The following is a 72089-nucleotide window of genomic DNA, read 5'->3' on the forward strand; positions in this document are numbered from 1 at the left end:
GAGGTACTTAACCTTTATAATCCTCAGTTCCCCGTCCATGAACCTATGGCCACCTCTCAGGGCTATTATAAGAAGAGATTAAGAAAATCTGCTTCATGTCGTTTGTTAGCATATCAAAAGCACTCAGAAAATTTTAGCCACTGTTATTTTAGCCACTCTTCTTCATAACAAGACCAACCAGGAGGAGGGGTCCGGCTTGTCATCCATCTGAGAAGGACTCCGGAATTTCACCTTTCCAAGTGGCATGAGGTAATGGGTAGAAATACCCTAGATTTAAAAATTCAACCATGCACCAGTTACTGTTTTCTTACTATTGTACTTTAGGGCTTTGACTTATGCCCTAAATGATCTATATGTTTTGAGATTTAGTGGTTAAGTCTGATGTCTGTTTTGGGAGAGGTTAAGAATGCGGGCATTGGTAGTTACTTTGCAGATTTGCAGGAAACCCCCTACCTGAGGGATACACTCCGCCTCCTGTCCAGGCTAGGCTGCTGAAATATACAAAAATCAATCGGCCACTAAATGGAAATAATTTTGAACTCCAGAAAAATGTTCTCCTTTTTCCCATTTAATGGTGTAGTGACCTCTCTGCAGACCCTGGATGGAAATGGGCCATTGAGAATGTCTCCGGGGATTGCATAACCAAGGAGCCTGAACACTCAGAGCAAGAAAGACTTCTTTTCTTATTAAAAGGGAAAAAGGTACATTTGGATTTATAGTACCAAGTAAAGTGCTAGCAAGGAGGTGAAAAGTCCATGATGAAATAAGGCAATTTAGGAAGGACAGGGGGGTGTGCAGAGCACGCAGCTTACTCCAAAGCACGTGAAAAACACACGTGCCCACATCAGAAAATGCTTTGCACGTAACTTTCTAAGAAAATTGGGAACAAAGAAGGAACATTTGGGGAAATAATGAACACTAAAGTGCCTAAGAGCAGGGCCAAAATTAAATCACGTTGTAGTGTATTAAATAGTATTCCCCCAAAATTCATGTCCACTCAGAACCCCAGAATGTGTCCTCATTTGGAAATAGGGTCTTTGCAGATGTAATCTGTTAAGGGTCTCAAGACGAAATCTTCCTGGATTTAGGTATCCATGCAAGAGAAAGCAGAGGGAGATTTGGACACAGGGAGACGCATTGACACATGGCCATAGGAAGGTGGAGGCAAAGATTAGAGCGGCTTCCAGAAGACAAGGAATATCAAGAGGTTCAGGAAACTGGAGGAGAAGAAGAAACCTCGCCTAGAACCGCTGGAGGGAGTGTGGTCCTGCTGCCAAAGGCACATTGATCTCAGATTTCTAGCCTCCAAAATTGTGACAAAAAAATTCCATTGTTTTAAGCCACCCAGTTTGTAGTAATTAGTTGTAGCAGCTCTAGGAAACTAAGACACATGTTAAAGTTCTTTACCTAGTTTATACAGCAGGAGCTCAACAAACCGTCTAGATGAATCTGCTGCACTCTAAAACTATGGCAGTACCACAGTACTCACACTGCGGTCTTGTCTCAAAGTGAAGAGCCAGCACTTCACGTTTCCTGTTTTAAATTTTGCAGCCGGTGCATTTCATGTAGAATGAGCCTGGAATTCAGAAGACGGAACAATGTGACTGAGATTGACGTGTCTGCTAATCAAACCTGGCACTCTATTTCCGAACTGCTCCTTCTAGCACAAGTCACTGAGTAACTATACCCAACAGGAGACTGGTACCCAACACTGCAGGGATGTGTATATTACCCTCACCTGTCTCAAGCAGGGCCCTGTTAGGACATGCTATGACTCATCTTTGCCGTGGTGGGTCATCCATCGATCTGGGGTAGAATTCCAGCTTAGGACCCCTTAGCTGTTACTGGTCACAGTGAGGGAGGGCTGCCTGCGTAAGGGAGGTGGGGGTCTACTGAGAATGAGGCATCTCCACTTCCTGAGGGGCTGGAGGAGGGCAAGGAAGAAGCAGAAACAGAGAAAGCATGTGTCTTCTAATACCCGGGGCAAACTATAACCTGGAAGTTATCCGTTACCCTTGCTCTGCTGTGCAGTACCCTGCCCAGGAATGACTGGGAATATCTTTAATCCCAGTGTATTGAATGAGGCCACAGTGATGTTCTCTTCTCCATTTCATGGCTGGCGAAGCCGTGGACTTGACGTCCAGTTTGCTCTTCCTTCTTACGTTCCTAAATCATGCTATTTGCTTCATTGCTCGACTGTGCTGATTTGATTACAGGTTGGCCACACTCGTAGCTGGCTACTGTGCTATTATTCTCCACTTTCCCCTCCCCATTGCTCTCTGCCCTCTTCCTGGGCTCCAGGACATCCACCCCCACGGGCTGCATCAGCCATGCCCTCATTGCTCTGGTTGTGGTTAAGTAGGAGAGGTACAGCCAGGAGACAGGAGGGTGGGAGGAGGGAGAGGGCAGATCAAGGTATTTATCCCCCTCCCCGAGCCCTCCCTGCCAGGCCTCTGCTGGGCCGTGTCTCCGTATCTCTACAGCCACAGCTCTTGCTAGAGCACCTCTCACAAGGCTAGAGCTCTGCGGGTCCTTCAGGCCTGGGGCTGGAAACTGCTTTCCACTGGGGCTAGTTCCAGCTCACTAGCCAATACTTTGTGGCTTCCTCAGCTGTGCGCCCACACCTAGAAAAAGTGCTTCCCTTAAACCCTTTTCATTTAAACCCTGATCCAGTTACCAATATTAATCATGATTTACATATTTAGTACTTTGCCCAGCTACATGCATTAAACACACACACACACACACACACACACACACACACACACACACAGCCCCTCTATGTTATATGAAGAGTACGGCTTCAGAATCAGAGACCCCCAAGTAAGCCGTCGTGCCATTGGATTGCTCTGTTCACTGGGGTTGTTTAGTCTCTATGTGTCTCAGTTAATTCATCTGTGAAATGAGATCATAATATATACCTCATAGGGTTATGATGGAGCAGAAATGAACTAACACAGCACATCTCTGTGTGCCTTTCCCCATCCCTTCATTCGACGTCACACATATATTCCAGACCCTGCCTGGCCGTCACCTCTGCACTGTCTGACCTCTGTGCTGTCTGACCTCTGAGCTGACACCATCTGGTTGTCTGACCGGTATCTAGGAGCTGTCATGGCTGTGGCCTTCACGAACCAGTCTGTTTTTGAGGCCAGTATTGGAGGGTGCTGGAGCCCTTCTGCCCACGTGTCAAAGCTCTTTCCCATAAGAATTCACTCAAGCCTCACCACCTCCATATCAAGTGAGATGGACATGCAATCTCTGGCGGCGGGGGCAGGGGGGCGGTCTCTGAGGCAGAGGGATGGGGGAAGTGACCTGTCCACATTCACCCAAAATTCCAGTGGCAGGTGTCTCGTCTCCTGGGCGGGGGCTCTGTCTCCACCCTGCTGCCTCCATTCTCTCGGAGGAGAACCCACCCACCATGTGGCTTCTGGTTTGCTTGACCGGGTGTGAGATCTGCCTGAGAAGATGATGACAATGACAGCTCTTTTGTCACCAACACTGGCCAGGGTGAGGAGGTTGGAAAAGAAACTTTGGAGGAAGTCAGTGTGGGCCCAGCCCCAGCCCCCAACGCCCCACCCCACCCCCGCCTTGCCTGCAGAGACCTGGACGGAAACACATTTACTTCTCAAATTGATGAATTGGCAGCCGGACACCCAGCTGCTGGGTGTTTCCATCCTGACTGAAAACCCCGCGTGACATGTCCGTGAGCGATAAACTGCAGAAATCAGTGCTAAGACTTTGTTTGTCCCTCGGCCCTCAAGAATCGTGCCTCGGTGGACACAGCCGTGCGCGAGAAGATATAATCAGAGTGAGGGAGGTCTAGAACAAGTGCTAAGCTATTTCCGAAGCAAGGGGGAAAGTTGCACGCATCCCCAAAATTTCTGAAAAAGAGAGAAATTAATTCAGAAAATGCGAACCAAGGCAAAATAGAAGGGGAAAACTTCTTACTGAGACTTGCCACTGGAGACTTCACTTTTACGATTCATTTCAGCAAAACAGAAAGGAAGAGAAACATTAATATCTCTTTCATGAACTATATAAATGTAGACGCATAAAGGAGGTGAAAGAAAGAATCCAAGCCAGTTTCTTACCAAAGAATCTGTAAGAACAAGATATGTGGCTGTTCACAATCCCAAAATATTCGATAAAAGGTTTAGAAAGAGTTGCTACAATTACTTTGTTTAGAATTTAGTTTTCAGATTGAATCTATTTAATTTTTTTAAAAACCTGAATTTACAGAACCCCCTCAGATCATGACTGCTGTGCCCATTTCATGGCTAATCCTCACGGCGGGGGTCGTTTGTGTTTATGTCATCATCTAGACTGACAATTAAGATAATGAAAATGAACAGATCCCCCGTGCCCACTCATCAGACAAATGTGAGGCTCTACCTCATCGATAAAATCTGCTCTTACTTTCTTCTCAATTTTAAAAGCAAACAAGCCCACTGCCAAAAACTGAGAAAACAAGGACAATCACAAAGAAAATTAAAATAGTCAATAATTTCACATTCCAGAGATACTCGTTGTTAAAATTGGGGAAGTGCCTTTGCATGTTTTTCTAGTTCTTACATCAATAAAATAAAGAAATAAGATTTAGGTATTAATTATATGTGAATATAAATTTAAAAATATAAATAAGTATAAAACTCTACAATTTGAGTGCATTTTAGTTCATGATATGACAACCATAGTTTATCAGTCTTCTGTTATTAGTCTTGTTAATCTTTTCAAAATTTTCAGTTATAAATCAAAGTGCTCTTTTTCATGTTTAAAATATATTTAGTCTCCTGACCTTAACTGAAAAGAAAACCCAAAACGCTAAACAACTAAATCCCATGCCACGCTTCTACAAATTTCCAGGCTCCAGGACCTTTGCATGTGCCATGCTCTCCATCTGAAAGGCTCCCTCCTTGCTGTTCATCTGCCTACAAACCCCTGGCTTCTGGTGGAAGGTGCTTAATTGTTCAGTCCTGTCAGGAAGAGAGGACTTACACTTCATGCCCAGGAGGGAATAACGTGGGAAGCATAATTCCGAGACGCTCTCCCTCCTTGCTCTGTGCTCCCCAGAGGTATCATGCGAGAGTACGGCACGAATATTGCAAGAATATTAGGGAGCCCATCTTTCCCGAGTGGATGGAGTTAATGTTGAAGCCTCACGCTTTCCTGTGACTTCCCTCTTCTGGACTCTTGCTTCCTTTGTACGTGATATGGGGGGAGGCTGGCCATGGTCACTTCAGGCCAGGTGAACATTTACTATTCAAACTCAGCCTCCCTCTGGCTGTAGTTCACAGTCTTCATATGAAGAGAACTGGAAAGTCCAGGGGGTCAAACTTTCATTCTTCAAACTAGCTTAATTAGTTCTAAAGTCAGAAGTGGACATTGCGATACCTGTCTGATTTCTACATGAGAAATCGAAGTATGCCTCAGTGTTCTGACCTAGTTCAGGACACAAAAGCTTTCCTTGGACCACATCTCTCACAACAAAAGTAATCATTTATACACACATTTTATAGCACTCAACACACTGAATCACAATTATCTATTTCTCTGTGCATATCCTTTTGAGTCTAAGACATCCTTGGGGCAGAAATTATATCTTCTTTATCTTTTTTATTTCCAGCACCTAACACAGTATGTGGCACACAGGAGCCACTTAATAAAACTTTGTTAAATAAGTCAGCAGCAAATTCTTAGCAATGTCACATATTCTTAATCAATCAGACCAATTTTTAGACAAACAGGTTCCCTAAAAATATTAGATTATAATGATAAGAAGCCCTAGAACAGTAATTCTCACACTTTAGCATGTTTCACCATCATCAAGAGCATAAAACAATTACTGGACCACCTCCAGAGCGTCTGATTAGCAGGCTGGGACCCCAGCATTTATATTTCTAACAAGCTCCCAGGGGATAGGGATGCTGCCGTTCTGGGGAGAGCACTTTGAGAACTACTGTCCTAGAACAATGTCTTCCAAACTATCATCAATATCCCCTCTGGTGTTTGCTATATTTCCAAATACCACTACGATATTTCACACATGATTCTATTGTAGCAAATCCATCCACAAACAAGTGGAATCATTGGACTTGAGCCGCACTCACAAGCAAACTTTGGAATGAGATGTGAAAACTAATTTCCTGGCCATTTCTTCTGTGACCCAGCTGAATTATTGAGTAGCTAAAACAATTTTCTGGAAAAATCTATCCCGAGATACCTGAGTTGCTCCCTCTATAATTTTAGCTAAACTTCACTATTTAATTCCTGACTTTATCACACACTGTAGGACCCTCTTCTTCTGAACATTGTAATCTGGATACAGAAAGTCTCAGAATAGCAATCTCTCAATCAATAGATATTAATTAGGTACCCACTAAGTGAAAACCAACCTGGAGGTCCCAATAGAGAGAAAAAGAAATAAACTATTTAGTTGTCGTCTACAAGGATCTTATCAGCTGGCTGGGAAGATAAGAAGTAGATACAGATTTTTTTTAAAAGATAGCCCAAAATTCCAAATAACAAATGCTAATTGTCAAAGAATGTAGACAAGGGATGCTAAAGTAACTTGGAGGGAGAGGAGGATGGCTATCCACAGCTAGAAGAAGTAAAGAGAAATCATATTTAAGAGAGGGCGCTGCAAAGCAGCAACTGAAGATAGAACTTAGGGGGCAAGGTTATGCCCAGAATAAAGTTCCAACATTATTGAGATCTTGAGACCCAACCCAATTGTAAAAGGAAGTAGTAGAAGTAGGACACCTTGACTTCTATAAAAACAGCAAGGGTATCTTTGTCAACTAGCTATTGGCTCTCTTCTGTGGATGACATTGGTCTGGAATAGTACGAATGTGATTCCTCATTGCCATCTGGCATTTTCTGGCCGAGGACAGCTCTTGTGCTGAAGTGCAAGAATGGCAGCAGTTAAAATAGCACAGAGAAAATGGTGGCCTGTGTTTACTGATGTGTCTTAGCATATAGAAGTAGGAGTCAATAGCTACTAGACTTTATAGAAACTGCATTCGTTTTGGAGACCTGAGGCTCTGGAATGCCTTTCTCCACTAGGCGATAAAATTGTTTGGTAACTTACCGTTGGAAAAAGAAGTTACAGTAGAAATGAAACAAGCCCATGACAAATAAAAGCCCTTGATTTATTTTTGGATCAGGCATGTGGCCACCTACCCCTTCATTTGTTGGAGCAAACACCAGCAACAGTGAGACCATCAAGGGGTTCCTTAGTTATTGAAAACCTTGTAGAACTCCCTAAAATAATTCTGAAAGATAATCTTCTGTTCATTGGTGAATATGCAACCACATATGGAATCAGAAATAGAAAATATTGAATATTTCTAAGTCAAAGGCAGGAGGCACTGAGATAAGTTATAATTGCTTTAGTATCTACACTAACAACATCAGATTCGCTGGGGATGAACAGAGCACTGAAGAGGCTAGTTACTGCCTTGTTGCTGTCATGCTCTTATAATTTCCCCACATCTCTGTCTTTGGATAAGGGACATGACCAGACTACTGTGTTTTTGCCAACAATCTCATCATCCAGGAAGCAGCTCTATGGGCAGTAGTGGACAAGACTCAACCTTGGTCAATCAGATTCTCTCTCGTAGGAAGTGGATTCTGCACGCTGAGAGACCGGGTCAGTGACTGTCAGGAACCAAGACACCAAGACAAAGTCATGGAGGCTCGAGCCTGGTGGCCACACTGAGCCATAAGCAAGCAGAGGATCCAGTCTGTGTGGGAAGAAGGCTGAAGGATGCTGGCCGTGCAGCCCCACAGGAAAGGCGACAAGTGGCTTCCCAGGTCTTAGGGAACCCAGCCAACTGCTAACACTGCGTTTCTCATCAATACTGAAAGGGGGAGCTGAACGTGGCAGCTGAAAATCCTGAACCGGGGTATAGAAGCCTTTATCCATACAGCTCAGCTTATGTAGCCCAACAGGTCCACGTGCTTGGTTTCAGAACCTGCTCGATGAAACGTTCATAATTCTCATCAATGATTTCTCCCTTGAGCAAAACGAATCTTTATAGTTTTTAAGTGAACAGACGTCAATTGCTGGATACAAATGGGACCCCACTGGCCCCCTCTTAAAATGTAGAGCCCCTTGGGTTACTGAGAGAAATCAGCTGTCCTGCGGCAATGGCATCGATGCCCCAATTTTTTTGTAATCATGAACTTTTCAAGGAATGTTTGCCCTTCCCCTATAACGATTAGAGACATTTCCACATAACGTGACCATTCTACACGCTCGTAGCCTCCAGGAACATCAGTGGTGGGCTCAGGAATCCTCGTGAATGTCGTGTAACACAACTTTGACAAAGCCCTCTGTGAAAGGGGGCATGGTGAATGACCAGTCCCTTACAACTGGGGGCTATTTTCTTCTTGTACTCCAGTGATTCGAGAGGTCTGTCGTAGTTTCTGTTGAATGGCCTTCAGAAAAATCCCCCTGTTTGTCTCCCATCCCTGCCCTGCCCTAACCCTCCAAACCTATTCCAGGCTGGAAGCCATCTTGAATTCCCCCACATAACCCACTGGGTATACGTTTACGTTTGAACATACACACTATGGCATGATGGTATTTTTGAAACATTAACTGATTTTTTTCCTTCTGATATCTTCCCCCTCCACCCCCTATATCTCCTATTCCAGCCCACTCCCTTACCTCTCTGCAAGCAGACAGTTTTCTGGATTCATTGCCTCAAGAAAGGGTAGAGAGTGTTTTAGGGAGAGATGAAAGGTCTATAGATCTCTCAAGAAAGGGAGACCCCACACGAGTCCAAGACACCAAAGAGATAACTACACCTCAGAGGGAAACGGTACCTAAAGTACTGAATTTCCCCTCTGGACAAGTACTCACGCAACGATCTTTGAAAATGTCGGCATTCGTGTAATGGATAGACGGGCTCCTCCTCATATTCTGGGCTCCACGATTCTGTTGCAGCCTAGAAAGGAAGAAAGCCACAGTAGCGGGTGAGGTTCAATTTTCTGCATCATAGAGTTTTAGGGTCAAAATTAAGTTCGTGGAAAGGAAGTAAGTAAAGTAGAGGGTACACTTTTTAAAACTGAACCTTACACTTGCAATCTCAGTGTTCTCTAGTCCTGTAATCAAGTAGGGCCTTGATATAACCCTGAACAGCTTGGGTGGATTGGTTTACCTGTGTTCTCCTACAGACACTCTGGAGTATATGTTTTCTGTGTACTAGAGGTCTTGTTGGCAAGAACACTTGTCCCATGTATGAAGGACCAAGTTTTTCTTGAAAGTTGCTCATTTAATAATATTTGTGGCACACTGTAAGGTGGTCAGTGAGACCAAGGTCTTTCAATGAGATTAATAATGTAGGTTATTTTCAACTGCTTATCAAAAATGTTTAAGAGACCGTGTGTACTGCTGGGTTTTGTCTAAATTTCTTTCATTTCCTTGTTTCCTTTTAATTCTTTCTTTTTCCTTCCTTCCCTCCTTGCTTCCTTCCTTTCTTGCTTTCTTCCTGCCTTTTTCTTTCTAACCAAGATTCTATTCTTGTCTCCAGAAATATCATGTTAAGCAGAGGAATATAGATAAGAGATGAATAGACTTTGACCAATGACATTCATTTTCAAAAACACCATCCCAGGGTGAGGACGTGTCTGGTGCAAGACGATTGATTGAGCATATGAGAATGTTACCCTCCTTGCCAGAGATTCCACTAAAATGACAGTGTTGGAGCGAAGAAAGAAAGAAATCTGTAGCAGTGAAGAAACTGGGAAGGAAGGTCTTTTGTAGACGAAAGACTTCAACACATTTCTTGAATATGAAAGCAGATGGAAACATGTAAGTGGATGAAACAGAGCAGAGGAAGCCAAAACCCAAATGTGAGTGTTAGGACTTCATGGGAGCAGCTGCCAGTCACCCTCCCAGAATGCCCTGAGCATCTCGGGGTGGAGTGAGTTGTCCCCCTTCCATGTAGGCTTTTACCTTAAGAGGGAGGAAAAATAACTGGAAACTCTTCTCTAAAAGAAATGAATGAACCAGCTGAAGAGGGATCTGTTTTAGTGTGAGTGTTGGTCTCCTTGTCCTGCATTTTTGGCAGGAGATGAAGCAGACTGTCCAACCCCAGGCTAGTTCCCTCACGTACATCCTAAAGCACAACCTGACGGTTAGTTAGTCCTGTGTATTTGCGTGGAGTTCCTTGTCTGCCTTCCCATGCAGGAGAGAAGCCTATCCCACAGGATATCAACTCAAATTCAGAAAAAACCCACACTGACAGTTATCATTATGAAATTAACCTTCACTCTTTTTTTTAAAAAATTATTTATTTATTTATTTTTGGCTGTGTTGGGTCTTCGTTTCTGTGCGAGGGCTTTCTCTAGTTGTGGCAAGCGAGGGCCACTCTTCATCGCGGTGCGTGGGCCTCTCACTGTCGCGGCCTCTTTTTGCAGAGCACAGGCTCAAGACGCGCAGGCTCAGTAGTTGTGGCGCACGGGCCCAGTTGCTCCGGGTCATGTGGGATCTTCCCAGACCAGGGCTCGAACCTGTGTCCACTTCATTGGCAGGCAGATTTTCAACCACTGCACCACCAGGGAAGCCCAATCTTCACTCTTAAACATGAATGTACCAACACGATCACCAGACATTTCAGGACAACCACTAGAAGGAAATTAAAAGGTCAAAACATATAAAGTCTCGGGACTTCCCTGGTGGTGCAGCGGTTGGGAATCTGCCTGCTAATGCAGGGGACACGGGTTCGAGCCCTGGTCTGGGAAGATCCTACATGTCGCGGAGCAACTAGGCCTGTGAGCCACAACTACTGCGCCTGCGCATCTGGAGCCTGTGCTCCGCAACGAGAGAGGCCGCGACAGTGAGAGGCCTGCGCACTGCGATGAAGAGTGGCCCCCACTCACCGCAATTAGAGAAAGCCCTCGCACAGAAACGAAGACCCAACACAGCCTAAATAAATAAATTAATTAAAGAGAAAAAAGAAACATATAAAGTCTCATAGGAACAGAAATAATTCAAGAACTAGAAGACTTTTTAAATATTTAATGAATATCTTCAAAGATATTTGAGACAATATCATATTCATAAAACAAGATTAGTATGATTGAAAAGGGAACAAGTAGAGAACAGGAAAAATTCTTATAAATTAAAAATGTAATACATAAAATATGAAATTCAAAAGAAGGGATGAAATACAAAGCCAAAAAACTCCCTTAATGTTTAAAGCAAATGGCAAAGAAATAGCAAATTTGAGGGATAAGATTTATAGAAGATTAAGGCAGGAGTTGCAGAAATCCACCAGCTGGCTAAGCAAAATTGCAGAAAACGGGAACAGAGAACATGGATGGGAGATTTTTTTTTAAAGAAATAATAGGACATTTCTTCAAACTGAAAGAGGCAAATCCTCATATTTCAAAGTCTATTGAGTACTGACCAGGATGAATGAAAATAGCTGTACAGCTAGCAGCATATCTCTTGCAATTTCAGAATACCAGTGATAGAAAAAAAATTATAAAACCTTCCAAAGGAAAATGCAAGGAACCACCCAACTTTTCCTTAGTCACATTAGATTCAGAAGATAATGAATCAATGTTTTCAAAATTCTAAGAGAAAAAAAAATTCTGAACTCAATAATTCTATACCCAGGCAAACTAGCAATGCAGTGTGGGAGTAAAATAAAAATCATTTCAGACATACAAAGACCCAATTTATATACTGTCTGAGGAAGTCTTCTGAATATATACTGCTGTAAAACCAGCAAGACCAAAACGATGACATGGAATCCAGGACTGGTCCTTAATCCAGGAGGTCACTGAACAGAGGTCCAAGGATGATGAATGTGCACAGGTCTGGCAAACAACAGGTCCAGATTAGAGCATTCTGGGAGGGACCTTACTGTGGAGGGTAGAGGGGGGATAAAGGGATTTTACACAGTAGTAATTACTGAAAGGCTGAGTATGTATGAAGTTATAGTAGAGACCTAAGATTCTTTTTAAGTAAGAAAAAAGAATTCCAATTAGAAGCACCTGGTAAATATAAGGAAAAAAAAGTCAAGGTCCAAAACTGAGGGCAGGAAAGATATGACTTGATTTTGAATGACTGATAAGGTGTAAGAACAGAAAAATCCATAAGACCTTGAAGCTAGGAACATTCTGTTTCAAGTACACTGGGAAGCATGACATTAGACCTATAGGGCAGGAAATGTAACCATTAGCTCTTCTCTCGTCTCTGAAGTCAACATTTATAGAGTCTTAATAATGTCAATGCTGCTTATTAGTTTTCTAGTTTTAGAATCCACCGAGAGATAAAGCACAGCAGATTTAATTATGATTATAGAATAGAATTTAAATGTTATCAACTTTGACAAAGTAAAAACACAGCTACAGCTGGCAGAAGATGGGAAGTGAAAGGGTGATAGCAGATGGAGGGAAGGGTAGGGGAGCAGCATCCTGTAAGTGCTGAATCAGGAGATAAAGTTTGTGCGAGAGGAGGGTGGTGGTTACTAGTGGCTGGGGTGGGGGAGACGTTGATCAAAGGGTACAAACTTTCAGTTATAAGATGAGTAAGTTCTCGGGATCTAACGTACAGCATGGTTATTATAGTTAGTAATACTATATTATATATTTGAAAGTTGCTAAAAGAGCAGATCTTAAATGTTCTCACCACAAAAAAAAATGGTAATTATGTGATGTGATGAAGGCGTTAGCTAGTGCAATACTGTCGTAGTTATTATTTTGCAACATGTAAGTGTATCAAATCAGTATGTTGTAGACCTCAAACTTACACAGTGTTATATGTCAATTATCTCTCAATAAATCAGGGCAGAAAAGATAAAGTTTATGGAATATTAATAAATTTATTACTCGTATTTAATGTTACAAAGGCAACCAGCAGAAGAATTAAAAATTAAAATATAATCGCCAAAGATTGAAAGGAGAGGAGGTCAGGTGTGTATAACAATAAGATAGATCCTCATCCCCAATGGCAGTGGTCAATATCTTGATCAAAACGACCAGTAGTCCTTTTTTTGCAAACAGAAGAACACAGGATGACAAGTTTAAACAGGAAATCAATTCCTTAGAGGGTCCTGGGCAGCTCAGAGAATCTCCTAGAAGCTCACAGAACTGGCTGAAGTTTCACACAATTCTGAGCCCTGCTCCACTGCAGAAGTGGCACAGGAGTCCCGGCATTAAACTCATAGGGAAGGCAAAGCAAATGTGAGCTCCTTCAATGGCTCTGCAGTGACTGGTTACATACAGGCTGCTCTTAGGGAACCCCCCAATGCCACCCCCGTGGTTGGCACAGGCTCTGCAGCCCCTCCCAATGACCCTCAGTCCTGGATGGAAGAAGTTATGTCTCTGCTGCCCCCAGGAGCTGGAAGACTTCTGCCACACTCAGCAGAGAAAGTGGTTTCCCTATAATACCAACTCCTTCACTCCTCTCCCTTCTGGGTTGCAGCCCAGTACCCTGCAGGTGTATCTAGTTAGCAGGCCTGTGCCACAAGCTTGCTCCTTTCTGGCAAGGGAGGCTGGAGAATGAGTTTGGGCTTCTGCCTGGATGAGGTGGGACCCATCACATGGAAAATCTCCAACTAGAAAAAGGTATTCAAAGGACATCGAACATCAGAAACCTGCTCATCACACCCAGTGTGATCAATCAAGAAATCAAGTAATAAGTGTATTTAGAAACACAGCAACAATAAGGATCACGTTTGGGAATACGGCCTCTGTTGGCCAGAAAAACTGACAGGAGAGCCAGGTAAGAGTGTTTACCTCTGCAGAGTAGGTTGCGGTGAGGACAGGAGTGGCAGGAGATGAGAGCTTTTCCTTATAAATCCTGCATTCAATTTTATTTTCCACGTGCATGTGTTACTTGGATGAAGTTCTTAATTTATAATGTTAAAACTCACCCTTGACGTAAATTCAAAGTACCAAAAACCCTACCAGCGTTACTTGCCATACACAAATTCCTACTTTAAAAAAGCATGTAGTTTCCTTATATTTAAACATTAGCCAAATGCAAGTTGGTTTTGAACTCATTGGAAACCTTTTCTTTTCCCATAAATGCTGATTTTCTTTTTAGCCCGTTGTCCGAAGGAAACACAGGGGACAGTACAGCATCCTGTCAAACGGTGGTGAAGCTGGGTTCTTTTGTGACCCAGCAGTTTATTAGAGTGAGACCCTGAACTGCCAAGAGCAGGGCCCCAAGCCCAGCAAGTTCTGCTGCACGGAAAACTGCCTCTCTGTTTCAAAAGCAGCGCACACTCCACTTCCTGCTTCCTGGATCTTCCCTGAGATGTTTCCTAATAGTCCATCTAGAGAACAAGCTGATACTACTTGACTTTTCTTCCTGTTTTTCTGCTTTGTTGTGCATAAGAGCTGTAAAAAATAGCTAGTTTCATAGCTAGTTTTTTCTATGAGCCGTCATTACTCGGGTACCTTTTCATTGTTTCTTTAATTCATTTGTTTAGCTAAGTTACTGAGCACCTGGTGTGTGCCAGACAGTACTCTAAGCCCTGGGAATAGAGCAAAGAGCAATACAGATTGACCCCCTATGAGCACTGCAGTTGTGTAAGACAGACCAGTGGTTAAGCCTAAGAGCTTAGGACGCAGACACATAAGGGTTCAAGTCCCACGTCACCATTAACTAGTTGACTGACTTTTAAAACACTTACCTCACTTCTTGTTCCTTGGTGTCCTTGTTCTGAAATGGAAATATTATTTATCTCAAGGGATTGTTGCGAGGATTAAACAACATAGACGTAAACAGCTGACGCATATTATTTCAGTGAGGGGCAGGAACAGGCAATTATGACAGAGTTATACAGCAATAAGCCCTAGAACAGGTTGTAAAAGGGATCCACAGAGGCCACCTGTTCTTGCCTGGATGAGTCAAAGAAGGCTTCCCAGAGGAAGTAAGATCTAAGATACAGATAACTAAATGAGTAGGATTATTAGGTGAGAAATGAGAGAAGTGTTCCAGCTGTAGAGAACAAGGCCAAGAGATTTTTTAAAAGTATGAATCTTACAATTACATTCAGTGTGGTTGAACATGGGAGATGAGTCAAAGACTAACCAGAAAGGGAAGCAGGGACCAAATCAGAGATCTGTAGACATTTTAAAGGTTTATCTTTCTTCTAAGAGCAATGGGGAACCATTAAAGGGCTTTCAACAGGGGAGTATTTTGATCAGATCTGCTTGTAGAGATGTCACTCAGGCTGCAATGTAAAGCATGGATAGGAAAGAGGAGAGGCTTGACACAAGAAGACCCACGAGAAGGCTTATACTGATCTAGAAAAGAAATAAATAATTGTGGCGGGTACAAAGAATAGTAGTGGGGACACAGGGAGGGAGAAACCACAGATCTGGGCAAAAGATTTAGTGTGAGGGCAAAGGAAGACAAGGGGGTCAGGGATGATTCAATTGGATGGACATGGAAACATTCACTGAGATAGACAACACAGTAAGAGGAGCCTGTTTGGGAGTGAAAGCAATGATTTTAATTTTGCACCTATGGTGTCTGGGATGCCAGTGAGATATCCAAGTAAAGTAGGCAGAAAAAGATGTGTCCAAAGCCCAAGAGAGAACTCGGCTGGAGGCAAGGTAGAGATACCCTAACAGCATCTCTTTCCAGAGGTTTTTCTTTTCCTTGTTGAGAAAAGTTGCCAGTAACTTCAATGTCCTGGAACAAAGAGAAAATCATCTTAATGCAGATCTTTCCTATTTGGTGAAGAATATTTTGGTTGGTTCCCCCTTTAGTTAGGTAAGTGTGGACCTCACTGTCTTATTAGAGGGGTATAATAAGGCCTTTGTGTTTTAAATGTCTTTTAAAAACTGCCTATACTATTCAAGAGAGTATGTGCCTGAGTGGGAAAGAGTATTAGTCAGGATAAGCTAGGTTCTGCTGTGGTAACATATAATGGGAACAATGTTAGTGGCTCATGACAGCAAAGTTTCTATGTTTCACTCTTGCTATATGTTTATGATGGGTCAGCAGAGGGCTCTGCTCGTGGTATATTCTCAAGTACCTATAACGACAGAGCGAGCACATTACTAACCTTGTCACTACCTACCATGGGGAAGAGGGAGTTCTGGAGGACCCAGGACCCTAGCTCCCACCCCTAGAAGTAACCCACGTGACTTCTCACAAGCCATTAGTCAAGACTAGTCACATGGCCCCACTCAACCCAAAGAGGGCCCGAAAGTGCAATAACGTCTTATGCCTTGGGGTGGAGAGATGGAAATGTCTGGTAAACGGCATTAATGACTACCACACAGGGGACTACGAAGCTGCAGTCTCTCCCAACCCAGGTATCACGTGACCAGGCTAGAGAGTGGCCACGTGGGTGAACCAATCCCTGACACCTTCAGCACGTAAGGATCGGGAGAGAAGGATCATATTCTCCCTTTTCAGAACATGAACACGTGGGGCTGGCTTCACTCCAAGGTCTGCTGGAAGAGGGCTCACATCAGCACTCATGGCAGCACCACTGACATCATGATCTGGACCCACCTGCCAGGTCAGCTTCCCCAGCACAGGCAACACTCCCCTCCATGTGGCCCCCTCTTCCATGGAAGGCTCTGTTGCCTCCACACTCCTGAATGGCCTCATCTCCTCTCCAAGGAAGACTCCAATGCTTCTGTGTATGTGTGTGGCCTCATGTCATCAGAGATGCTTCCGTATCCAGCTGTTCTGGGCATGGGAAGTAATCTTATGGTATTACGTGACCAATGCCAGACCTTCTCCTGCTGCTCTGACCCTGGTGCCCTGAGGAAGTTCCCTGGGGAGCAAATGGAGTGATTTTTAATCCTGCAGGCTTTGCTCAATTTGTATGGGAGTCCCCTTCCTTGATAGGAACCCTAGGAAGTGAGAAACCCACTCTCAAAGTGTCACTACCGTCAGGACAAGACTTTACCCCATCGCTAGGGGTCACTGTGAAGATGGGGGTTTTGTCCACTGTCCACACTTTACATACAACTCACCAAACTCAGCCTCTGCTCAGCAGGCAGTATTCACCAAGCCAGCAGAACCCAAGATAGGGCCAGGCTGGACCAGACTCCTCCCCCGCCGGAGGCCTGCTGGCTCTCTGAGACACCCATACAGGAGAAGGGAGCAGAGGCTGGGCTAGGGAAGTGGGGGGTGGTGATGGATATGACCTCTGCATTTTCTGCACCAACATGTGGTACCCAAGCAATACCATCTGGAGACGGGCTGGGATATGTGTTTGAACCTAAATTGTGTAGTGATCATTCCGATATATAGATGATAATTGATGTCTTGGATATGAATGGGACAGTATAGCAAGGGTGTATAGAAGAAGCAGAGGGTGTATAGAAGAAGCAGAGGATCCAAGGCAGAAACTGAGTCCCATCAACTTTCAACTTGCAAATAGTGAGACTGAGAAGAAGTGTCCACAGAGGGAGAATGAAACTGTCAGTGGTCTTGGAAGCCACGTGAAGAAATGCTTCAAGATAGTGGAATTGGTCAGTGTTCCTGAGAAGCTACCTAGGACAGAGCCAGTGATCTCGTAACAGAGATGGCACTGTGACCTGGGCAGAGCAATTTCCATGGAGGGATAGGAGTGGGAACCACATAACAGGACATGGAAGGTAACAGAGAGATGAGAAAGGATAGGTGGAAAGGTAATCAGCATCTTATGTATAACCTCAGCCATCGTAGCAATACTGTAAGCCAGGTATTGTTTCCTACGCTTCAAAACATAAGAAACAGAGAGTAAACCAAGGTGCCCCAGCTGGGAGAGAGCAGAGCTGAAATTTAAACACACATTACTGCCTTCCCAAGCATGCTTGCCATCTGTGTGTCCCTAATCACACCAGCACCTCCCATGGCAAATATTGGAAAGGGCTCTTCATACCTCTGATATAAACACATGCTAAGAAATGAGATGGAGATACCAGGCACACGTTTGTCTATTCAACAAAAATAGAGTTAGCTGAAAACTGGAAAAGGCAGCAACAACTCCCATCCCGCCTTCGTGGCGAAGTGTGTGTTTGTTTTCACAGGCCCTGTTCACGAGCTTCTGCAGCACATCTCAGAATTCATTGGACTCAGATACCCTTTGCTGTGGTGCAAAGACGCTGAACTGCCAAAAGCATGTTCCAGGCTGTGTCTCTTTGTAGAACCGGCTTGAACTGATTGTTCTTCAGCTTTTCACATAAATTACAGAACATGAGGCCCGCAGCTTTGCCCAAAGTTGTCAACAGGTTTTAATTGTCTCTGCTTTTCCGTACACACAGATGGCTTCGTTAAGCTGCTCTGCAGACCTCTGCTGTCTCCGCTAAGGAAAATCAGACACAACAAATGGAAATTCATTTAAAAAGAAAAGTTACGATAAAACGAAGTCCAAAGCAACCGTTGTTGTTTTTCTTCCCAGAAGGTAAATGGTACATAAAGGAAAATAGTAGAAGTGACAGGACAGAGACAGAGGCAGAGTAAGAAAGACTATAATGAAAATGTGGACATTTGAACACAGATACAGAAGCTACTAAGAAAAGTAACGAGAAGTATTTGAAAAGAGCAGGAAGTCCTTTTTTTAATGGCATCTACAGCGGGACCTTGAGTTCAAGTTTCTTTCTCCAAGTTAATTCAGAGAAGCTACAAGTGATTCAGCAATTCCACTTATAAGAATCAGTCCTTCAGAAATAATAGGACAAGTGTGTATAGTTATGTTAAAATGTTACATTATAGGGCTTCCCTGGTGGCGCAGTGGTTGAGAGTCCGCCTGCCGATGCAGGGGACACGGGTTCGTGCCCCGGTCCGGGAAGATCCCACATGCCGCGGAGCGGCTGGGCCCGTGAGCCATGGCCGCTGAGCCTGCGCGTCCGGAGCCTGTGCTCCGCAGCGGGAGAGGCCACAGCAGTGAGAGGCCAGAGTACCACAAGAAAAAAAAGGTTACATTATAGCATTGTTCACAGTAGCAAAACTTTGGGAGCAAGTTAATTAAATGTAGTTTACCTACATGACAAAACACCCTATATTTATTAAAGTTTGATAACATACTTGACTGTGATTTATTAAGTGAGTTCATTTTCTCCACTTTACCACTCTCTATTGCCTGACTTTCTTACTCTTTAAGAAAACATATTATCTTTAGAATTCAAAAAAAAAACCTAATGAAGTAATTTTCATTTTGAAAAAGCAAAAACAATTCATGAGGTGACCAGGAAGTATGGGATGCCACCTGCCCCACAGAAACACATGTGCAGCGTCAACCACGGTCCAGGCAGCAGTCCAGGGCAGAGAAGGGAGGCGACTGGACATGTGTCGGCAGCTGACAGCACCCACGTGTGTTTGTCCTCTGGTGACTAGAACAACTGGCATAACCCAGCTCTGTGCACAGAACCTGGCTCAAGAAGAGGCGCTCGATCGGTAGATACTGAACACAGTATTTCACCTGGGAGACAGGTACGCGGACATACCACCAGGTGCTCATTTGAAAAGAGTCATGCGTGACAGCTGCAGAAAAGGAAAAAGGCACAACATTAAGCAAACTGGGGTTCAAATCCCTGCTCTAGATTCGTACTACGTGAACTTGCACAATTTATTTAACTCTCAGGCTCTGGTTCTTAGGACGCAGATTATTAATGTAATAGGTAACATCTGAGGCTCAGATTCCTCATTTGAAAAATGAAAGATGATAAACATACAAAACAGATACAGAAGATAAAACATAAAACAAATGATAAAACAGGTAGAATGATAAAGTAATAAGGGCAACACGGAAGATTTGTGTCCTAATGCTGGTCTCAGTGAGACTCTGGGCTCCCGGCACCCCGGGCTATGTCTGGATCGTATCTCATGTTATCTTAACACTGCACTGAGACCAAAACAGGATGTATGTGAGGATGTGCTTTGCATAAATGCAAGGACTGTTCCTGAAATACTTATGGCTGTCCTTTAAAACAGGAACCAAGACAAAAACAACGATATACTCATTTCTAGTGGAGTCTTTCCTACTCTTTGGCAAAGGAGATCATGAGTTCTGGGGAAGCCATCTTGAGATCAGGTCATCTTAGAAGTTCTCCAAAATGATCATTGATCAGAGCCATTTAAAAAAAAACACACACATTAAAAAAAGGTAAGTAATACATTCTCATGACAACATTAGAAAGAGATCCAAAAGAACACCATCAAAGTCAGAGTACCTCCCTCTGGTCTCCTCCAGGCTCCCAGTTTACCTTCCATGAGGCAATCACTGTAACTAACTTCTTGTGTATCTTCCAGAGACACTTTATATGTTAACATGTAAATGCTTGCACACATATACTCTGTACATGTATATACACATGCACACACATGCATGTACACACACATACACACGTGCACACACACATTTTGTTTACCCAAACTGTAACATGCTCTGCTCATTGTTCTGTACCTTTTTTAAAACTGACAACATATTTCCTGTATCAATACATTAAGAGCTGCCCCATTCTTTTCAATGACTGTGTAGTTTTCCCTAATATGGACGCAACATAACTTTCTTTACAGTCTTGACAGAATTGTAAGTTGTTTCCAACACACAGTGCTCTGGTAGATACACTTGTATAGAAGTCATTTCATACATGTGTGTATATTTGAGATAAATACAGAGAAAGTCAAAGGGTAGGAGCATTTTACATTTTGAAAGGCATTGCTAAACTGCACTCCATAGAGACTGCACTCAAATTACATTCCCATTGGCAATGTATTAGAGAGTCTGTTTCTCCACTTTCTACCCAATGCAGTATATATTATTAATGTAATAGGTAACAACAAAAAAATGATGTGTCATTATAGTTTTAATTACTATTTCCCTTATTATAAATAAAGTTGAATGCCATTTTGTTTGTTTGAGAACTGTTTCTATTTCCCTGACTATGAATTCTCCTTTTTTTTTTTTTTTTTTTTTTTTTGGTACACGGGCCTCTCACTTTTGTGGTTTCTCCCGCTGCGGAGCACAGGCTCCGGACGTGCAGGCTCAGCGGCCATGGCTCACGGGCCCAGCCGCTCCGCGGAATGCGGGATCCTCCCGGACCGGGGCACGAACCTGTGTCCCCTGCATCGGCAGGCGGACTCTCAACCACTGCGACACCGGGGAAGCCCTATGAATTCTCCTTTTACATCTTTTGTCCTTTTTCCTGTTGGGTTGTTAGTTTTCTTATTGATTCGAATTTATCAGTCCTTCCCTTATGGCATTATTCATTCTTAGGGAGGATTTCCCTATTTAAATTTTTAAATTTTATGTATATTTTCTAATACTGTTAATTCCCATTTTTAACTTCTAAATTTTAATCAATCTGTAGGTTGCTATGTTTATAATATGTAGGATGGAAATCCACTTTTTTCCCAGATAATTATCAAGGTAATCCAAAACCCATTTACCTGTACTCCATATTTTCTCCTCCTATGTCCTGTACAAATTTGTACTGTAAGTATGTATGTGTAATAGGACTTCCTATTCTGTTTTATTTATCTGTTTTTATAGCCATGTGCCAATATCACAGTGTTTTAATTTTTGTAGCTTTAGAATATGTTTTGATATCTGATAGAGATAGTCTCCCTTCTCTTTTTTAATTCCTGGCCACTCTTACTTTATTTTTTTCACGTGACACTTACAATCAATTTATCTGGTTAAGAGATTGTTAGAATGGCATTACATTTATGGATTAACTTGAGGAGAACTTTATGAAATTGAGTTATTCTGCCCATGAAAAGACCATGGTCTTCTCTAGTAGAGTTTTTTATCAAATAAAGGTAAACAAAAATCAATCTCTATGACTTAATCCTAATACAAAGTTTTATTCAGGCCCATTTATTTGATTGACACAAAACCTTGCTCTGCCTTAGATGCTCTCTTTCCATTTTTGTAGAAAAAGATACTCAATAACTCAAAGAAAGTGTCTCCAAACATCACATTTGCACACCTAAGGCAGAACCAAGACTAAATGAGTCACCCACACGTGGAATGCATCTATTTAATAATGCAGCAGTCTCCAAATGCTCTAAAATGAGATATGACTGCCTGACCCAAAACACAGCTTAGTTCCATTCCCTCATCCCTAATACTGCATGATGCATCATTCAACAAGAAAACGTCTAAAATTACCTCATTTGGAGCCACTTAAGAAAATAAGCATTATCGATTAGCATTTGACAATTAACTTTGAAAGATAAAAAATTTCTTTGAAAACCGGTGGTCTCAGAAATTTTCATTTTTGAATATTCACATTATCTGACAATTTAATAGTGTCATTTATAACAACTGCCACTGACTACCTAGATGAAGAAGGAGATCTCCCACTGTTTATTAACTGATCTTTCTAAAGTCACACTGAGAGTCTACCAATGAGCTGAGAGTAAAAGAAGGAACATACTACATTATCACAAGAGTGAACTAAATCACCCAGTGCTGTTCCAATAAAATATTGTTCCTGAAACACCGTCTGTTAGTTCTGGGTTCATCTTTAAACAGCTGCTCGTTCATTAGCTGATTATCTCCCTGATACAGTTGGCCCTCCGTATCCATGGGTTCCGCATCCGCAGATTCAACCAACTGCAGATTGAGCAGTTTTGATCCGTGGAGCCTGGATTATCACATGCAGAACCCTCAGATACTGAGGGCCAACTGTAAGGGACTGGAGCATCCATGGACATTGGTATAAGCCGGGGGGTTGGGGGGGGATCCCTCAAACCAATCTCCCGTGGATACCAAGGGACAACTGTACATAGGTCTAAGGTGGGCCAGAAGCTAATTAATTTAAGCCCAACAGTTGTTTTCCTATTCTCACTACTTATCCACAGTTTGATATGGCAGGTGGAAAAAGGATGGACATGGTTAGAGACAAGAGTCCGTTCAATCTGAAACCTGCCCCTGAACTCTTTAACCTTGAACAAGTTATTGAAATATGTGTTTCTGACAATGTGGCCCATGGACCACATGCAACAGAATCTCCTGGGTGTTTGTTTAAAATGTGCATTCCTGGACCTCATCCCTAAGCACTGAATTAGAAACTGTGGGCTGGTCAAATCATCTTCATAACTAGCAAGCTCCCCAGGAGATCCTTATGCATGCAAATTGCCTCAATCTTATTTGCTCATCTATAAAATGACAGACAGCCAACCTTCTTCACAGGGTAGTTTTGAGGGTTTCAGATAATTATATATGCAAATCACCTGGCACATAGAAGAAGCTCAATGACATTAGTTGCCTTCCTCTCCTCTTATACCAAATAATAAGGAAAAATGAGGACAAGTATAGCATGCTACTTTAAAGTTTATCTTGTCTTTGCTAGGAAAGGATGAAGCTGCTCTTCTCTTCTTAGAGCTAATTAAATCTTAGTTACCTAAAACTCGAGCTCAAAATTTTTCATGAAAAGCATTTAATTGACGTTATAGATCTAAACTTATCAGATGGCCACCTAATTTTGAAATACTGATAGGCAGCAATCCTCCACAATATGTATGCCAGTTATCAATTTATTGCCTCTTAACTCTAAATTCATTCTTCATTACCTGCTCTGGGAAAATGGATATATGGGCCCCTTAAATATTTCTCTACCAGATAGCATGATGTTAAGCTTTGTCAGTAGAGGGCATTGGAGAGACATTACAAGAGGAGAGGATTTTGCTTCCTGGTTCTGGAGTGCTTGCTGGCCAGGCTCTGCAGTAGGAAGTTCCCCTAGCACCCAACTCTGGTAGCATGGGTGACTTCCCAAGTGCCCAGCTCCTGCAGTGCATTGAAGCCAGCAGCTTCCCCCAACACGCCCTTCAGGGCAGGATGCAAACTTCTGCTTCTGCACAGTGGATTAACAGGAACCTGATTTACCCTTCTACCTAAACAAATGAAAAACTGGGCAAATACATGAAATAGCAGTTTTCAGTCATTGGGTAAATGGTATCCTAGGACAGTAATCTCTGAGAGAAGGGAGGCAGAAAAAGTGATGGCCAGGTTAATACTTGGAGTGCATAGCAGGCCACAGTGCAGGGAGGAGGAACTCAGAGCCCAGTGGACTTCCTGAGTTGAGGAATAATGTTCAATATTTGGCGAGTCCAAAACTGATAAATTTTTCAGGGCAGGGTACTAGAGAACAGAGAGCTGAACCGAGAGAGAACTTAGGAAATCTTCAGAAGATTCTTCTTAAGTGCTTAACTATATTGATGTGTGCACGCATGCAAAGTAGCTACCAATGTCAGAGGGAAAATCACTGGAAAGGAGCAGGTGGCACACCCCCCAGGGAGAGCAATTATTTGTATCCCATCAGCTAGCGTAGAAAGACCTCTGGATACCCAGAGCACTGAGTGGAGTCCTCAACAGGGAATTACCTCAGCAGTGGGACAAATGTAAAGGCCATTCTGGACTTGCTGTCTTAGTCAGCTCAGGCTGCTAGCAAAATTTGACAGATTGCGTAGCTTAAACAGCAGACATTTATTTCTCACAGTTCTGGAGCCTGGAAAGTCCAAGATCAAAGTGCCAACAGAGTCAGTTCCTGGTGAGGGCTCTCTTCCTGGCTTGCAGCCTTCTCACAGGGTCCTCATGCAGTAGAGAGCAAGCTCTGGTCCCTCCTCCTCTTCTTATAAGGACACTAATCCCACCATGGGGTGCCTACCCTCATGACATCATCTAAACAAAAATACCACCTCCAAATATTAGCACTTTGGGGAATAGAACTTCAACATATCAATTTGGAGGAGACACAAAGATTCAGTCATTGACATCAGCTTAACACAACTTAAAAGCAATCCTGTCAAGGATAGAAGAGTTTCCAGGTAAATGAACTATATTCGAGAACAAACTCCAAAAGTACTTAAAAGAAAAACCTCCCTCTCCCCACCCCCCAAAAAGCACTAAAGAACATAAAATTCAAAATGTCTAGCATCCAATGCAAAAACCTCAGGCATTCAAAGCAGCAGGAAAATATGGGCCATAATCAGAAGAAAAATCATTCAATAGAAACAGACCGAGAAATGACAAAGATTATAGAATTAGCAGATAAGGACAGGAAAACAGCTTTTATAAATGTATTCCATATGTTCAAGAAGATAAAGAAAAGCAAGAGCATGATAAGGAGAAAAATTTTAAAGACCCAAATTGAACCTGTAGTGATTAAAAAAAAAAAAAAGAAAAAGTAGATGAGAATAAGAACAGATTAGACACAGCAGAAGAAAATATTAGTGAACTTGAAGTCTCAGCAATAGTAATTATCAATACTGAACACAGAAAGAAAAAAATACCAAAAAAATTTTTAAACAAACAGAGCTTCAGTGAGATGGGACAATATCAAGCAGTCTATCATATATGTAACTGAAATCCCAGTAGGAAATAAGAGACAGGGGAACAAGTAATGGCCTAAAATTTTCTGAATTTGATGAGAATTATAACCCCATGAATCCAAAATGCTGAGCAAATCTCAAGCAGAAGAAACACGATGGAAAGAAAATAGAAAGAAAAAAGAAAAGAAAAAAGAAAACGCTAAGAAAGAAAATAATCAAACTGCTCAAATCCAGGAATAAAGGTGCAAAGCTATTTCAATGGATAAAGGATGATCTTTTCAACACATGGTGCTAGAACAGTAGCATATCCACACACACAAAAATGAACCTTGATCCACATCTTCACCATATATAGTAATTGTGGAGTGGATCACAGACCTAAATCTTGAGCTTAAAATAACAAAAATCATAGAAGAATATATTTGTGACCTTAAATTGGTGAAACATTTCTTAGGTAAAATACCAAAAGTATGAGTCATATTTTTAAAAAGTTGTAAATTGGACTACATCAATGTAAAACCTTCTGCTTTTCAAAAGGCAAAATGAAGAATATTAAAAGGCAAGCCACCAACAGGAAAGAAATATTTGCAAAGCACACTGATAAAGGACGTGTATCCAAAATACATAAAGAATTCTCACAACTAAAAAATAAGAAAATAAAACTCCAGTTAAAAAAATAAAAATAAAAGCACAAAAGATTTGAACAGACACTTCACATAAGAGATACGAATGACAAAAAAAGCACATGACAAGATGTTCAATATTTTTAGAGAAATGCAGATTAAAACTACAAAGAGTAAATATGACACCAAAATCACAAGCAACAGCAACAAAACATAGATAAACTGAGCATAACGAAAATGAGAAACTTTTGTGCTTTAAAGGAAACCATCAAGAAAGTGAAGACAGCCTACATAACGGAAGAAGAATTTTTTCAAATTATATATCTGATAAAGAACTTGTATCATATATATATACATATATATTTAACATAATATATATAAAACTACTTGATAATAAATGACCCAGTTAAAGATAGTAACTCAGTTTAAAAAAATTATGCTAAGTGAAAGAAGCCAGTCACAAATGACTACATATTGTATGATTATAGGAAATTTCCAGAATAAAGAAACTTACAGAGGAAGAAAAAATAAGGGTAGTGGTTGGCTAGGGTTGTAGGGGATAGGAGGACTTGGGAGTGATGGTTAAGGGGTGTGGGGTTTTGGAGGGGAGATAATGAAAAGATTCTAAATCTGAATATGATGATGGATGCATAACTCTACAGATATACTAGAAGCAATTGAATTGGGTACTTTAAAAGGGTGAAGTGGAATATCACTCAGCCCTAAAAAATAATGAAATTCTGCCATTTGCAACGACATGGATGGACCTAGAGAGTATATGCTTAGTGAAATAGGTCAGATAAAGACAAATACTGTATGATATCACTTAAATGTGGAATTAAAAAAATAAAACGAATGTCTATAACAAAACAGAAACCGACTCACAGACAGAGAACAAACTAATGATTACCCATGGGGAGAGGGGCAAGATGGGGTAGAGGATTAAGAGATACAAACTACTATGAATAAAATAGATAAGCAACAAGGATACATTGTACAGCACAGGGAAATATAACCATTGTTTTGTAATAACTTTAAATGGAGTATAATCTATTAAAATACTGAGTTACTATGTGGTACACCTGAAACTAATATAATATTATAAATCAACTATACTTCAATTAAAAAGCCAAAAAATAAAAGGGTGAAAAGTATGGTATGTGGACTATATCTCAGTATAACTGTAAATAGATAATAAAGACATCTCTAATGGAAAACTACAATATGTTACCAGGAAATACCTCTTTAACGACAAAACAAACAAACAAAAACATCCCTAATGTGAAGGTCATTGTGTTTTGGGAAAGAGAGTTAATGCCTAGCTTCCATACAAGAAATACAGTCCCCCTCCCAGGGGGGCAGGGGGGTGTGGGACACATGGAATCCAGGTGGCTGAACCAGAAATAAATAATAAAGTTGAATCCCCTAGACCCCTTTTGGCTGGGCTGCCACCCTAAGGGTGCACCAACCAGTCCAGCCTGGACTGCTGTTAGGAGAAAGAAGGCATCATGCCTAGGAACAATTGGAGTGGAACCTCAAATATTCATATAGACCTAAATAACCTCCCATCCCTTTCGTCCCGATTACCTTGGAAGCAGCCAAGAGGCAATCCCCTTCTGGGGGCAGCTGCACTACTAAGGTCTGTGGATTAGGAGGACGTCTTCTTGAGTGACTTGGGCAACTTGATCAGTGGCTGCAATTAGTTTCCATAGTGCATGGCCCCAAAGAGGGGTGTCTCTAATCTGACAGTCTTTTGTTTTCCAAGTAGCAGGCCAGATGCCCGGGCCACTGGCAACAGCCCATGAGTCAGTCAAATATAACAAAGTTCATCAAAGAATGCATTGGCCTGAGCTATGAGAATGGCTTGTGCAATGAGGAAGTGCAGGATTAACCTCCAGGGAGCTCACCTTGGACAAGCAGGATACTGGAGCAGGTAGACAATTTAATGCATGGTGACTAGTAGTATTAGAGAAAGTTATTATGTTGCAATTTTTGTGATAAGCTACTTTGGGGAGGAATGGCAATTTAAAAGCAAAAGCTAATTGAAAACATTCCAGTTTTCTCTTCGTTAACATTTGCATTGCTGAGCTGTAAGGCACTATCACCCACTTTTGTGGTCCACACCTCCTAATTGTACGCGGGGTAGGCAGGAGGAATTGAACTACCTCCCGAGTGCTGAGCTGGCAAATCTAAACCTATAAAGCAACGACAAGTGTCACATTTTGTAACAGCAGGACGATAACTGAATTTAAAACAAACAAAAGAAAATTGACTGAAAATCTTTTTTTTCACATTGAATCAAACCTATAATTCATTAGCACACCATTTCCCACTTTGCATCTGGGAACCAGAAGTATTGATGATATATATCACGTAGCGGCATCCAACAAAATCGTTTAGGAACCATAAATTTGAATGTGTGCAGAAAATTTGTATTTTGTGGTTTTTTCTACAAAAGGGGTGCTTTCCCCTTTTGGAGGAGTTACGACTTAGATCAATTTTGCTAGCACTGACTCTGAGCTCAACACCTTTTGGGTGTTTTAGAATTTATGTCCCACCTCACATTTTTCAGTTCCACTATTTTTTTAAAAAAACATCTTTTGGAGTATAATTGCTTTACAGTGGTGTGTTAGTTTCTGCTGTATAACAAAGCAGCCCCACAATTTCTTCGTAAGGTATCCAGTGGGAAGTAACCAAAAAAAAAAAAAAAAAAAATTTCTTTTTCTTCTTCCCCAAGAATCTTAACAGTCACATAAGAAAGATGAAAAGCCCAACAATGACTCCCAACTGTAATCTGAGAAACAGGGAAGATTCATGAGGGCTTCTTCACGCATGAGTTTTTCTCTTTATATTCACAACCCACTTCAGTGTCAGAACCCACAGTGTGGAGGGTACAGGAGCCTGAGCTCTGCTTATGCTTCTAAAGAGACAGCGAACGGGATCAAGCATCTGCCCACAGCTCAGTGGAACACACTATCCAATTCTTCCTGCTTCAAGCCACGCAAAAGATTTGCCACACCCCAGCCAATTGACTTAACAGCCCTGAAACGGGATCCACGTCAACACTGGTTGAATGTCAAGGACGGCAGAATATATTCCATCGCTGTTTCCCTGGGTGACGTTCTACACAAAAGACGCGTCCCGCAAGGTAAGTGATCAGCTCAAGCACGCCTTGCTGCTGAGCGCACTCTGTGCACTTCCTGGTCAATTAACATTCACTCTGCCTTGACTGAGCGGGCTGTTGTTTGAATGTTTGTTTCCCCTGCCCAAATTCTTATGTTGAAACCCTAACCTCCCATGCGATGTAATTAGGAGGTGGGCCCTCTGGGAGGTGATTAGGTCATGAAGAAGCCCTCACAAACGGGATTGGTACTCTTACAGAAAAGGCTTCAGAGAGATCCGTGCCCTGCTTCCATGTGACGACACAAAGAGAAGCCTGGGACCCAGCAGAGAGCCCTCATCCAACCACACAGTTCCTCTGATCTCAGACTTTCAGCCTCCAGAACTGTGAGCGATAAATCTCTGTTGTTTACAAGCTACCCACTCTGTGGTATTTGCTTACAGCAGCCTGAACAAACTAAGACAGAGCCTATAATAGGCAGGGCAGAAGAAAGAGAAACACTTGGATCATGGAGCATTTATAATCCAGGGCAGCAAATTGCAAAACAAATCATACTTGCACTCTTGTAACAATATCAATTCTTTACTGAAGACCATGGGAGCAGAGAAAAAGAGAGAGGGAAGCCAAGAAGGAAGACGCTGCAGCTAGGGAGAGAGCTGTAGAGGCAAGTGGGATGCTGCAAATTAATCACACTGGCCCAGGGGCCAAGCGCTGGGAAACAGGACTACAAATTTACTTTTAAGAAGAAAAATAATTTCCATAGAGTTCAACCTTTTGTTTAAGCAGGATATAGAAACAAACAAAAAAACACATCTAAGACATTGCCTCATCATGAAAAGCTGCTGATGGAACGGACTGGGAAAGGAGAACAATGTCAATGCATCTCCAAGTTCAGGGCTTGGAATTAGATTATACACACAGGCGTGAGATTTTTGCACTTAGCTCAAGTTACCTCTTCTCTTTTCCCTTACTGGCTCTTAATCTGCAAGTTCTACTGGCCTTTCATGAAAAGAAAAATCAGCAACAAAAGCCATTTGATAGAGGGCTGGCTATTTTCGGTGCTATTGTTAGGACAACTCTGACTTCCTAAAGAATTATTAAGGAAAAAAAAAAAAGGCCATCTCGGGCTTCCCTGGTGGCACAGTGGTTGAGAGTCCTCCTGCCAATGCAGGGGGCACGGGTTCGTGCCCCAGTCCGGGAAGATCCCACATGCCGCGGAGCGGCTGGGCCCGTGAGCCATGGCCGGTGAGCCTGTGCGTCCAGAGCCTGCGCTCCACAACGGGAGAGGCCACAGCAGTGAGAGGGCCGCGTACCAGAAAAGAAAAAAAAAAAAAAAAAAAAAAAAGGCCATCTCTTTGAAATCTACATCAAGTTGTTAAGGCAACAAGATGGAGATTAAATCTAGAAATGTTCGATCTGCCGCCCCCTTCCTCCACCCTATTAACTATCCCACATGTTCTTGTTGGTCTTGCCAACTAACTGAAATCATCGCTCTATCTCTGCCACCTCATCCTAGCAATCAGATGGAAGTGTGGATTTGAAGAATGAGATGTTGTATGCATTTATGTGCAGGTTATATTAGTATGTCTGTGGGTTCGTGTGCGATTCTGGAAAGAGTTCATCAAATTTCCCCTTAAATTCTGTTTGTCAGATTTAGCCAAAGAGGTAGCAATCCTTTCTCCAGGCCAAGAAAGGACACCAGGGAAACTCCGGTGGCACTTGTCGGATTTCAGGAAGCAAAGACTGGAGGAAGGGCAGTCCAGAAAAAGAGACAGCGCTTACAAAAGCCCAGAGGTAGGGAATTATGAGATGTAATTATGAGATATGTTATCGATACATAGATGAGTATGTACAGGGGCGGGGGGATACGGCTTGAGAAATAATGTGGACATTTGAAATCTTTAAGGGCTAAGCTGTGAACAGGGAAATGAGGACCACGTGGGTTGGAGCTTTGCTGGGGAGGAGGCGGCATCTTTGAGAAGGGATGGGACCTGCTGGGGCAGTGACAGTCAGCGGTCGTGTTAGTAGTCGAGAGAAAAGCGTGACGGAGGAGAGAGCTAGGATTCTGACCGTGAGGATGGTGCTAACAGGGCAGAGGGGGCACGTTGCCACGGCAGGAGGATTTGCCCTGGTCTGTGAATGATATTCATGGAAGAGGCGCTGGAGAGGAAGGGGGCCGGGAAGGAAGTGCAGCGGGGAAAGGCAGTTGAGAGCAAAGAGCAGTCTGGGGTGGCAGGTGACGTGCTCTAATCTGAGACGTGGCCAGCAGGCAGTGAGAAATTCACATGGTGGGTGGTGCTCTCGGAAGAGGTAAGGGCCAGGAGACTCAGCCTACATCACAACCCGGTAAGAGATGAGTCCCTGACCGCGTGATCAGGGGAGGAAAGACAGGGAGCCTTAGAAGACCATGGGAGCAGAGAAACTGCTTTAGCAGTTTAGCCATACATCCCCTCTCTAACCAGTGCCTTTGTTGGTCTGGGGGCAGCAGGACCTCACCCCAGCGAGCCAGCCAGAAGGGAGACAGCTTATCCAAGACAGAGTGTGGTCTCCTGAAGGCTAATGAGCTCCACAGAACCGCAGCAGCCAATGGGTGGGTTTTAGCTATTTCCCCTCCCTGCACGTCTGAGCCAAGAGGTGCTGGGAAGAGGTTCTAATTTCTCACATCTTGTGACCCAGTTTCTATCTGGCTGCCAGAATCCCTTCCCCCCTCAGATGACAGGTCTGGAAGCAGCTTAGTAGAACGGATGGTGAGTTATACGAACACACTTTCACATTAACTGAATTCCCCTCTGTCGGGCTTCTGCAAAATGAACTTTTTTTTTTCTAAAGTGCTACATTTTATTTCACTAATAGGGACTCAGCTGGGTGGAGGAAGACGGCTGATTCTGGGAGGATTTTCTGCAGCATTTCCCTAGAGGGGTGGGGCTGGTCTTAGAGGAGGCATTTGGAAAGGATCCAAGGGGCTCCTGTGTGGGAAGTTAATGCTTTGCCTTACCGAGGCCACTGGCTCCCTAATCTGGGCAAATCCCCTTGAGAAACTCTTTTTTTTTTTTTTTGCGGTACGCAGGCCTCTCACTGCTGTGGCCTCTCCCGTTGCGGCGCACAGGCTCCGGACGCACAGGCTCAGTGGCCATGGCTCACGGGCCCAGCCGCCCCGCGGCACGTGGGATCTTCCCGGACCGGGGCACGAACCCGCGTCCCCTGCATCGGCAGGCGGACTCTCAACCACTGCGCCACCAGGGAAGCCCGAGGAACTCTTTACATAAACACATTCCTTAGTCCAGCCTGACCAACTCAATTAGAACCTCAGGAAAGGGCGCCCAGGAATCTGATTTTCAGCAATCTCACCAGGCATCTCTGGGACAGCCTATTCAAAGACTCTTTCTTCAGGAATCACTGCCTTAAGGCATTCCATCCATGCTCTGGAAGAAATATCCAGGGATTTTCAACAGTTACACAAGAAAGAAATTTGCTTGGCAAGGCCCAAGAGAATGGGTGTGAGGGCTTGCTGACTGGAAAAAAAAAAGTTCTAAAATCGTCCTTTGTTTTCACTGTGATATTTATTTGTAATAGCAAATCACATAAAAGCTTCGCCTAAGACTGGTGTCTTTAGCAGAAGAATTTTGGATCCAACGTGGCTGAGAAACTTCACAGCCTGAGATAGCGCTGCAGTTTAGCTTGTGAATCGGTCTTATCAGTTTTAGCAGGGCGGCACCTCTCTGAACCTGAGTTATTTCCTGGTTAATCTCTGGATAAACCTAAACTCTGGTGCTCTGTGCTCTCCCTGGAGGGACGGTGTGGTCCCCACATTAGTTAAGGAGAACATACAGCATCCCCACCAGAGCCATAGATTCCCCAGTGACGCTCCCCTTCACACCCTCTCCAAATCCCAGGGTGTGCATTTCCCAGGGAATAGAAGAGTGTCTACGTCTCGGGGAGACCAACACAGGAAACAATTCTCTTCTCTTCCCTCCAGCGGGGAAACAAGACATCAAAACCCACAAAGAGCCAACTTTCAGGTGCACTCCTAAATGGATTTCTCAGCTTTTCTAACTCACAGCCCTTTTTTTTTTTTTCCTCACCATGCCACGTGGCTTGTGGGATCTCAGTTCCCCGACCAGGGATCCAGGGATTCAACCCGGGCCACAGAAGTGGAAGTGCAGAATCCTAACCACTGGACCACCAGGGAACTCCCAAGCTCACTCTTCTTTTAAAAACCTTAGAAAACACAGTGAACAATTTGGGCAGCGAGTGGGAAGATCTAGTTTCAGCCTTTCATCTCCTCTGAGTCTGTTCCCTCCTCTCTAAATGGGAACGGGTGGTCCTGCCCACTTCACAGAAGGGGTCTGGAAGATCAGAAGGCTTGAGCAAGTCAAAGCAAAAGGGGCAGGAGCCTGCGAGCATCTCTGCCTGTAGCGGGGCTTCACAGGGTCAGCCCACCACCCCTGCTCTGATTTTGCTCTTCCCCGTACCTTGTCGGATATCACTAGAGCTGTTTGCAGCCTTTGACCCCTGGAGACATGAGAAATTTCACCAGCCCAGCTCATCAGCAAAAGACAGTTGAGCCCACGCCTCCTTCCCCAGTCTAGCTTTTTGTTTTACAGATTTGGGTATGTGGCTGCGGCTTCCAACCTTCTGTCTCAGGGAATAAAGCACAGATTCAACCTTGGAGTGTTGTGGGCAAATGCTTCAGGATTCCAGGCAGGGGCACCTTCCCAGGGAGCCCCTAGCCCAGTGCCACCTCTGCTCAGGTCTGCACTATGTGAGCCCCCCCATGTCTCAGAGTCCCTGACCCTGCCTGCTGGTCTGGTCCCTGATGGCCATGGGCTACCACCACTGGTCCCTGCACTGCAGCCAGCTCTGCCTGCGCCCAACCAGTAATGTCTCTTTCTGCCACACACAGGATGCAGTGGGGAAAGGTCCTTCAGGCATCCGCCCTTCCATTGACCTTTCTCTACTTCTTTTCCAAAAGACTCAGCTCTTGGCCTTCAAAACTGGCTTCTTTGGGGTCCACAGTGTTTTCTGCCTCGTGCCCAGTTTCCAGGAGCTGCCACGGCACTCTTCACCTGTCCAAGGTTGGGTCCCAAATGCCTCCTGGGTCTGGAGGCTCTCCCCTTGCCTCAGCATGCATTGCCAGCTTCTGTGGAATTCCCGCAAGTAGAAGATCAGCCCGTTCCTTCATTTGCATCTCCCTTTTTAAAATTTAACAAACACTTACGGAACAGCCTCTGTGCTAGAGATTGATGATGATTTCTCTGCTGTGTTGCACACCTGGTGTTGACTGTGCTCATTCAACTGAGAACCTACAATGTGTCAGACACCAAGGATGTAATGATGGACAAGACGGTTGGAGCTCCTGCTTCACCTTCTATTCAGGAAAGGAAGCAGTAAAAATAGAAACAAAAAGAATCCATAAAATGATTGCAAGATTTAAAAGGGCTGTGAAAGAGACAAAATGATAGAGGTAGAAAGTTATCAGGTGGGAAGAATACCTACTGTAGATATGGTGGTAGTCAGGGAAACCGCTTTGAAAAGGTGACATGACAGCTGAGACCCAGTGATGAGAAGGAGCCAGCCAGACTGGGGTGGACACATTCAAGGCAGAGGGAACAGCACATGCCAAGGGCCTGCGGTAGGAAAGACCTTGGCCGATTCATGGAACTGAAAGAAGACCAACCTGGTTAAATGTTAACAAGAAGGTGAACTGCTGAAATACGGTGAAAGATGAAGATAAACATTGCATATGGAGATGTGTTATGCAGAATCTTGTAGGCACAGGAGAGCATTTGAGTTTATTACACTAATAAAATGTGGTTAGTCCTGGGCCTTCTAGGATGCTGCTTCTTTTTTTTTTTAATCCTCGTTAGATTATAATTGCTTTACCATGTTGTGTTAGTTTCTGCTGTACAACAAAGTGAATCAGCTATATGCATACTTATATCCCCTCCCTCTTGGGCCTCCCTCCCCCTCCCATCCCGCCCCTCTAGGTCATCACAAAACATTGAGCTGAGCTCCCTATGCTCTACAGCAGGTTCCCACTAGCTATCTATTTTACACATGGTAGTGTATATATGTCAATGCTACTCTCTCAATTCATCCCACCATCTCCTTCCCGCCCTGTGTCCACAAGTCTGTTCTCTATGTCTGCGTCTCTACTCCATCGACAGAAGAATGGATAAAGAAGATGTGGTACGTATATACGGTGAAATATTACTCAGCCATAAAAAGGAAAGAAATTGAGTCATTTCTAGTATCATTCTTGAAAATGGACCTTTGGCGGTTTCTCCTGGCATTCCAGAGTTTCTGTTGTAGTAGGATGCATTCCTGCACTCATATTTTGAGAGCTACTCTATGCCAGACACTCAGGAATCACCTTAGGTTCCTACCCCGAGCACTACCAAACACACCAATCCACACACATATATGCTTTTTTTTCTTTGTTGTTCTGAAATAGAATCATATTTCATACAGTATAACTTACATTATCTCACTTAGCAATATATCGTGGACATCTCTACCAGAGAGTAGACAGGATTTGTTCTTAATGCAACCTTTTTTTTTTCCTTTTTGTTCAGCCTTCAGTAGTGCACACGCCTCATGCATACTTTGCCATCAGCCTCAGCCTCTCCCTCCCCCAAATAGACATGGGGAGAAACCTGGATGTGAGGTGGTAAGTGTACCTTTAGAAAGGTATAGTGTAGACCTGTTCACTAAACTTTTTTTTCCTCGGTGTAACAAGCACACACCTTAATAGATCAGTGGTCTCTGTGAGGTCATTTCACTCATGGGCTTATTTTCACACACCTTCCTCAAAGCAATTTCCTTCATGCCATAAAATGTGATGGTGTGATGGGAGGAGAGGGAGGGGGAAGGAGGAGCAGATTTAAGATGGGAAGGATTCCCAGCCACACACTCAGTGAATCTTCTGAGGAGGCTGTACACATGGTAGAAAGAGCACAGGTTTGGGGATCCAGCCTTACCTGGATTCAAATTCTGGTTACTTTGCTGGCTGACCTCAGGGAGGTATCTGAAACTCACTGTCTGTTTCCTCATTTATAAAAAGAGGATAGTAACACACAGTGCAATATGATTCAGCCTTAAAAAGACAGGGTCCTCATCCACCAGAGGGCAGACAGCAGAAGCAAGAAGAACTAAAATCCTGCAGCCTGTGGAACAAAAAAACACATTCACAGAAAGATAGACAAGATGAAAGGGCAGAGGGCTATGTACCAGATGAAGGAACAAGGTAAAACCCCAGAAAAACAAGTAAATGAAGTGGAGATAGGCAACCTTCCAGAAAAAGAATTCAGAATAATGATAGTGAAGATGATCCAGGGCCTCAGAATGGAGGCAAAGAATGGAGGCAAAGATTGAGAAGATGCAAAAAATGTTTAACAAAGACCTAGAAGAATTAAAGAACAAACAAACAGATGAACAATACAATCACTGAAATGAAAAATACACTAGAAGGAATCAATAGCAGAATAACTGAGGCAGAAGAATGGATAAGTGACCTGGAAGACAGAATGATGGAATTCACTGTCACGGAACAGAATAAAGAAAAAAGAATGAAAAGAAATGAAGACAGCCTAAGAGACATCTGGGACAACATTAAATGCAACAACATTCGCATCATAGGGGTCCTAGAAGGAGAAGAGAGAGAGAAAGGACCAGAGAAAATATTTGAAGAGATTATAGTCAAAAACTTCCCTAACATGGGAAAGGAAATAGCCACCCAAGTCCAGGAAACACAGAGAGTCCCATACAGGATAAACCCAAGGAGAAACGTGCCGAGACACATAGTAATGAAATTGGCAAAAATTAAAGACAAAGAAAAATTACTGAAAGAAACAAGGGAAAAATGACAAATAACATACCAGGGAACTCCCATAAGGTTAACAGCTGATTTCTCAGCAGAAACTCTACAAGCCAGAAGGGAGTGGCATGATATACTTAAAGTGATGAAAGGGAAGAACGTACAACCAAGATTACTCTACCCGGCAAGGATCTCATTCAGATTTGATGGAGAAATCAAAAGCTTTACAGACAAGCAAAAGTTAAGAGAATTCAGCACAACCAAACCAGCTTTACAACAAATGCTAAAGGAACTTCTCTAAGTGGGAAACACAAGAGAAGAAAAGGACCTACAAAAACAAACCCAAAACAATTAAGAAAATGGTCATAGGAACATACATATCGATAATTACCTTAAACGTGAATGGATTAAATGCTCCAACCAAAAGACACAGGCTTGCTGAATGGATACAAAAACAAGACCCAAGAGACCCACTTCAGACCTAGGGACACATACAGACTGAAAGTGAGGGGATGGAAAAAGATATTCCATGCAAATGGAAATCAAAAGAAAGCTGGAGTAGCTATAGTTATGTCAGATAAAATAGACTTTAAAATAAAGAATGTTACAAGAGACAAGGAAGGACACTACATAATGATCAAGGGATCAAGCCAAGAAGAATATATAACAGTTATAAATATATATGCACCCAACACAGGAGCACATCAATACATAAAGCAACTGCTAACAGCTATAAAAGAGGAAATCGACAGTAACACAATAATAGTGGGGGACTTTAACACCTCACTTACACCAATGGACAGATCATCCAAAATGAAAATAAGTAAGGAAACAGAAGCTTTAAGTGACACAATAGACCAGATAGATTTAGTTGATATTTATAGGACATTCCATCCAAACACAGCAGATTACACTTTCTTCTCAAGTGCGCATGGAACATTCTCCAGGATAGATCACATCTTGGGTCAAAAATCAAGCCACAATAAATTTAAGAAAATTGGCTTCATATCAAGCATCTTTTCTGACCACATGTTATGAGATTAGAAATGAATTACAGGGAAAAAAACGTAAAAAACACAAACACATGGAGGCTAAACAATACGTTACTAAATAACCAAGAGATCACTGAAGAAATCAAAGAGGAAATCAAAAAATACCTAGAGACAAATGACAATGAAAACACGATGATCCAAAACCTATGGGATGCAGCAAAAGCAGTTCTAAGAGGGAAGTTTATAGCTATACAAGCCTACCTCAAGAAACAAGAAAAATCTCAAATAAACAATCTAACCTGACACCTAAAGGAACTAGAGAAAGAAGAACAAACAAAACACAAAGTTAACAGACTGGGAGAAATCATAAAGATCAGAGTAGATATAAATGAAATATAAACAAAGAAAACAATAGCAAAGATCAATAAAACTAAAAGCTAGTTCTTTAAGAAGATAAACAAAATTGATAAACCATTAGCCAGACTCATCAAGAAAAAGAGGGAGAGGACTCAAATCAATAAAATTAGAAATGAAAAAGGAGAAGTTACAACAGACACCGCAGAAATACAAAGCATCCTAAGAGACTACTACAAGCAACTCTATGCCAATAAAATGGACAACCTGGAAGAAATGGATAAATTCTTAGAAAGGTATAACCTTCCCAGACTGAACCAGGAAGAAATAGAAAATATGAACAGACCAAACACAAGTAATGAAATTGAAACTGTGATTAAAAATCTTCCAACAAACAAAAGTCCAGGACCAGATGGCTTCACAGGTGAATTCTATCAAACATTTAGAGAAGAGCTAACACCCATCGTTCTCAAACTCTTCCAAAAAATTGTGGAGGAAGGAACACTCCCAACCTCATTCTATGAGGCCACCATCACCCTGATACCAAAACCAGACAAAGATAGTACAGAAAAAGAAAATTACAGACCAATATCACTGATGAATATAGATGCAAAAATCCTCAACAACATACTAGCAAACAGAATCCAACAACACATTAAAAGGATCATACACCATGATCAAGTGGGATTTATCCCAGGGATGCAAGGATTCTTCAATATACGCAAATCAAGCAATGTGATACACCATATTAACAAACTGAAGAATAAAAACCATATGATGATCTCAATAGATGCAGAAAAATCTTTTGACAAAACTCAAAACCCATTTATGATAAAAAAAAAACTCTCCAGAAAGTGGGCATAGAGGGAACCTACCTCAACATAATAAAGGCCACATATGACAAACCCACAGCAAACATCATTCTCAATGGTGAAAAACTGAAAGCATTTCCTCTAATATCAGGAACAAGACAAGGATGTTCACTCTCACCACTATTATTCAACATAGTTTTGGAAGTCCTAGCCTCGGCAATCAGAGAAGAAAAAGAAATAAAAGGAATATAAATTGGAAAAGAAGAAGTAAGACTGTCACTGTTTGCAGATGACATGATACTATACATAGAGAATCCTAAAGATGCCACCAGAAAACTACTAGAGCTAATCAATGCATTTGGTAAAGTTGCAGGACACAAAATTAATGCACAGAAATCTCTTGCATTCCTACACACTAATGATGAAAAATCTGATAGAGAAATTATGGAAACCCTCCCATTTACCACTGCAACAAAAAGAATAAAATACCTAGGAATAAACCTACCTAGGGATACAAAAGACCTGTATGCAGAAAACTGTAAGACACTGATGAAAGAAATTAAAGATGATACCAACAGATGGAGAGATATACCATGTTCTTGGATTGGAAGAATCAATATTGTGAAAATGACTATACTACCCAAAGCAGTCTACAGATTCAATGCAATTCCTATCAAATTACCAATGGCATTTTTTACAGAACTAGAAAAAACATCTTATAATCAGTATGGAGACACAAAAGACCCCAGAGAGCCAAAGCAGTCTTGAGAGAAAAAAACGGAGCTAGAGAAATCAGACTCCCTGACTTCAGACTACACTACAAAGCTACAGTAATCAAGACAATACTGTACTGGCACAAAAACAGAAACATAGATCAATGGAACAAGATAGAAAGTCCAGAGGTAAACCCACATACCTATGGTCAACTAATCTATGACAAAGGAGGCAAGGACATACAATGGAGAAAAGACAGTCTCTTCAATAAGTGGTGCTGGGAAAACTGGACAGCTACATGTAAAAGAATGAAATTAGAACACTCCCTAACACCATACACAAAAATAAACTCAAAATGGATTAGAGACCTACATGTAAGACCGGACACTATAAAACTCTTAGAGGAAAACATAGGAAGAACACTCTTTGACATAAATCACAGCAAGATCTTTTTTGATCCACCTCTTAGAGTAATGGAAATAAAAACAATAATAAACAAATGGGACCTAATGAATCTTAAAAGCTTTTGCACAGCAAAGAAAACCATAAACAAGCCAAAAAGACGACCCTCAGAATGGGAGAAAATATTTGCAAATGAATCAACAGACAAAGGATTGATCTCCAAAATATAAAAACAGCTCATGCAGCTCAATATTAAAAAAACAAACAACCCAATCCAAAAATGGGCAGAAGACCTAAATAGACATTTCTCCAGAGAAGACATACAGATGGCCAAGAAGCACATGCAAAGCTGCTCAACATCACTGATCATTAGAGAAATGCAAATCAAAACTACAGTGAGGTATCACCTCACACCAGTCAGAATGGCCATCATCAAAAGATGTACAGACAGTAAATTCTGGAGAGGGTGTGGAGAAAAGGGAACCGTCTCACACTGTTGGTGGGAATGTAAATTAATACAGCCACTATGGAGAACAGTATGGAGGTTCCTTAAAAAACTAAAAATAGAATTACCATATGATCCAGCAATCCCACTACTGGGCACATACCCAGAGAAAACCATAATTTAAAAAGACACATGCGCTCCAATGTTCATTGCAGCACTATTTACAATAGCCAGGTCGTGGAAGCAACCTAAATGCCCGTCCACAAACGAATGGATAAAGAAGGTGTGGTACATATATACAATGGAATATTACTCAGCCATAAAAAGGAACAAAATTCGGTCATTTGTAGAGACGTGGATGGATCTAGAGACTGTCATACAGAGTGATGTAAGTCAGAAAGAGAAAAACAAATATCGTACATTAACGCATATATGTGGAACCTAGAAAAATGGTACAGATGAACCGTTTGCAGGGCAGAGATTGAGATACAGATATAGAGAAACGTATGGACACCAAGCGGGGAAAGTAGCGGGGGTTGGGGTGGTGGTGTGATGAATTGGGAGATTGGGATTGACACGTATACACTGATGTGTATAAAATGGATGACTAATAAGAAACTGCTGTATAAAAAAATAAATAAAATTAAAAAAAGAGAGAGAGAGAGGGAAATTCTGTCACATCTACAACATGGATGAACCCTGATGACATTACATTCAGTGAAATAAGCCAGACACACAAGGACAGATACTGTATGATTCTAGTCACATGAGGTCCCTAGAGGGTCAGACTCAGAGACAGAAGTAGAATGGTGGTTTTCAGGGGCTGTGGCGAGGAGGGGGGTGGGAAGTGAGTGTTCAAGGGGTACGTATAGAATTTCAGCTTGGGAAGATGAAAAGAGTTCTGGAGATGAATGGTGGTGATGGTTGTAGAACAGTGTGAATACATTGAATGCCACTGAGATGTACACTTAAAATGATTAACATGGTAAGTGTTATGTCATGTGTTTTTATCACAATTTTAAAAATAATGAAGAAAGGGGATAGCACTATCTACCTCATAGAGTTGGTAGGAAGAGAAGAATAAAAGCACATAAAACACTTAGCGCAGTGTCATTCTTCCCCCACACACGCTCACTCACACTCACACACTCCTGCCCATGCTCATCTGTGCCCTCAGCCTCTTTTGCCAGGTTTCCCTGTAGCAAAGGCACCAACAGTAAGAACAAGTCACATTCAATGACTTCTGTCCCAAGGAGTCCCTTCAGTCTACATTCTGGACGATTCTCCCATCTCCTATATTTCCTCCCATGAAATCTCATTCCAAAGCATTTTAAGACACTCTTAGAATAATGGTTCTTAACTTGGGAACATCTGCTCTTCAGTTTCTGGAAACAATTTATTCCTCTAGCCAGACCCAGGGTTTTGAGAGTCCAAATGGACAAAACATTCATGTATGCAACCAATATCTACAGGAGCCTCTCTGCAGGTGAGATCAGAAGATCCCTTGCTTTTTCCCTACCCTAAGCAAGCAGTGGGTTCCTAAATTGTTCACAGAGTGTGAAAAAGCATTGCCTCGTACCCAGGTCAATTGCTGAATGCCCTTTGGCACCACCCTGATTCCTTCGCAGCCCTACCCCACTCTTCTCTTCCTGCATGAACGTAGCCTTTCATGTAGTGATTCGACTTGCTTTCCTCTTCTTTCCTCATTTGCCAAACTTCTTTAATCTAAATCAATAATTAACACACCTCTCCTTCGATGACAAAGTACACTTAAATGGCTGTACTGGCATATGCTCATACGTAAGTTTAGACTTAGGAGGAAAATCAGTAGTTTTCCAAGTAAGAGATAGATAAAAGTGAGTTCTTTTTAAAGGTGCGATTTGATCCATTACTTGCATAATCCTAAAAGTTAGACATGGCTGGGGGCTGTTGAGTCTGAGCTCTGCATAATAACACATAATAATGCCTTCTATTTCTACCATACATACCTTAGATTTTGTAGAGTGTTTGCAGATACATTAACACATTTAATTGTTAAAATAAATGAAAGAAGTATGAGTCTCCCCTCTTTCGTGAGGAAAAGCAGCCTCAGAGAGTTTGAGGTGTGTTCAAAGCCACTCAGCTAGTACAGGTCAGTGGTGAGTCTCTGAACAACCATCTTTTGGCTTCAAGTCTTTTCTGCTATTTTCACCTCGTCCTTGGGAAAGGGAAAGCTGGATCAGGCAAGAGCTATCTAAGGACTCAGAAAACTCAGGGTATGCTTCCTGGGCCAGGCATAGAATTAGACTTGAACTATAGCAAAAAGAACCCAATCTTCCCCAAAGGCATGAACAGGAGGAACACAGGTAACAGGACACGTGAACCTTCCAGAGCCTCGCAAAGGCAACCAAGACTTCTTGAGACCAACAACCAGACAGTGTGCAGCTGGGTGGGCTCAGTCCTGATGGAAGGCTGTCGGAGCTAACGGGAAGGCTGTGTCCCCAAGTTCAGCAGCAGAGGACCGTCCCAAAGTCCTCCGGGAAAGCACCAAAGGTAGGGCTGCCTTGTTTCATCAACCTGGAGTTTTACCTTCCTCAGCATCTTCGAAGTAAAAAAGTCAAAGAAATCAGAGATCCTACACAACAGTAGAGAGCAATGGAAAGGTTACAGAGAGATGAGAAGCCCTAATCTGTTCGAACTCCGAAACATAAAATTTCACTACAGTCTCTCAGCTTCCACAGAAGGGAGTGTGGTCCTCCTCTCTGGGGCTGCTGTTGTGGCTGCCACGGGGGGTCAGTCTTGAAAGAGAGTATCTGTTCTTGCATCATCTCACCTCACTGCTAGGATCTGTGGTCACCAGTATCTGGTCATATACTGTCACCAGAACCAGGGCAGGACCTGACCCTGGCCATCGAGAAAACGCTGCTAGCACCGCGGCTCCCCAGTTTGGGGGGAAGAGAACGAACTCTTTCTCTTTCTCTCTCTTTCTCTCTCCCCCTCTCTCTCCTCTCCATGCCTTGCTGACTTAGGCTCACAGTGTCAGAGTTCCGTTACTACACACAGACACAAACACACACACTTTCCCCAAGACCTGCTTCCCTGTCCCCCCATCTCCAAGTCCCCAGGCTTTCAGGAGCTGAGAACTTCTCTCTTAATATTTAGTTCTAACCACTTATTGCCAGGATAAGTCACATTTCTCTTAGGAACAACTTCACATTCTAATAGCTTTCATCCTGCTTTCCTTTCCTGAACAATTCAGTTGAGAACCATATGGTACCTGGCCTTTTCCTGGAATGATGGAGTGGGAGGTTAGACGAAACCCTCCAGTGTCTCCAGGTAAGCGGAAAGGCATCTAAAGATGATGATTCAGTTTTCTTTCTTTTTTCAAGTTCTAAAACTCACACCTTCTGTAATTTGGCTTGAATATATCAACCTAAATCTCATTTTAAGTTGAAGTCTCCTGGAACTTCAGGAGAAGTTCCAGGAGAAGTCTGTCCCGTGAAACAGGAGAGTCCTAGGAGACAGGAGAGAGGAGAGTCCTAGGAGAGAGGAGAGTCCTAGTTGGGTTCCCCAGAAACAGACCCTGAGATGAGGATTCGCTACAGATGACTTTTTGAGAAAGGGCTTCTAGGGGAGGCCAGTACGGGAATGGGGAGCAGGAAGTGAAGGGAAGAGGCCAAGCCAGAAGGCAGATGCGAGCAGAGTCCTGCGGGGGCTCAGGAGTAAGGCTCCTTCGGCAAGACGAGGGAGCTGAGGCTTTCATACCTCTGTACCCACCGGCCCCTGAATAAGGGGTGTAAATTCCCCCAGCACTTCCTGCTTTCAGACTGTGCAGGCCAGGAAGCACTCCGGAACCAATAGGCACACCAAAGAAAGTAGAGGTGCTCTGAGCAAAGGCTTAACATCATCTGCTACAAGGAGCAAAGGCTCTAGTTAGACAGACTCAGTACCCTATACACAAAAGGGCCCTGCACCCCTGATTCCTTGTCTGTAAAATGGGGAATGTAATCATACCTGTTTTACTGGGCTATCGTAAGGATGAAATAGACAATTCAGGAAGAGCACATACGGAGCATTGAGAAGTATCAGCTATTACAATTATTTATGAGCAAGTATAACAGTAATTTCACCTGAGCACGTGGCTCTGGTTATGTTTTGCCCAAAAAAAAAAAAAACATGACCACACGTGTAACCAAAACCTAAAACTCTCAGCAATGTCTGCCATCTCTCAGCAGTTTGGTAATGCATTCTGAGTTACCTGGAAATTATAGGTCTCCATAAGGCAAGAGGAATGTGGACAATGTCTATGAGGAATTTTAAAAGCACCTTAAAAAGCAGAAACTCACTTGTTTGGATTGCCCACAAAGCATCTCTTTAGCTAAAACTCAACCTCGGGTCTGTACAATGTTTTCTGCCCTATTCATCTCTCAAACACAATTACGAGGACACACGTACAAACACAGTTTTTTTTTTTTTTTTTTTGTGGTACTTGGGCCTCTCACTGTTGTGGCCTCTCCCGTTGCGGAGCACAGGCTCCGGACGCGCAGGCTCAGCGGCCATGGCTCACGGGCCCAGCCAATCCGCAGCATGTGGGATCCTCCCAGACCGGGGCACGAACCCGTGTCCCCTGCATCGGCAGGCGGACTCCCAACCACTGCGCCACCAGGGAAGCCCCAAACACAGTTTTAATGCAGTTGGTGTGGAGCATCCACCTACTACTAGGCTAACCCACAGTGAGCTAAGTTAGGAGCCACGTGGGAGCTAATTTTGTGACATCCGAGTCGCACAAAATGGGATTTTTCTCTGGAGAAGACTTTTCAGAATTAGAGAGAATTAGTCATATTTCCAATGGGGATTTTAACAGTTGTGAAATTATGAAGAAGACCTGACTCAACAATTCCAATATTGCAATATGTCACCTAGCTGTCTTGTTACTTAAAATTACATGATTAAAAGACAGTGACTTTAAAAAGAACCCCACTGAGGTTGGAAAGATAAGGGAGATGTATGGAAAGGCAAGGGAAAAGTATAAAATCACTGTACATTTATAGAGCTAAGTTTAACAATTCTGGGCTCATTTAAAACATTTCTTTCTTAAATAGCACATTGAATAAGAATATTTATCCTCTCAGTGAGTTATATGTTAGAAATGCACTCATTAAATAATGTTTTTTTCAAAGCTACAGTACTGAATCTGAACTGGATTTAGTATGTTGCTGAATATTCAGATGGTTCACCCTTTTGACTCCCTTTAGAGGGTTACAGAAAATGAATAGACTTTTACTGGACAAAGACGAGTAAAGCAATTTACGACCACCGTTGTGCTGTATTTTTCTAGCCTCTTCATTTTTTTACCTCTCATTAACTACCCTAAATGAGCTTCAGATAATGATTAGGTCCTGTCCTTAATATAGGAAAATTAGGCCATTAGTGAGCTTGTGACTCTTGAGAAGTTTTCCAGGAGTGGTGAAGCGTCTGAACTTTTTCAAGCACACTCTCTAGGTTTCCCTGGTCCTCAGAACACACATTTGCAAGATGGCTGGCCAAGGTTAGGGGGAAGTGAAAAGACTCTGAACGGGATGGTTCTAATGAGCTTGGTCTCATCAACATGGCATGGTAATTAGGTAACCTAGCCAAGCACGTGCAACACTGGGCAAGTTTGAAGAGATATAAATAGCTCCACGCAATATTAACTACAGAGCTAGACGTGGTATTATGCCTTGAAGAACTAAACAAATCACTGAATAGCATAGGCACTAGAGCTTATACTCAGAGATGGTAAAGAGAGTGAGAGTTCTGGCGAAGGAATTATTGCCACCTACAACCAATGAACAATTCCAAAATACATACATGGCTTCTTGTGTGCTTTGCTCCTATCGTGATAATCGAAGTCAAGTCTGTTGAGAGATCCCAGGCTTATTCCAGACAGTTAGGAAGGAGTATCTAATTCAACCCAAGAAGTTTGTTCCAACATGTTGATTTCGGAAACTACTCATTCTTCATACATTTTCAACAGAGTTTTTTCTTTGCCGCTTCTTTCAAAGAGTTCGTTTCAATGAAACAGTTCTCCCCAAATTGATCTATAAATTAAGTGCAGTTCCAATCAAAATTCCAGTAGGATTTCGGATGACCTTGACAAATTCATTTGAAAAGTTATCTGAAATAACAAAGCAAGAAAACTTTCCCAACCAAATATTATTATTATACCTCAAAGATGAAGTAGTTAGAAAGAAAAAGGTGATATTGGCATCAGAAAAGACAAAGAGGGAGGGTGGGAGGGAGGGAGACGCAAGAGGGAAGAGATATGGGAACATATGTATATGTATAACTGATTCACGTTGTTATAAAGCAGAAACTAACACACCATTGTAAAGCAATTATTCCCCACTGAAGATGTTAAAAAAAAAAAGAAAAAGAAAAGACAAAGAGATCAATGAAATAGAATAGGAAGCTCAAACAAACCCAAATAAGTGTGGGAATTCATTCTACGTTAGAGATAGCATTATAAATCTGTAGGGAAGGATGGAATTTTTAGTAGCTGATGTCAAGAAAACTCACTCGCAGCATGAAGAAATATGTCTACCTAATGAAATACAAAAATACAAATCTAAATTCATTGAAAACCTAGATATGAAAATTAAAACAGTAAAGCAATATTTTAAAAAATATTGTGACATTGGGACACGTGGGAGGAGTTCTAACACACCAAAGACATAAGGTGAAAAAGATGGTGAAGACAAGAAAACTGAAGATTTCTAATCAATGTAGAATACCACAAAGTATATTTGTAGTTGGGAGAATGGGAAAAGAGATATGCAACATCTAAAATGAATTGGGGGTAATAGAAGGAACTCCTACAAATTAACAAGAAAAATATAGGAAACATATAGAAAACAATTCTAAACTGTCCAATGGATATAAATAGGTAACTCAGAGGAGGAAACTTAAACAACTAATAAGAATATTAAGGAATACTCAACTTCATTCACCAAAAACCAGAGATATATACATCAAAACAAATTTATGCCCATTCTGTTGGCAAAAATGTGGACATTGGTAAATACCAAGTGTTAGTGATGATGTTGGCATATAAGAAACTCGTGCATTACTGGTGTGAGAGAATGTTGATTATAGTATGTTAGATTATTGTTCAGATATATTCACTACCTCTCCACCACTTCCATAGGAGAGATATATTTCTTCTCCCCATTGGACTTGGCCGTGTGACTCAGTGTGGTCTCATAGTGGGCTTCCTGTGCACTTCCCTGCTCCTGGACTTTAATCTTGGCCGTAGGACTTGGTTTGGCCAATAGTATGGTAACAAAAGTGACTTGGGCAGAGGCTTGAAATGTGCTTGCTTGGCTAGGCCTGATCCCTCTGCTTCTGGCATTGCCATGAGAACATGCCCTAGCTATTCCCACCAGTTAGGAGAATGAGAGACAGATGAAACAGACCTAAGCCCAGCCTGAGACCTATAGCCATCCTAGCTGAACTCCCAGCTGACCCACAGATGTATGACTGATAATAAATTAGTGTTATTTTAAGCCACTAAGTTTTGGGACTGTTTGTTTCACAGCATTATTTGGCAACACCTGACTGATATACCGAAGAAGCATTTTGTCAGTATTTAGTGAATGTAAGTAGCATACAATAGGGCCTCTGTATCCATGGGTTCTGCAGCCATGGATTCAACAAACTGCAGAAGGAAAATATTTGAAAAAAAATTCCAGAAAATTTCAAAAATCAAAACTTGAATTTGTTACACACCGGCAATTATGTACATTCTAGTCAATTATTTACAAAGCATTTATATTGTATTAGGTATTATAAGTAATCTAGAGATGATTTAAAGTATATGAGAAGATGTGCGTAGGTTATATGCAAATACTATGCCATTTTATTATATGAGGGACTGGAGCATAGCAGATTGTGGTGTTTGCAGGGGATCCTGGACCCAATCTCCGCTGGATTCAGAAGGACATCTACATACTCTGTGAAGGAGAAACTGCCACAGCCTCCTCCACTCTTTCCTTGTTGGTAGAGGCTCCCTCTTGTATTAGTCAGGGTACCCCCGAGAAACAGAATCCATAGGATATATACAGAGAAAGAGAGAGAAAGAGATTATAATGCCTCGTGTGACTGTGGAAGCTGAGAAATCCCATGATCTGCTGTCTTCAAGCTGGATACCCAGGGGACGCAGTGGTGCAGTTCCAGTCTGAGTCCGAAGGCCTGAGAATGGGATTGCTGACTGTGTTTTTTCTGGCCTGGATGCAGGAGAAACCATTGTCCCCACTCAAAAACAGGCAGAGAGAGCAACTGCTCCCTTATCCAGCCTTTTGTTCTAGTTAGGACTCCAAAGGGTGGGATGAGGCCCACACACATTGGAGAAGCTTTACTCAGTCTACCGATCAAATGTTAACCTTGTCCAGAAACACGCTCACAGACATACCCAGCATAATGTTTAACCCAATATCTGAGCGCCCCTGTGGCCAAGGCAAGTTAACACATAAAATTAACCGTCACGCCTCCCACTTTGGGGGCCAGAAATTCCAGACACTGGCTTTCCGGTCTCTATTGCAACATATATAAATGCTAGTCCATGGAACCCATGGGATCATCTACTAGAAGACCTGTGATAGGGCTTCCCTGGTGGCGCAGTGGTTGAGAGTCCGCCTGCCGATGCAGGGGACACGGGTTCGTGTCCCGGTCCGGGAAGATGCCGCGGAGCGGCTGGGCCCGTGAGCCATGGCCGCTGAGCCTGTGCGTCCGGAGCCTGTGCTCCGCAACGGGAGAGGCCACAACAGTGAGAGGCCCGCGTACCGCAAAAAAAAAAAAAACAAAAACCAGAAAAAGACCTGTGATAGAAGTTTTCCTCTATGATAAAAGATGCATGGGATGGTACAGACCTTTTCTTTTCCACAGCTGTGATCATGTCTGCAGGTGATGCCCAGAGCTGCTGTAACCACCTGTGACATTGGGGGAAAAAACACTGATGAATGGAGGATGGTAGAGCAGAGAAATGGACCATGCCTGGGTCCTTGATTACATTACTGGGCTGCCAGTGCATCCTCTGGAACTCCTGTTATACGACACAATTTAGGTTCTTACTTGTTAAGCCATGTTGAAGTAGGAATGCTAAAAGCATCCTTGATTATCCATGAATTGACCCACTAACGTCAACTCCTATTGAATAGGCATGTGCATAACAGGACAGGTGTGGTGATGCTCACGACAATATTGTTTTGTGGTAGTGAGTTCTTGGAGGCCTCCTAGGTGTCCACCACTAGGAAATATGTGAGTAAAATGCCTACAATAAAATATTTTGGAATAATCAGAATTTGTCAACTGTATTCACATAATAAATTTGAATAGATCTCAAAAACGTAGAGTGAAGAAATAAAAGTAGAAACTGGAATGAGATATATAACAATGCCGTTCATGTAGACATGCAGACACATCAAAGAATTATCAATATTCTAATAGCTCACATATAATCAAGGGGAAACGCTGACAGCATCACTGCACACGCTTACACGGGGGTGATCTACTTTCGAGCTCGTTCACGTCGTTACCAGCAGGATGGATTCCCTGTGGGATGTTGGACTGAGGGTCTCAGTTCTTCATTGGCTGTTGGCCACCAGCCCCGCTCAGCTCCCTGCCACCTGGGGCTCTCTTTGGGCAGCTCTCAGCACGGCAGCTTGATCCCCTCGGAGTGAGTGGGAGAGAGGGTTTCCACCGTCCCACTTTTGCCACATACTCTTTGCTAGGGACTAGTCACTAGGTCCAGCCCACATTCCAGGCAAGGGTGTTACACAAGGGCATGAGGACCAGAAGGTGAGTGGGGACCACTGGGGCCATCTTAGTGGTCATGGTCGATACCATGACCAGGGATGCTCACTCACCACCAGGTGAAGGGTATGAGGAATTCAACCTTGTGTAGCTGAGATCCAAAACACGAAAGTAAAACGAAGTGGCAAAGAGTACCCATGTGGCTTTGACTTTTATATATTTGTAGGTCAAGTGGTGGCTAACTGACAGTGAATAATGCTGACAGAATGAGTAGTTATTTAGGCCAAATTTTTCTCTTTAATTATGTCAATATTAAGAAACAGAAAAAAATCATGGCTTTTTCACGTAGGATCAGTGTAAAGAGGCAGAAAGAAAAAAGGTGAATCTTAATACAGCTTCTATTGAAAATAGCAGTTCCAGTCCAGATTTAAAGGAAAAAATACTATCCTATATGCTAAACTTCTTTAATGTAGATTTGAGTCATTTTATAATAGGAGAAAACTTTGAACATTGCCTCATTTAACAGGTGGATAATCAGAGGTCCAGATGGCCAGTGACTTAGCTCGGGCCGTGGCAGGCACCTCTGTCTGGTCAAGCAACTCTATCCAGCAGACTCTCCTGCCAGAGAAGAAATGTGACCGTTACAGTCTCCAAGTAGCTTCTGGTCTGACTCTAACCGGTCTAGACTTGGTACAACTTTCCTTCCTTTCCCAGGAAATGCTCACCAAAGAGTTAATCGCATTAAAATGTCACGTATTTAACTTCCGTCTCTACTAACAAGCAAACTTTCAACAACAGTCTCCGTGTTCTTTCTCGGACCAGAGCAAGGCTTCTTTTATTTTGTCTCAACACTGTTTTCCTAAAGCTCTCTCATCCTTTTCAAGCTCCTCTTCACAGTGTCAGTCCATGAAAAATTAACACCCCTGTGCAGCAGGGAAGCTATCTCCTTTTAAAAGAATGTTCTGGCAAACCCAATGCCAAGACATGCATCTCCAAGCAGATCTGCCTTCGAAAGGTACAATGCATTACGGAAGCTTCTCCCTGGAGAGTGTGGGTCTCCAGGGCTGTGGCAACGATGTTAGATTTCCTCTACCGTCCTTTATTTAGTCCTTTCATGTGATAGCACATTTTGTATCTATGAACTTGCAAAATGAAGGTAAATCACCGTAACAGTGGAGAAGCCATTATACCTTTTTGAACTCCATAGCCAGTGAGGGAGAGCTGGGGTCTCAAAGTCCAAATTCTACCAACAAAATGGCATTTGCAGTTGCTAAATAAAACAGTTGAGTTTTATGGACAAGACGTTTTGTTCATACCAAAAAGTTTAGAATATTAGCATCAGCTAGAAAACGTTCAGTGGAACAAGCAGGTCCAAGAGCTCATCAATGTCATGACAGTTCTCGCCAAAGAACATGGTTACTGTAGCCTTTAATGAAAATTAAAATTGTATTTCGTAAAAGCTAAAATTATTTTTTTAAAGGTTAGTTCAAAGTCCCAGTGTGTTTTTATTCACAGTCACAAATAACCATTGGGATTAAGAATTTTTGCTGAGGAACTCTTTGGAGCTTTCGATGCATAAAGTCATAATTATATCATATTATGAAATCATTCCTATGTATGTAATATGGAAGAGTAACCCCACCAGCCTTCACTTTGTGATTTTGGTCTTATGGCTAAATTTGATCACAATTCTCCATTCCTATGCCCACCCCTCTCCCCTCCCCCATCCTAGACTTTCTGACTTAGCTCATTCCAGATTTGTACCTGTTAGATATCAATCATCTCATAAAAATCACAAAACCATCAGGCGGCTCACCAGCTTTAAGATAGAAGAGGTGTGGTCCTGGGAGACTGACACTAGTTGACCACCAACAGAAAACCTCACCCAAGTGAATTTGTTTTTCAGTACCTCATGTGTCTCTCATCCTTCAATCCTAGAGCCCACTGAGCCCAGCAAGCTATCTGTCTCCTCCATTTGTCCTCCTTCTCTGAGACTCAACAGTCCAGATAGCTCTTAAAAATCTAAGTTTTCAGAATCAAGTTAGATACCCAATTTAGTAAACAGCCTTTAACTCTGCTTACAACCCCTATCTTCCCACCACCACCACCCATGGCTGAGAGTCCGTATGTCTCATCACCCAGCTCCAAAAACAGCACCTGAATTTACCAGTCAGTTCTTGGTTCTGACAGATGAGCTCATTCCCTAAAGTGTCGTCAAAGGTCATAATAGCCGCCAGACCTTACAGTGAATGGAATAAAACATGGCATTTGTAAACCACCTTCACACATAAACGTGCAATGTTACCTTCTCTCAAAATATTTCACTGGTCCACCACCTTCCTCCTTAATCAAGCGAATGAGCATAGGACATTAATTTCCACAGGATGTATGCATTTTGAAAGGCCTCTTTGATAAACCAGAAGAGCAATCAGAGAAACTCCAGAACGTCCTCTCTCCCCGTTTCCAGGGTTGTTCGCTGGCTGAACCAAATCTCTCAGAATCAGATCCAGCTACCTCTATCTGTCTTATGTGTGCCTCGATCCTTCTACATAGAAAGAATCCATTAACTGTTAGCATTAACAGAGGACGCAAAACGTAAGAAGAATGCTAAAATAGCCAACACGACCCAGGGCTACCCTAACGGAGGTATCGAATCCAGAGCCTTAAAGGGAACAGTTACACCATGTGGTCTTAGAGCAGCATAAAATAGGAGAGAAAAAAAATCATTTAAAACACAATTTTAAAAAATAAGCCTTTAGTCTAAAACTACAGTTGTCTAAATTCACTCTGAGTCGCCTCAAGATTCAATAGAAACTCAGAGGGAACTGCACAGTAATGGATTCTCAAAAGAAAAACACATTATAATTGAACCATCTTATTCCGTGGCACACGTAACAGCTGCTCTGACCACGCATGGAGGACTATGCTTCATTCTGGCGTCATTTTTAAGAGAGACGATGACAAGCTGGAACACATTCAGAATAGGGCCACCTATTCTGGGAACTATTTCATATAATAAATGGTTGAAAGAACTGGTGGTCTATATCCACCGGGGAGGGAAAAGGTAAGCTGCCTGAAATAATAGGGGTGGCTAGCAGGTGGGACTAGAATTAGAGAAGAGTGGGTTAGGACATGAATCAAGCGAAGAGCCCTAATCAAATACATGCAGATATAAACAACAGTGAAATACTATTTCCGCACCTCAGCAAGTTGGGATATACACACACATATTTATTTTTCAGCGGAAATGACCAGTGTGTCATGGTAGGAGGGGTGGGAAAAGCTTTGCTCGTAGTCAGTTTGGAAATAAAGATCAAAAGCCTTAAAATTGCACATACCTTTTTACCAAATGTTTTCACATCTGAGAAGTTACCTGGAGGAAATAACCAGGAATGTTTTCAAAGCCTTTTGTAAATGAATGTTCATCAGAACGTTAATTATGCTTACAGAAAAATGAGGGCAATACCTAAATCCCCAATAAAAATTTGGGGGTTGTCTACACTAATAATTATGGTATTTACAATGTACCAGTTACTGCTAAGTATTTTTCTTGTAACATCTGTAATCCCCTCAACAGCCCTAGGAAGGGGATATTATTATCCACATTTTGTAAATGAGGAAATTGAAGTTGAACACCTTAAAGCAAAGATGTTGCATTACTTAGGATCTGACAGACAACACATGGTAGAGCTGGAATTCCAAAATAATCATCCCGGCCCCGGCTCTGCACTCATAACCACCACATTATGTTGGTAAAATCACTGTGGACAACAGTATGGAGGTTGCTTAAAAAACTAAAAAATAGAACTACCATATGATCCTGCAATCACTCCTGGGCATACATCCAGAGAAAACCATAATCCGAAAAGATACATGCACCCCAATCTTCATAGCAGCACTATTTACAATAGCCTAGACATGGAAACAACCTAAATGTCCATTGACAGAGGAACGGGTAAAGAAGATGTGGTGGGCTTCCCTGGTGGCGCAGTGGTTGAGAGTCCGCCTGCCGATGCAGGGGACACGGGTTCGTGCCCCGATCCGGGAAGATCCCACATGCCGCAGAGCGGCTGGGCCCGTGAGCCATGGCTGCTGAGCCTGTGCGTCCGGAGCCTGTGCTCTGCAATGGGAGAGGCCACAACGGTGAGAGGCCCGCGTACCGCAAAAAAAAAAAAAAAAAAAGATGTGGTAATCAGCCATAAAAAGAATGAAGTAATGCCATTTACAGCAACATGGATGGACTTAGAGATTATCATACAAAGTGAAGTAAGTCAGACACAGAAAGACAAATATATGATATTGCTTATATGTGGAATCTAAAAGAATACGGTACAAATGAACTTATTCACAAAACAAATAGAGTCACAGATGTAGAAAACAAACTTATGGTTACTGGGGGAGAGATAAATTGGGAGATTGGGATTGACATATACACACTACTATATATAAAAGAGATAACTAATAAGGACCTACTGTATAGCACAGGGAACTCTGCTCAGTACTCTGTAATGGCCTATATGGGAAAAGAATCTAAAAAAGAGTGGATATATGTATAACTGATTCACTTTGCTGTACAGCAGAAAGTAACACAACATTGTAAATCAACTCGACTCCAATAAAATTTTTTTAAAAGTCAAGGCGTGTCAACATATGGAATAACACGTTTCAAAATGAAATGAAAAGGGAATGTGATGAGCTCACTGGTAAGGGTTAGAAATCTATCTCAACCCCCTTTTGGAGAACTTTGAAGACCACCTTTGCCCATCTTCAGTCTTTTGACCCCTCCTTACCCCGAGGCTCTTCCAGCTCCTGGCGATGGAATTCTCTCAGCCCAGAGGTTCGGCCACCAAAGCAGCTAAGAGCTTGCTCTCAGCTGGTCACTTTTCACTCTCCTCTTTCAACCCCTATTGCTCCTCAGAATCAGTGGATAGAAGTCACTAGCAGAAGCATTTTTGTTTTTACATTCCTCACCAAAGAAATTTTCAGACAAATTCAAAAGTAAAAAGTTAATAATGAGTTATTTTGTTTCCTTTTCATTTTAGAGTAATTAGGGACAAATTGGATGGCGGGTGTAATTACTAAGAGGACATTTTAAAACAACTTAGGTCATCCTCAGGCACCTTTCAAATGAGGTCAAAGTTTTTGCATCTTTCCCCCTTGATGTTGAATAGTTCTTTGTTTGCCGGACAGAAAATCAAGAAACGCCTTGGGTAACGAACACCACAAACACAATTGTTGCTTCTTCTGTATTGGAAAATACCTTGTTTTAACGTTTGACTCACTTGTAAATACAAGCACATGTTTTAAACTCAGGCTATTTTTCTCCACAAATTCCCGTTAAGAGCTGGATAAAAACACAAATGACCACGTGAAGGGTTTTATAAACCTCTTTATTAACACCCATCAGAAGTAGAGAAAAATATATACGTAGAATTGCTTCGAATAATGCAAAGAAGTTCTTTCATAGCAAAATAAATATTATATAAAGAACTCTTCTACTTACTGAGTAGTCCTCCAAAATCTACAAGTTCGATGAATAGAGAGGCTGTGAGAGCTAGCAAGAGCTGGGGGTCACCCTGATCTTTTAATTCCTTTGGCTTGAACAGTATCACGACTTGTGGACAGTGATGTCCTGCCAAAGAAGGGGAGCCTTATATTCCCATGGTTACTCTTGGCCGTGAGCCTCTCGTTCCTACTGAATTAGCTGTAAATGTGAATCACATCACAGTGCCTCACATGCGGCTTCTGTTCTGTCCCAAATTAATCCAGATATGGAAACGGTGCTTTCCTTCATTTTCACAAAAACGAAACTCACCAAGCAAGCAATAAAGTAAAACCCATGCTCACACCAATACTCAACATGGCAGGCTCTACCCAACGTTGGGGAAGATCAAAGAAATTTATATGGCAGCAGTGCAAACAACAGCAGCTGAACTGAGCGTAACCCTGTTCCCAAACCACTTGTGGCCACCTGGTTGTGGATTGCTCACTAGTTACACCAACACAAATAAAGCTCTACCCCTCAGCATCCTGCCAACTTCCCTCCCTCTTCCTTCTCTCCTCCCAGCCCCTCTCTCACAGCAACATCAGTACCAAAACCGGTTTATTTCTAGCACAGAACATTTAGTCCTCTCTCTCCTTTTCTCCTGCTAACCCCATGTGACTTACGATGTTATTCTTTAAAGCAAAGGCATTTGCTGTTGCTGTTAAAAAATGCAACTTTCTATGCAATTTCCATTGTAATCATAGAAACTTAGGAATCAGTTGGGCCAAGACCCTTGTCTTAAAAGGTGAGAAGTCCCTAAAAATAAAGACTAAATGACTTTACCCCAAAGTCTTATATCTTGATAGTGGCAGGGCTGGCAGGAGAACCCTGCTTTTCTGATTCTGTCTGATGTTTTCTGTTACTAAATACAAACACTAAAACATCTCAGTACTTGCTGATATCAACCAGTAGGGAAAGCCTAAAATTCTCTTTCATACATTATAAGAAAGCAGAATGTCTGTTTAATACGAAACCAGCCCCGGAAACTTTTCATCATCAAATGTTTTCGAGCTCACATTTGTGCTAAACGTCAGTGTCGATATGAAGGATTCAGAGCTGAGTAAAATGCCTTTGCCTGGCGTCTAGATCCTCTGTGTTGTGACCCCCAAACCACCTTTCCTAACCTATGGCTATAAATGCCATCTATATGCTGATGACTCTCCGACTTTAGGTCTCTCCTCTGCTGACCTCAGCAGCGAAAAGCTCCGTGCTTGTGTGCCGAAATGCCTTCCTTACCGAGCTGTCTGGTTGACTAATAGGCAAAATGGAGCTCTTGAATCTTTTCTCAGCCACTCCTTAAATAGTTCTTTCCTGGGGCTCTCCCTTTCAGTAAATAGCGTCACAGCTGCCCAGCTGCTCAGGCCCCCAATCCTCAGAATTATCTTTTATTTGGCTCGTTCAATTACGCCTACTCTCTCAGCTCCTCTTCCCCAGTACTTTCTGAATCCTTTATCTCCACTCCATCCAAGATCTCCTGACAAGACTGCTCTAATAATCTCCTTACTAGCTTCCCCCCTCCACTCCTACCCCCTAGGGTCTATTATCCACAAAGCAGCCAAAGGGATTTTTTTTTTACTATAAGTCATAGAGTAATAATCTCCCACTCAAAACCCTTCAACGTCTTTCCATGAGTCTCAGTAGAACCACCAACATTCCTTCTAGAGCCTACGATGGTCTGCTTGATCTGGGCCCCTCTAGTATCTTTGTGGTTAAATATATCAGCCTGTTCTTTTATGGTTTTTATTTTATTTTAGGTATTCCCTTACAGTCTTGATTAAGAAATTCTTCCTATTGCAAGTACATTAGGACATTCTCTTGAATTTTTTCAAATCCACCTGGAATCTAATACTAGAGAGGTAGTTTGAAATCTACTATCACAGAGGAATTGTTTATTTCCTCTTCTTGAACTTGCGTGAATTTTTGCTTTCTATATCCACTTTGTTAGTGCACTTAAATTTAGAATTGTTATGCAATGCTGGTGAATCGAATCTTTTAACACTTCATAGTTAATCTCTAAAGCCTGAATAATTTATTTTGTCTTTTGTTTGATATGAATACACGAGTGTTTTGTGTTGTTGTTTATGGGGTTTGGGGGGGTTTTGTTTTGTTTTTTGGCCTAGTTTATCTGCTTACTTCTTTTTTTTTTTTTTTTTTTGTGGTACGCAGGCCTCTCACTGCTGTGGCCTCCCCTGATGTGGAGCACAGGCTCCGGACACGCAGGCTCAGCGGCCGTGGCTCACGGGCCCAGCCGCTCCGCGGCATGTGGGATCTTCCCGGACCGGGGCACGAACCCGCGTCCCCTGCATCGGCAGGCGGACTCCCAACCACTGCGCCACCAGGGAAGCCCCATCTGCTTGCTTTTAACCTTCCTATGTCCTTGTGAGCCCATGTGCTGGGTGTCCTGTGAGGTCTGCCCTCTTGCTGTCTGCCCTGATTCCTGTGGCTTCATCTTTGCGGTCTCAACTGACAACATGAGTTGTGTACAAGGCCCCTCCTCCTCGACAGCCTGGACTGAGAGCTGTGTCTACACAGGACAGTGAGGCATGAGCGTCTCATGAGCATCCCCTGTACCGGGGGCACGGCCACCTGGTGAGTATCCCAGCAGCACGAGCGTACCAGCATCCTTGCTCAGTTTTCAAGTCTCTGAGCAGGTGCTTTTGTTTAGTCTCTTGGCCTTTCAGCCTTTACCTGCACAGCTTAGAAATCAGGAAATGTCTTGAAGAGAAATTGCATGCAGACTCAATTCCTTTGGTTCTGTTTTCTCTATGTTAATGGCCCATCAAATCCTAGCAACTTTGTATCCTGAACTCCAATTCTTTTGACTGTAGCAAGCTTTGAGCTGCCACTTGCTGTCTGGTTTCCACACCCCATGACAGGGCCTGAATCAGCAAATGCTCCACGGAGAGAACAGCAGCTGGAAAGAAAGGACTCACTTCAGTGCCTTTCTCCCCTGTCTAACATCTTGGCCCTTCGAATCCTGGCCACCCTGATTGCTCTCTGATGCTCTCAGACCACGTTACATTTTATTTTATTCCGCTTCACAGTTCTTCTGCACGAGGTTATTCTGATATAAACTACTTCTTCACAGCCAGAAGTGGAAACCTTCTTCAAGGTATTTTTCCCCCGCAAGAAATGGACCAGGTGGCATATTTTCTGACTTGATGGAAATGCCTTTCTGTTGCCTTTAAATGTGAAAGATAATCAGACGTAGAACACAATTCTTGGTTCACAAGCACTTTCTCCTAAAAATCCTGTAGATGTTGCTCCCTATTCTTTTTGCGTTTAATGTGTCAGAGGAAAACGCTTACGTGAGCCTGATTTTCGTTCCTTTGTAACAGGTGTTAAAATTAATTAAATTAACGTTTTGGGGCAAGACACCAAAAAGAATGATATCAGCTACAAAGCAGTGTCTGCATAGATTTTGGGAATAGGTGGTTAATAAGGAATTTCACAACTGGAGCCCTCTCACAGGCAACACAAGGGATGGGAAGCTGGGATGATTTGTAAGGAGGAGTTTGGGTGGGCGCCTTTGCAGTGCTGTGAGCCCTGGCTGGCTCTCTCACCTCAAGCGTTTGGGGGAGTGGATTGGGGTAGCTCAGTGGAGCCCTCAGAACCCCTGAGATGCTATCCACCTTGAGATTGGGCAACCCTTTTCCCATCACCTTCTATTAATGTTTGTATATTGACCACGTCTAAAAGTTCATATCATATGGTCTCAACTAAAACATGCACAGAAAAAATATTTTAAGGAAACACACTAAAAGGATTATAATGAGCTTGGAATCTGGGGGATTTTATTTTTGTCTTCATTTACTCCCTTGTTTGCCAAACAGGTACAAAGAGGTTTACAACTATTTATAATTAGAAATCGTGTTTGTAAATATCTAAATGTAAAAACTTTACTATACACTATGTATGTTATGTATGTATGTATTTCTAACATACACTTATGGAGAAAAATTTTACTTGGCCAAAAAACCCCACAAAACCCATAGAAGCCCATCCCCCCCACCCCCACCCCCCAAACCGTGTTTTTCTCTGGATACTGATTTCCCCCATATATCTGTATTTTTATTTAACAGGGGGCGGGGGAGGGCCTAAGAAAATACTGGTTCCAGACCTACGGTGGGTGGGTCTACCTGCGCGTCGGCTGATCCGAGGAGCACCTGCCAGGTCCCCCCCGCACCCGCTCCAGGTGAGTCCCGCCTCATCCGGCCTCCTTCCCTCCCTTCAATCCCTCCTCCCGCGCACCCCACCTCCCCTCCCCTGGACCCCTCGGCCGCTCACAGCCCTCCTAGCTGGCCCTTGGTACGTATCCTCGCGCATCTTCGCGTTCGACCGCTGGGCCCCGGCCTCGTGATGCGGTCCCCTCAGCAGCCGGCAGCTCCTCCAGGGCGGAGATGTGTGACCCCAGGCCGGGCTCAGAGGCGGCTTTGCGCAAACGCGATTCCGCGGACAGGCGCCCCGCTTGCCCCACGCCCGGCCCCGCTCCGAGGAAGCGCCGGCCCCCAGCTTTGCTCCCGAAATCAAAACAGGGAAAGGGACGAGGAAACGCGCTGATGTGAGAAACAGCCCCTCTCCCGGGTCAGCCAGGGCGCGGTCGGTCGGGGGAGGGGCTGCCCCTGGCGCAGTCGGGTCCCTGAGGGCCCTGACCCGGAGGCCGCCTTCTGAGCCGCAGCAAGTGAGCTGTGATGAAAAATTCATCGGCCTCCGCTCGTCCACGGCCCAGATCCACGCGGAGCACAGGCCGCGGCAGGAGCAAACCAGGGCTTTAACGCGGCCGCGCCGCCCGGGATGCGCGGGAGGGTTTGGGGGGAGTAGGGGTGGGCTTCGGCCCGCCCGAGAGCCGGGCTTATTCTCCAAAATACCAGTGGGAAGCACGCCCTGGGCCCCAGGATCCTCGAGTGGGTAAATATGGCCCCCGGCCAGGTCCCATTCCCCGGCCACCAGTCCCCGCAGCCACTGCTCAGCCAGAGCGCACGGCCCGCCGGCTGCGGGGTGGCCAGAGCCCCCAGGTGCTGCAGCCCCCGAGCCGGGGTGGCGAGGGAGGGCGGAGGCCAGAGTCGGAGAAATGCACCAGAGCCGCAGGTTTCCGGAGGCCTCTGCAGCCCCTGCCATCTGGGCACTGCGCACACAGACGCTGCGTGGGCCCCCGGAGCTCGCCACCTCCGCGCGCGCCGCCAGCCCCGCCGCGGCGGCTGCGGGAAGGCTCCACGTCGGGGCTGCGGGGAGGGGCACCGGCCGGGCTCGCCTGCTCCCCAGACGCTTCATTTCCAAGTCATTTTCCTAAAATCCAACTTGAAAGAGCCACTGATGATTTGCTATGGGCCACGCAGTACCGTAAGATGCTACACTCTGACCTCGCTGGGATGCGCAGCGTTCTTCTGCTGTTTTGCCGTTAAATCAAATGCGGTGAAGGGGGAAGTTTTAGATTCAGGTCAGGCTTTCCCAGGACCTCCAGGCCCCGAAGGCGTCGGCTCTTAGGCCAACGGCGCCATCTGGTGGTCGTGGTCAGCACGTGCGGGCCTGCGCGGGGAGACCAGGCAGAGTGATGTAATGGTCCACGTTTGCTTCTAGGAGTGGGCTCCGCTGCAAGGCCCGCGTTGCCTGGAGTTGTGTACCCGTTTTTCTTGTCAATGAGTCATCGTGCAAGGGGTTTCTCCATGGGACCCAGGTTACATATTACAACTGAAATTTCCCTCTTTGATTGCAGTCTATTCTAGGGCTACTGGATTTGAAGCTGAAAGGGACGAAGAGATAAAAAACTAACCTTCTTGATTCACACCTTTGAAGAGGGCTGGTTACGTGACCTTTCTCAGGTCCAGCCATGCCCGGAAGGGAATCGTGACTCCTGATTCCCAACTGAGGAATCGTTTTACATCCCTGTGACCTCTTGACCCCAACCAGCTCTTTCATTCCGCCAAGGACTGCAGAGCAGACGCCTCACTGCCTGAAAAGCTGGGGGCAGGGTCTCCCTGGGCACGTTCCGACGCCTCCGCTGCCCCTCTCCTCTTTGCCCCTTAACCCAACCCCGATTAACATCCTCAGCTGCTTCCTTGTCTGGCACCCCATCGGGCCAAGACTCACTGAGAAAGGTTACCGCGCTGGGGACTAATTGAACCAGAGGCAGATTTAGGTGATTGGACTTCGGATGAGCCCTCCCTGAAACTCTGCTTTCAACATCTGTTGATTCCTGCATTGCAGATACTCCAAATGTTTCCCTCCGATCTTCAGCTCTTGCCCTTACAATACCTCACCGTCTGAAAAACAAATCCTCCCGCTTTCCAGAGATGAAGTTCTCCTCATGGGAGCTCCCTCCATGTTGCCTCTTTTGCCCTTAAAATATTTGTATCATCTCCTATCTTCTCTTTCTCTCTTACCTCAAGGGGGAAAAAAATCCTTTGTCTTTTCCAAACCAAATGCATCTACGTTTACCTCTAACATAAAATATTGAGCCCAAACAAAACAGGAAGGAAAAAAACTCAAAAGAGAAAAATTCAAGAAGCTGAAGGAAACTTTAAGAAACTATCAATAATGTTCTCAGGTGCATAAAAAAGAAGATATCGCATACCTGAGAAAATGCCACAAGAAAAGGAATATTCAGAGGACAGAAAAACAAACCTTGGAAATTAAAAAGTATAATCACAACAATGAAAGATTCAAAGGAAGAGTTCAAATAAAAATTTAGGGAAGCCCCAGAAAGTCGAACAAAAAGGCAAAACGATAGACAATTAAAAATTTAGAAATAAAACAACAGGATTAGTCACAGAGGCAGAATCAGCGACATGATTTGAAAGGCTCTGTGCAAAATGATAATGTGAAGTCCCTTGTTTAAGAATCATGAAGATTTTCAAAAGCATTAAACCAGGCGTAGGGCTGGTGCAGTGGATACAGCTCTCTGGCCCCTCCCTCATTCTGTGCAGTTCAGGGATCTCAGCAACACAGGACATGAGGAGTCCTCCTGACCAGAGTTTTGAACCACAAGATCACTGCCTTTTAGACTATTGGGGGGTTGGTGGAAGGCGAGAGGACCACATCAGCCCTAGGGGCTTAAAGCTGAGCTGTCCAATACAGTAGCCTTAAAGACTATGAGACCCCGACCCAGAAACATGGATAATGAGACTCAGATGTGACCATCTGATGGAGATGTGTGGTGAGTATAAAATATACAGCAGGCTTTAAAGATTTAGTATGAAAACAAGAACGTCAAATATCTCATTAACAATTGTGTCATAATGACTACGTGTCGAAGTGATCATGTTCTGGATATGTTGAGTTAAACGTATTATCAAAATCAATTACACCTGTTTCTTTTTACTTTTGTAAAATGTGACTGCTAGAAGAAAATGTAAATGTGGTTCATATTGTATTTTTGTTGGACGACACCGATCGAAAGAGCTTTGTTACTGAGCCACAGTCACTAACCTAGACACTTCTGTGTTTCGTTTCTTACTTTCTTATCACAAGGTTTCGGGGCAGCAGGTTTGGCCCAGGCTGTATCCATCAGTTTCCAAAGTAGGAAACAGAAATTACTCTAAGTATTTCCAAAAGATGGAGATTTGACATGGGGAATTTGGTTACCAGATTGTTATAAAGACTGAAAGAGCCAAACAGGAAGGTGGTGTTTCCTGAAATGCAGAATTGCAGAAAGCTACTCCCACCCTCCTCAGGAGCAGGTGCTCACGTGAGCCCACTGCGCTCACCCTGCACTGTTGCTCAGCAATGTGTTCTGAGAGCTCACGGTCAATTGCAGGCTACACAGCGCAGAGCCTGCTCACCTGCAGATGCTGGTGATGTTGGTTGGAGCTGTTGGCACTACAGCAGCCGACAGTCACCCTCTGCTATCACTGAGCTGAAGTGTGTGGCGTTGTTGCTGAGACACGGCCTGCCAGAAACATAATGGCTTCTATCTTCTTACTCTTTCTAGTTTCTGTGAATGCCCCCAGTCGGCAGACTTTAAAACAATTTTTTTAAATTTTTATTTTATATTAGATTATAGTTGATTTACAGTGTTGTGTTGCTTTCAGGTGTACAGCAAAGTGATTCAGTTTTATATATATATATATAAACTTATATATATATATAAACTTATATATATATACATATAACTTTTAAATATATATATTCTTTTTCAGATTTTTTTTTTCCCATTTAGATTATTACAGAATATTGAGTAGAGTTCCCTGTGCTATACGGTATGTCCTTGATGATAATCTATTCCAATTAGCGGACTTAAGTAGAATTCAGCTGGTAATGGAGTCTGAAAAATGTAGTTTGCAAGCTTCCTTCCAGTCCTGGAAACAAGAAGGAAAGGAAGGTAGAATAAGGCACAGAGATTTTCTATAGAATCTCTTCTAGAAGATGAAACTGGCAAATGTAATTGAATGTACTGGGAAGAAAGTCTTTGGCTGAATGGGAATGAATTATTGATAGTGACACAGAAAACTAAGAGAGCAATAAAAATTTAAAGATAAGTCAACCATAAACTCCAGGAAAAACAAAAAGTTGTACAATAAAGGAAATATAATTACAGTGCACTACTGGCTGTAATTATTCGGCTGTGAATAATGTTTCTGTGGTCATAATAATATAAATTCTTAATAGTAATTTAGCAAAAGTAACATAATTTTATTGGGATGATAGGGCATGTGAAATAGGTAGGTAAATTTGAACTCTAAATCTTCAACCCCCTTGGTAATAATTCAACACGTAAATTCCAATCTGGGAGAGAAAACCAAGAAACAGCAGTATAAGATGGTCATTTCTATGTTTGAAGGTGTATCCTCAAATAAACAACTGAATAGTTAAAACAAGGAGTGGAAATCTGGAAGGAGGAGTGGGGCAATGACACTGCTGTTTGGGGTGATAAGCTCTTGGGAATTATATAATTTGTTTCGATGATATACATGTATTCTTTTGAAAGATATAAAATTTAATGTTTTTAGTTTTATAAATAAGGACACCTTCCCCCCCAAAACCCTTCACCTCTCATAGAGCATTCATTGTACACACATATCTATGATAACGGTGAAAAGAAAATGCAATTACTGTCAGAGTAAAGCAATGCTTGACAGCACTGAGCGGCGTGATTTACTTACGGAAGGAAGGTTGACCGGGCAGTAACTAATTATTATCTTTAGCCAATGTTCTTTACCTTAAATCCATATAAATCTAGTTACACTTTGGATGAGCAATTGAGGTTATAAATAGTGCTTTGGAAGTCTGTATGCAGCATGCCGTTTCAGACTACCAGCCGTAACAAGACTGTTCATTAGGTAACTTTGAAATCTATGTTAATTCTTTGGAGCTAAATTGTATCTGGACGAAGAGATTCACTTCTTACCAAATACCCACCTCTTATAGTTAGGTAGGACCACGTGACATTCTAGCCAACAGGCGTATGTGGAAGGGATTCAAGTCCCTTATGAACCAAAGCATTTAGGAGCCAGGGGTCAGCCTGTCCGCCCTCTCTCCCCAACCTTGGTGATTGTTGAGAAAAGCCTTCCAAGATGGCCGCAGCATCCTGGGTTGCGGAGTCACCACGTGGAAGATGGTTACCCTGAGAGTCGCCCCTCATTCACTGGACCCTAAGCGGCTGAGAAATAAACTTTTATTGTTTTAACCTCTGGAGATTTGGGCAGGTATGTGTTACTGAAACATAACCCAACCTATCTGACACAATGTTATTTTGTATCATTTCACTTACTGTATGATCTTAATATACGCTCTTTATAGAAGTCCCTTCCTAACCCACCATCATAAATCCACCACCAAGTGTACTTAAGCCATGATTTTCACGGGAGCAATCGGTTTAGGCTGAGTGCCCCACACTCCCTTGCCCGAGGCTCCTAGGATGACTTTCCTTAAGGTGGTTATCAGGGCGGAGGGGGACAGCAGGTGGCCACATGACGGGTCTTCTCTCTGTGTGATGTGAGCCCACCACTGAGGCAACTGGACGCAAAACCGAGCAGCCATCACGTTCTAGCGGACCACCCACCGAGGAAGCAGAGTGAAAGGGGTTAGACTGTTTAGACGGAGTCAAACATTTCAGGCAATCAATCAATAACATTAATTCAAAGCCCGCTGAGTTCAGTGTGTTGAGCCGAGCCCAACACGAGACTGAAAACGAATGGGAGATAGTTTCCCCCAACACGGGAAAGAAGAACCACCGTGGGAAAGGAAGCCTCAACATTTCTGTAAAACCGCGTCGCAGCAAATACACAACAGTCTACTTCCAATTTCATGCTGTCTTGAAGCCGAGGAATGAAGGAGACTGAAGAAGTCGCTCAGGGGAGGATTCGTGGGGATGGTGTCCCAGCTGGGCTTTGTAGGGGCAAAGACAGGGAGCAGTCGAAAGGCGAAAAGGATATGGACGGGATGAAAATATTGGCGCATCGGAAGTGCAGGAGAGAGCAGGCAATGTACAGAAGACAAGAAGATCTGCATGGGTGGAGTGAGGGTTCCTACAGGGGAATAAAAAGATGACATGGGGTAGAGAGAAATTAGTGAGGGACCTTGAAGGTCAGTGATACAAACCATTTAAGGAGAATTGCTTGGAGGGTTTTATATAAAATGATATGGAAAGGAGAGAGACCACGCAGGTGGGGAAAGAAGACCAAATAGGACGTAGTGCGATGACTTAACTGTGAAATTATGAATTGGGGTAGCGGTTTGGGGTGTGGAAGGGAAGGGGGAATCCAAAAGAATAACTCAGAAGGATGTGAAGATGTATTTCACGTGAGGGTAAAAATAAAGAGAGGCAGTGTGAGTGATCCCACATTTTCAAGCTTGAGGAAATGGAAGGTGTCTATCTGGGGGTAAATGAGGAGCTTCCAAATCCAGCACTAGTATTTTTCTTTAATTCCAGGAAAAAGAACAAATTAGACTGAAGGAAGAAACCAGGCAGAGCAGGTGGGAAGGGTAATGATTCTAATCAGTTAGCTTTTGAGGCCAATAATCACACGTTCGGTTATTTTAGCATCCTCTTCATGCATCTAACACAAGGAATAGCAGCTGAAACCAACCAAGGAATAGTCGTTAAGTGAGAGAATAGATGGATTCAAACTGGTGTAGCTTTCCTGTAGACCAGACATGTCAGTGTGATCAGGAACTTTCCACTACACAGTGCAGGGGCTGAGGTCTCCATTCAGGAACCCCCAAAGGATTTCTCAGAAGAAACTCACTCTAAGTGGGGAAGGAGCCCGGTTTACCAAGATTGAGCACATAGTAAAACCTTAGGCAGCAGAGGGAGGTTGTGATTCAGGATAAATGGCTAAATCGTCTCCTGTACAATTAACTGGACACAGGTCTGAGTCCTGAGCGTGGGGCCCTAAGACTAGAAGGGCTGCTTCCCTTCCACCACAATAGAGCCTAAGTGCTGTAGCACCCATGTGACTTCAGTGACTTGAGTCTTGGGTTGGCCATCGTGGGAGCATGAAAGGCTACCTAAAAGAGCGAAGATGGTGAAGAAATGCTGGCCACTTGGAAGAACAGCATGAACGCTACAGCCGTGTCGTGGAGCTGTAGAGACCACTGGAGTATATTTATTCATAAGTTGATTTGAAAATTCTCCCACCACCTCCCAGAAGTACCTGAAGAGGTGGGAGATATTGCAGGGAGCTAAGGTCTGAACATCAATAAACCGAGGTCACATCAGACTCGGGGTCTAATCAGAGCTTTGCCCAAAGTCCATGATACTGTGAAGCCCAACGCCAGAGATGGTGTCCACTGCAAACATTTGAAGGCATATTCCAGACCAGAGGGGCCACTGCTGACCTGGGAAAGTGGAAGGGTGTGTCAGTAGCCGTCCACAGATGCTGATCCGTAAGAGGACCCCCAGCCGCCGTGGACAAATTTCTTGCCATAATATAAAGAAATGTGCAAGGAATTGGTAAGCAGTTAACGGTACCACACAGAAACTATTACGCAGACTTCAAATCTTAGCCTCCCAGCATGCCTTGCACTTTCCTACCTGTGCTGACCTGCCATCGGTCTCTGCATCTTCCTTGCCAAGAGTGCCTCCACTTTGTTCTGTGTGGTAATGTGCACAGCTAGTGCTTCCAGACCAGGGCGGGGTCGGGGGTGGGGGAGGCATGTACCCCATCTCTGGGAGGATACGGAAGTCTCTGGGCGATGCTTTTTGGGGGGCTTCCTAAAGGGGGTGGACTCCAGTGACAAGAGTCTCTGTCATTCCCTTTCTCGCATGGAATGTAGGCCCCCAGCCGAGCTGGAGTGACCAGCTACCTGATGAACACAAGGCGGAAACCGTGGAGACTAGAGCCACGTGCCCAGGAGGGCTGAGCAGAAAGAGAAGGAGATCAGGACCCAACAGCACCGGGGAGCCACCAAACCAACCCTGCCTTGTCTACCTCGACGGCCCTGCTTCTTTCCATCTCTCTGCAAACCCACCACCCTCCCCAGCCTTCCTGTAGGAAGGACCCCTCCCTCAACTCACTCAGCAGTGTTAACGGATGTGTCACGTGGGAGCCTTTCCTCTCCCGTGTATTTCTAGCTAACTTTTCTTCATGCTTCTTCTCAACTACATGGTAACTGTCTGATAGTAGAGCCCACGGCTATCAGATAAACCTGCTATTGGATAAACCTGCTGCCAAATAAACCTGTTGTTTATTTTGGATTTTTTTTAACTTCTACTGGATCCGTGGCAGAACCTGGTTCTACCGAGTGCTTGCTTCCCTTGTGGAATGCTGGGTTACAAAGGCAATATCATCCGTGTGTAAGCGCGTGGACGGTGAGGGCAGGAGTGGGAAGCTTGTGACAAAGCAAGAGAGAGGCATGGACATACATACACTACCAAACGTAAACTAGATGGCTAGTGGGAAGCAGCCGCATAGCACAGGGAGATCAGCTCCGTGCTTTGTGACCACCTGGAGGGGTGGGATAGGGAGGGTGGGAGGGAGACACAAGAGGGAGGGGATATGGGGATATATGTATATGTATAACTGATTCACTTTGTTATAAAGCAGAAACTAACACACCATTGTAAAGCAATTATACTCCAATAAAGATGTAAAAAAAAATTTTTTTTTTAAATGTAGCTCCAGGAGACGGGGTGTGGGTGAAATGGGTGAAGGGGGTCCCAAGGTACAAATTGCCAGTGATAAAATAAATGTCATGGGGATGTAATGTACTGCATGGTGAGTAAGAAAAAAAAAGTCATTCCAGGGTTTTGCATTAAAGTTCACGGACTATTTGGTCTCAACTTCAAATTTACAGTACACTAATTATGATTCATTCAGCATCATAACAGCAGACTCTGGTCCACACACATAGCACCAGACAGAGCCAGCTACACCCCAAGCTGTTAGAAAAACACCAGCGCGGCGGGGTGGGGGTGGGGGTGTTCCTTTATGCGAACACTCCTGACTATTCCTGAGGAAATGCTGAGTGACTCATCAGCTCCCCTCCAACACCTCCCTCTCTCCATCCTGTGCTGGGTCCATCTGGCTTCCCAGGGCCAAAATAGCATCCTGGGATGACTGTCCCAGAATGTCCCAGAATGGATAGACAGAATGAAGCCTCCCCAGAGGCACTGAGTGATTTTCTAGAACAGAAAACACCAGCAGTTCTTTTCTGCACCGGAATCCTTTGTTTGACCCTGGGTACCAAAGATCATCCGCTCACCCCATCTCCCCCTGCCAGGCCCTTCCCAACGCATCATTTTCCAGTAACAGTAAACTCTGCCATATGTCCAACAGATGTAGTATCGCTCAGGAACTTCAGCCTGTCTTCTCGGGCGCCCCTCTCCAAGGCGGAATGGATTGCCACAGCGCAGCGTGGTGATCAGATACCTCCACGCGACCCCGTAACGGCATAGTTGCATTTGTTCTAATTTCCACGCTAGTCCCCCGACGGAGGAAGATTATACCCCGCGGCCCCAGGGTCTGTAAGTGCCCAGCCAGCCCAGACAGGTGTGCAGCAGCCCACACAGACCAGGTGCAGAGCAGAGCAGGCTCCAGCCTCACGATGCCTGCCGTGCGCAAACGGAGTCCCCGAAACCTGCCTCTTCATTTAGGGTTGGTCGAATTCCAGGAGCCCTGTGAGAAGCTGCAGAGCAGCCAGGGAGCCACCAGGGGGCTCCCTACTAGCGTCTGCCACTGCCAGAGGGCTCAGTCCCTGAAGATTTCTGGTCCATTCTGCAGGATTCATCAAACTGTTTATTTTCTCCTTCCGTAAAGATTTAGATGCCAAGTGAGGAGGAATATGCGTTGTTTTACTTTCATTTGCTTTTGGAAAGAAACTGAATTAAACATGGGCCAGCAGTATGGAACTGAGGTGGAGGTGGGTGGCAGCAAGTCACCCCATGGCAAACCTTCTCGAGAAAGGCAGCAGGATGGCCCTCTAATCCCAGAACTGTAGGGCCCAGGGCACTCCCTGTCCTAGAAGAAGCAGGAACCGTGTTAGCGCTACCCAGACACAGTATTTCTGCCAGGAAGACTAGGTCTTCTCCTCCTTCACCTCCCCCTCCCCCTCCCCTTCCTCCTGCTTCTTTTTCTTCTTCTTCTGAAATTGTTACTGAGATAACTGCAGATTCACATGCAGCTGTGAGAAATAATGCTGAGATTTCATATTTGCTTTACTCAGTTTCCCCAATGGAAACATTTTTCTAAACTGTAGTATAACAACCAGGATACTGACATTGAACTGATTCTATTTAGATTTCCCCAATTTTACTGCTACTCGTGTGTGTGTGTGTGTGTGTGTCTGTGTGTGTGTGTGTGTCTGTGTCTGTGTGTGTTTCTCTGTGTGTGTCTCTGTGTGTGTCTCTGTGTGTGTGTGGTGTGTGTCTGTGTCTGTGTGTGTGTCTCTGTGTGTGTGTTTGTGTGTGTGTGTGTCTCTGTGTGTGTCTCTGTGTGTGTGGTGTGTGTCTGTGTCTCTGTGTGTGTGTTTGTGTGTGTCTGTGTGTGTCTGTTTCTCTGTGTGTGTGTCTGTGTGTGTGTGTGTCTGTGTGTGTGTAGCTCTATGCAATATTATCACCTGTAGATTCAGACACCCACCACCACAGTCAAGACACTGAACATCTCCACCACCACAAGGATCCCTCATGTTGCCCTTTTATAACCACACCCAACCCTCTCCCAAGCCTCTGGCAGCCACTAATCTGTCTTCCATTTCTAAAATTTTGTCTTTTCAAAACTATTATATGAATGGAATAATCTAGTATGTACCTTTTCAGGACTGGATTTTTTTACTTAGCATAATTCCCTGGAGATTCATCCACATCACAGTTTGCATGCACTAGTTTGCTTAACCATTCACCTGCTGAGGAACACCTGGGCTGATTCAAGATTTGGCTATTAAATGAACTTGCTGTGCACATTCATAGTGTTGTTAGTATTGCTGGCTAATGACGTTGAACATTTTCGTGTGCTTACTGTCTAACTGTAAATCCTCTTCGGGAAGTAACTCTTCACGTCTTATGCCCATTTTCTAACTGGGTTGTTCGTTTCTTGACTGTTGGGTTTTGAGTGTTCTTTATATATTCTGGATCCTAATCATTTGTCAGATATTTGGTTTGCAAATATTTTCTCTTCATCTTAGCTTATCTTTTCATCTTCTTCACGTGGACTTCCACAGAGAAAAAGGTTTTAATTGTGATGAGGTCCAGCATATCAATTTTTCCTTTCAGCAAGTGTGCTTTTGACGTCAAGCCAAAAATTATTTGCCTGACCCTAGGTCCTGAAAATTTTATCCAACTTTTTCTAAAGGTTTTATAGTTTTATATTCACTTTTAAGTCCATGATCTATTTTGGTTAATGCTTATGTTATGGGGTTTAGGGCAAAGTCTTCTTTCTTTTTTATTTTTTTAATTTTTTTTATTTTTGCCCATTGATGTCCAGTTGTTCTAACACCACTCATTGAAAAGTTATCAGTCCTCCATCAAATTGCTCCTGTATCTTTTTCAAAAACCACTTGGGCATATTCATGTGGGTCTATTTCCAGGTTCTTTTTTCTGTTCCACTGATCTATACGTCTGTCTTTCCACATCGTCTTGATTACCGTAGCTATATAGCAAGACTTCCTATCAGAAAGTCTGATTCCCCTCTGTACTCTTCTTTGTCAAGAATGTTTTACCCAGTTTTCTAGGACCTGTGCCTTTCCATAAACATTTTTGAATAAGCTTGTTTCTCTCTATAACAAATTACCTTGCTGATTTTGATAGGGATTTCCTTAAAACTATAGATCAGTTTGGGTGAATTAACATCTTTATTATTGTGAGTA

Source organism: Aethalodelphis obliquidens, unplaced genomic scaffold (assembly GCF_003676395.1).
Source record: "Aethalodelphis obliquidens isolate GAN/ISIS:26980383/991018 unplaced genomic scaffold, ASM367639v1 scaffold34, whole genome shotgun sequence".
Lineage (NCBI taxonomy): Eukaryota > Metazoa > Chordata > Mammalia > Artiodactyla > Delphinidae > Aethalodelphis > Aethalodelphis obliquidens.